This window comes from Triticum aestivum, chromosome 5B (genome assembly GCF_018294505.1).
Source record: "Triticum aestivum cultivar Chinese Spring chromosome 5B, IWGSC CS RefSeq v2.1, whole genome shotgun sequence".
NCBI lineage: Eukaryota > Viridiplantae > Streptophyta > Magnoliopsida > Poales > Poaceae > Triticum > Triticum aestivum.
In genome coordinates, this window is record NC_057807.1 from 576,104,654 (window position 1) to 576,175,800 (window position 71,147).

General features: G+C 49.3%; 3 protein-coding genes, 1 long non-coding RNA gene, 1 other non-coding gene and 1 pseudogene across 5 annotated transcripts; 3 read left to right on the forward strand and 3 right to left on the reverse strand.

Moving 5' to 3' along the window:
- The first annotated feature begins 4,466 nt into the window (after positions 1 to 4,466).
- Positions 4,467 to 12,682, forward strand: LOC123115051 (probable glucan endo-1,3-beta-glucosidase A6; annotated as a pseudogene).
- Positions 12,683 to 13,489: 807 nt separating this feature from the next.
- Positions 13,490 to 13,686, reverse strand: LOC123117967 (U2 spliceosomal RNA). The gene has a single exon (XR_006457595.1). It is a non-coding gene; the product is annotated as a U2 spliceosomal RNA (small nuclear RNA).
- A 32,635-nt stretch (positions 13,687 to 46,321) lies between these two features.
- On the forward strand, positions 46,322 to 47,382 carry LOC123113343 (transmembrane protein 256 homolog). The gene is made up of 5 exons (XM_044534556.1): positions 46,322 to 46,481; positions 46,570 to 46,640; positions 46,762 to 46,842; positions 46,931 to 46,974; positions 47,131 to 47,382. Exons 1-5 carry the CDS (start codon positions 46,430 to 46,432, stop codon positions 47,228 to 47,230), a joined length of 348 nt encoding a protein of 115 aa, XP_044390491.1. The 5' UTR covers positions 46,322 to 46,429; the 3' UTR covers positions 47,231 to 47,382.
- A 409-nt stretch (positions 47,383 to 47,791) lies between these two features.
- LOC123113344 (uncharacterized) lies at positions 47,792 to 49,657 on the reverse strand. The gene is made up of 2 exons (XR_006455990.1): positions 49,524 to 49,657; positions 47,792 to 48,076 (listed from the first exon to the last, which is right to left on the reverse strand). It is a non-coding gene; the product is annotated as an uncharacterized lncRNA (long non-coding RNA).
- Positions 49,658 to 50,074: 417 nt separating this feature from the next.
- LOC123113341 (protein TORNADO 1) lies at positions 50,075 to 55,457 on the forward strand. The gene is made up of 3 exons (XM_044534554.1): positions 50,075 to 52,081; positions 52,386 to 53,617; positions 53,838 to 55,457. Exons 1-3 carry the CDS (start codon positions 50,524 to 50,526, stop codon positions 55,197 to 55,199), a joined length of 4,152 nt encoding a protein of 1,383 aa, XP_044390489.1. The 5' UTR covers positions 50,075 to 50,523; the 3' UTR covers positions 55,200 to 55,457.
- A 42-nt stretch (positions 55,458 to 55,499) lies between these two features.
- On the reverse strand, positions 55,500 to 59,075 carry LOC123113342 (oligopeptide transporter 3). Its single transcript, XM_044534555.1, has 5 exons — positions 58,383 to 59,075; positions 57,651 to 57,748; positions 56,704 to 57,541; positions 56,405 to 56,587; positions 55,500 to 56,303 (listed from the first exon to the last, which is right to left on the reverse strand). The coding sequence occupies exons 1-5, from the start codon at positions 58,905 to 58,907 to the stop codon at positions 55,689 to 55,691; spliced, it is 2,259 nt and encodes a 752-aa protein (XP_044390490.1). The 5' UTR covers positions 58,908 to 59,075; the 3' UTR covers positions 55,500 to 55,688.
- Positions 59,076 to 71,147: the final 12,072 nt, after the last annotated feature.

The following is a 71,147-nucleotide window of genomic DNA, read 5'->3' on the forward strand; positions in this document are numbered from 1 at the left end:
GATGGGCAGCCCCAAGTATTTCCCACCGTTCGCCTCAGTCCCAAGTTGAAGTTCCTGGAGTATCAAGTTTTTGAAACTCTGCCTTGCATTTGAGCTGAACATCACTGAAGATTTCTCCCTGTTGATGACTTGACCCGAGCTCTCTTCATATACTTGCAAGATAGATTTCACCGTTTGGACCCCCTGTACACTTGCTTGCATCACCAATAGTGAGTCATCAGCGAAAAGTAGATGGCTCACCGTTGGGGCCATAGGAGCAATCTGGATACCCTTGATTTTACCCTCTCTTTCAGCTTGGTGCAACAAAGCAGAGAAACCTTCCGCGCAGATTAGAAACAAATAGGGTGAGATGGGGTCACCTTGTCGTAGGCCCTTACCAGGGACGATAGCATCTGTGATATCTCCGTTAACTCGAAACCTGTAGGTCACAGTAGTCACACACTTCATAATCAGTTGGGTAAACTCATCCACAAAACCCAAACGTTTCATCATGCCCTCCAAAAAAGGCCACTCCACTCTATCATAAGCCTTGCTCATATCTAGTTTGAGGGCCATATAAGCATCCTTTCCACTTCTCTTTCTCCTCATAAAATGCACGTCATCTCATAAGCAAGGATGGTGTTGTCCGATATTAGCCGTCCCGGGACAAATGCACTTTGGTTAGATGATATGAGTTCATCCAAGATCACCTTGAGTCGGTTGGCGAGAACTTTGGAAACAAGCTTATACACCACATTGCAAAGGCTAATAGGGCGAAGATCTTTGATATGATCCGGGTTCCGAACCTTTGGGATGAGTACCACAAAAGTTTCATTCCATCCCTCTGGTATGTTGCCGCCTTGCAATACGCGTAAAACTTCTTGTACCACAACCTCACCCACCGTCCCCCAAAATCTCTTGTAGAAAACAGCCGGCATACCATCAGCCCCAGGGGCTTTTAAGTCTCCCATATCATCCAACGCACTCTTTATCTCTTGAGCCGTGTACTCTTTTTGGAGGAAGGTGTTCATTTGTGGAGTCACACGGGGCGTAACACAATGTAGAACTTGCTCCATTTGAGAACCTGCCATGGGGGTAAACAAGCTAGAGAAATGGTTAGTTATGAGAGCCTTTAAGCCCTCCTCCCCTTCTACCTCCACACCATCCTCTCCCTTCAATTTATGAGTCATGTTTCGCCTCTTCCTCTCCGACGCTACACCATGGAAGTAATCTGTGTTACGATCTCCCTTCGTCAACCAGTTCACATGTGCCCGCTGCTGCCAAAAGATATCAAGCTGCTCCTCCAAACGTCCAAGTTTGTACCGCACCACTTGCTCACGCTTCACCTCTGCCTCCGACAACGCCTTCCTTCGGCACTCCTCCAACTCCTGCCGCAACTTCTTTATTCTTTTTTGGAGATCACCCAAAACTTCTCTACTCCATTTGTCAAGAGTCTGTGAGACTTCTTTGATGCGTTCCATCACCTTCCCATTACCCTTTGTTGCAGCTTCGTCCCATGCCTCAACAACCACCTTTTCGCAGTCTTCTTCAAGTAACCAGCGGGCTTCGAAGCGCTTATTAAGATTATTCGGTTTAGGCATGACCTTCCTTCTCGCACCATGAACATCCATGATGACCGGCCTATGATCAGAATGTTCGGGACATCCATTAGTCACCTTGTAACCTGGGAAGCATGCACACCATTGTGGATTTGCCACAGCCCTATCAAGACGCTCACGAATATAACCCTCCAGCCGGTAATTATTATTGCGCCAAGTAAAGATGTCCCCCTCGAAACCAAGGTCATTCAGGTTGCAAAAATTCAAAGCATCACGAAAGCGGTCCATATATATTTGTGCTTTGGGCACACCCCCTGCTTCTCAAAGTTGTAGAGGATCTCGTTGAAGTCCCCCATGCAAACCCACGGGAGCTTCTCCTGGTGATGCAGATTGCGCAGAAGACGCCATGTCTCTTCCTTCTTCTCCATCTTGGGCTCCCCATAAATACCGGTGAATCTCCACTTATACCCATCCTTCTCCTCAATTGTTACATCAATGTGCATCCTTCCCATCCACCTTAAGCTGAGATTTATGTCTCTCTTCCATAGCATAGCCAAGCCACCACTCTTGCCATCGCACACCTTGTAGACGAGATTTGGCATACCCAAAGTGTAACACAGCTTCTCCACTTTACTTTTCTTCAACTTTGTTTCTGAAAGAAATAACACATCGGGATCCTCCTTCTTCTGGAGCTCCAGAAGACCATGAACTGCCGACCTGTTCCCAAGCCCCCGGCAGTTCCAAGCCACGAGCCTCAATTGTACTCGCGGAGCTGTCCGTGCAGCCCCGCGTCCACCTGTGTCGGGTTTTCGGCTTCACTCCCCACCACCCCATCCATCCTCTGTTTCTTCATGTCACCTCCCTCTTCCATATCAAGATTTGCGCCTTCACTCTTTTTCTCCTTAAGCTTGCTTTCAGTATCAGCCACAGACTCAGTTTTTTGCTCCGCCCCACCAGTTATCCTCGGCTGCCTAACCCACTTCCTACCCCCATGCTGCGTGGTTCTCTCTTGGACCTGTGACTCCTCGCCCTCATTTTCCTGATCGACGTGCATGGGGGCGTTCATTTCCAGGGATGCGGATCCCTCCTTAATGTGTCCATCTATTGCTTCTTTTATCCCATCCCCCACAAACAGCCCATTAGCCTGCTGCTGCTCTTCTTGCACCTGGTCTACTCCTCCACCCTCCGCCTTTTTTGACTGAAGCTCGACACCTATTTCAGCATTAAACTCCAACTGTCTCCTGCCATCACCTGTTTCATTTTCCGTCCCCTCCTCCCCCCCTGGTGATTTTTAGTGGGCCGGTAACCTCTCCGTCCTCCCCCTTTTTGTTCTTTTGCTCCTTTAAACTCTGGTCATCCTTCCTCCAATTGAGACCATCACTGCCTGAAGATCTGCTATTCTTACTCCCAAAGTTTTCAAAGTGTTTCTCTCTTCCACCTCTCCATTTGCTTCCCGAGCTACTATCAGATCCCCAATCAACTCTCCTGGGTGGTTTCCAACTTAGCCATGGGCCCCATTGCTGCACCTCCCTTTGACCTAGCCTGATGGAGCACGATTTGTCCGTATGTCCTATCACTCCACAGGTGTAACAAAAGTCAGGTATGAACTCATAAGCAAAAGGACACCATCTTCCTTCCTCCTCATTTTACTTTTGCACTTGCCCACTCTCCTGCGCCTCTCCATTTTCCTTTCTCTTTTCTTCCTCATCATGTATGGTTATCCCACGCCACAGCGGCTCCTTGATATTGATACGCACCTTAATTCTCAGAATGCGGCACCTCGTCACCGCATCCACCACAACTTCAGCCTCCATAAACTCACCCACTTCATCTCCAATGAGCTCCCCAGCTTGTGCATTGAGCATTCCCAGCGGCAACTTTGACACCCTGATCCAGACCGGCAAGGATGCAAATTCATATTCCTCCAAAGTCTTCCTTGGGTCAAATTCTTCCAGCACCAGAGCATCCCCTTTGAACATCCACGGACCTTCCTCCATCGCCTTCCTCTTCCCAGAATGCTGCAGAAAAGTGACCAGAAAAACATTCTCCCCCATCATCTTACACTCCACTCCACGCATCGGACACCATACTCGACCAATCGAGTTCTCCAGCGCTTCCCCCACCGCCGGCTTCTCCGACAGTACCTTCACCAGGGCCTGTGTGTCCCTCTCACCTCTCTTCAATCCCTCCGACCACCCGATTCGCACCCCTTTCTTCTCTGCCTCCGACAACAGTAGCTTCTCCATCAACCCCGACACCCTCTCCATTGGAACCTTGAACCAGAAAACAGACTAGACCAAGAGATCCAGAGACTTGGGACCTAGGGTTCGCCGGTGCTGAAACGACGGCGCGCCCCAGCCGCACCCCAACGGCCTATGGTGGTGGGAGGGAGGGGGGGAAGGGGCGGAGCTCAGCTGCGAGGGGTGGGGCTGCTGAGGGAGGAGGTCGGCGGTGGTGGGCGGCGGCGGCGGCGCACGAACCAGGACGGCGGCGGCCTCCCAGAGAGTCGCCTAATAAAACGCCAGAGACAGACCAAACCGTCACCCGCTGGGACAGACTGTAAATTTCCATGCCGTTGGTATTTGTCCAGAGTCAACTATCGATGACTACGAGCAACAATCGAAACACGCGTCACATTAAAAAGAACGCCATTGTTATTGATCCAAAGGACGCGCATGCGTTCTATCTGATTTTTCTTTACGACCATCAGTCGTTTGCTTGGGTGTTGTGAGACAATAACAATGGCCGATTGCGTCTTGAGACCGACGCTTTCACCTGCTGCCTCTATCGTTTTCCTCAAAAATTAATCGTATTATACCAAATTTCTCTTCTTTTATCGCTGGAACTTGCGTTACGCTACATCCACATTATAAACAGAAGTCTCCCGCTATGCTATGCCATGCCATGCCATTAGGGTTCACCTCCGCCATGGCAATGGCATCGTCGTCCCTCACCGTCCTGCTCAGCTTCCTCTTCCTCGCCATTGCCGCCGCGGAGCCGGCCTCGGGGACAGCGCAGCACTTTCTGGGAGTCAATTACGGCAGGCTTGGCGACGACCTCCCGCCCCCGCACATCGCGCTTGAGCTCCCCCGCTCGGCCGGCACCGCCGCGGTCAGGTTCTACGACGCCAACGCCACCTTCCTGTCCGCGGCCGCGTCCTCCGGCCTCGGCTTCGTCCCGGCCGTCCCTAACGAGCTCATCGTCTCCTTGGCCGCCTCCCAGCGCGCCGCCGACGCGTGGGTCGCCTCCACGCTCCTCCCCTTCCGTCGCAACCGCCGCCTCCGCTACCTCTTCGTCGGCAACGAGGTGCTCTCCGACCCCACCACCAAGTCCCGCTGGTCCCGGCTCGTCCCCGCAATCACTAACCTCCGCCGCGCGCTCCGACGATATGGCCTCAGCCGTGTCAAGGTCAGCACCACCCTCGGGATGGACGCTCTCGTCGGCCAGAACGTGTTCCCGCCGTCCGCCGGGGTGTTCCGCCCGGACATCATCGACGTCGCCGTGCGCCCGCTCCTCGCCTTCCTCGAGCGTACTGACTCGTACCTTTTCTTTGACGCGTACACCTACTTCACCTGGTCGGCGAATCACACCATCGTGCCGCTCACCTACGCGCTGCTCGAGCCGTCGCCGGCGTCGGGGTTCCAGTACCACGACCCCGGAACGGGGCTGTCGTACACCAACCTCCTCGACCATATGCTCGACGCCGTGGTCGCCGCCATGACGCCATGTGCCGCGCGGGCTACTGCGGCGTCAAGCTGGCGCTGGCCGAGACCGGCTGACCCAACGCCGGCGACCTCAACGAGTTCGGCGCCAACGTGCGGAACGCGGCCACGTACAACCGCAACGTGGCGCGGCACCTGGCGTCCGGCGCCGGCACGCCGCGGCGGCCGGGGATGCGCATGCCGGTGCTCGTGTTCGCGCTCTTCAACGAGAACGTCAAGGGCGGCCCCGGCACAGAGCGGCACTGGGGCCTCTTCTACCCCAACGGCAGTGCGGTGTACGAGGTCGACCTGACGGGGCGCCGGCCGGCGGCGCCGTACCCTCCGCTGCCGCCGGCCACGAACGACCTGCCGTACCCCGGGAAGCTGTGGTGCGTGGCGAGGACGGACCGCCACGGGGCGGTGGCGAACGAAACGGCGGTGAGGGAGCAGGTGGCGACGGCGTGCGCGGACGAGGCCGGGCTGTGCGACCCCGTGCGGCCCAGCGGCGGGTGCCACCTGCCGGACACGGTGGCCGCGCACGCGAGCTACGTGTTCAGCGCGCACTGGAACAGGTTCAGCAAGCAGTACGGCGGGTGGTGCTACTTCGGCGGCCTAGCCGTGGAGACGACCGTCGATCCCAGTGAGCCATTCTTCAGCCTTACATCCTTGTTTACATGTTGCTCCAGAAATTATTTTCAGAAGTTCACTAGAAATACACTCGAAATGTTTTTTTCTCGAATATGCACGAGTGTGCATATTATATATTATAAAAGAAAGGCAAAGAGTGCCTCCATCATAGTTCCAAGGTTCATATTACAACACTCCTAATCCTCACTACTAGCCCACCGTTCAAGCCGAAGGTAGAAGGGGTCCATGTCTCTCTTAAACTTGCCGGCAATAGACCACATTCTTCCTTCCGACCTTACTCTACCTAGTAAAACACCTAACGAAGGTGATGCCCCATCAAACACAATAGCATTGCGATGCTTCCACAACTCCCACAAAGTCAGCAAGAAAACCGTATGAAGATCCTTCTTGTGCCAGCCGTTAGTCCCATGCTTCTCCGCAAGCCAGATGGCTAAGGAATCGTGTGCAGTCGGAGTCCAGTCCAGCATGCCCAGCGCCTCACATACTGCAGCCCACGCTGACCTGGCAAAGACGCACGTCAGTAGCACATGATCAATCGTTTCGTCCTCCTGGTCGCATAAGGGGCATGCATCCTGGTGTGGGAGGCCTTTCCTCGCCAGTCTGTCAGAGGTCCAACACCTGTTTCTTAAGGCAAGCCAAGCAAAAAACTTGCAGGTAGCTGGGGCGTGAGACTTCCAGGTCAGCTCTGCCATAGGCTCAACCGTCCGTCCCCAAAATTTTGCCGCGTAAGCCGAGCGCACCGAGAAACGGCCGTTGGTCTCCCATGACCAACCGACCAAGTCCGGCCCATCCGCCTGCTGCTCCCACGTGCTTACTTTGATCCAAAGCTGTAAGTACTCCTGCAATGCTCCCTCACCAATATTCGGGCCAACATCCGATGCCCAAGACCCATTTTGCACAGCCTGGGCGACTGATCTCGTCAATCTGGTCCGCCTTGGGATCATACCATATATTGTTGGAGCAATCTCTTGTATCCGCATACCATCTAGCCAACGATCCTCCCAAAAAAGTGTATGGAGACCACAGTTTGCTTCACTCCTCATAGCCGCCTGGACAAGTAACTTAGCTTCTTTGGGGATCTTGATCTTGAACTCGCTCCAAGGTCTACTCGTGTCCACTCTTGTGAGCCATGCCCACCTGGCTTGCATGGCCACATTCAGCCATCTAAGGTTAGGTATCCCTAAGCCACCAGCCCACTTCGGCGCACACACCGAATCCCAAGCAACCGCACAGTTCCCTCCGTTAGCTTCCGCTCTTCTGCACCATAGGAAGCCTCTACACACTTTGTTCATTGCCGCAATCGTCTTCTTTGGTAAGTCGAGCGCCATCATGGCGTGGATGGGCATGGCACAGAGCACAGACTTCACCAATGTAAGCCGCCCACTCTTCGGCATTAGAGCCGCTTTCCACTTAGGCAGACAATTTGCCATCTGATCAACTAGAAACTGCATTTGTGCCGCGGACTGCTTCCTCAAGGTCAGCGGCAGCCCAAGGTACTTAATTGGAAAAGCCCCTCTCGGGCATCCCAGCCGATGACACACCGTACCTGCCTCCTGATCATTGCATCTTATCGGTAGGGCCACCGATTTGCCCATGTTTATCCTCAAGCCCGAAGCCTCTCCAAACATTTCCAGAATGTTCTTGCATATGTCTAGCTCCGTGGACTTGGGCTTGATGAACACCACCACATCATCAGCAAATATAGACAAGCGTTGCCTCATACCTGTATGTGCCAAGGGCTCCAACACACCCCTAGTCGTGGCCCTCTGAAACAACCTCTGCAACGGTTCCATAGTAAGAATGAATAGCATCGGCAATATCGGATCCCCTTGTCGCAGCCCCTTGCAGTTATAGATGGTGTCGCCGGGGTCTCCATTTACCATGGCTTTGGTGGTGGATGTTGAAAGGATTCCACAGATCCAGGATCTCCACCGAGGGCCAAACCCCATTTGTTGCATCACCTCAAGCAAGAACGGCCACTGCACCGAATCGAAGGCCTTCGAAATATCTAACTTTAGAAGCACCGAGGGCATCCTCAGGGCATTCAGCCTTCAGGCCATACTTTGAACCAACATGAAGTTGTCATGCAGCGATCGACCTTTCACAAAAGCGCTCTGGTGGTTTCCAACCAACTGCGGAAGGTGCACCACCAAGCGACAAGCAAGCACCTTCTCAAAAATTTTGATAGCCCCATGCACGAGGTTGATCGGCCTGAAGTCACCCACGTCCAAAGCACCATCCATCTTAGGCAATAATGTCACCAAAGATTTGTTGATAGCCGCCAATCCCCTCATGTCTCCATTGTAGAAGCAATCCATGGCCTTCATGAAATCTACCTTAATAATGTTCCAACACTTTGCATAGAACCGGCCCGTGAACCCATCCGGCCCTGGCGCCCTATCCAGGGGCATATCCTTAATCACGTTTTCCACTTCCTCCATAGTGAAAGCCACCTCCAACTGTGATAGGTCCAGATGCGGCAGGTCTAGCCCCTGTAGGTTTAGTGTGTAACTCCACGGCTCCATGGTGCCGAAAGCCCTGCCATAGTACGCATCCACCGCGGACGCCACCTCTTCCTGCCCTGAGTGAATAGCCCCATTGTATTTCACCGATTTGAGTACATTCTTCCGCTGCCTGTGACTAGCTTGTTGATGGAAAAGCCTCGTGCTCCCATCCCCTTCTCGGAGCTGCAGTAGCCTGGAGCGTTGTCTTGCGATAGTTCTCTCCAGTGAGCATAGCCCTAACAGCTTCCTCTTTAAGCGTTGCCTCAAATCCCTCTCTGCGTCTGCTAGCTGTCTTGATTCCATGGCAACGTCTAGCTGCTTTATCACCTCCAATGCAATGGATATCTGTAACTTTACATTACCAATCCAACGGTTGCTCCACTTCTGAAGACTAACCGCCGTGGCCCTCAGCTTGTTCTGGAGCGTAAGATAGTCATTCGAGGCCACAGGGGTGGAGTCCCAAGCCGCCTGTACTGTTTCCATGAATCCCTCTGCCTTGACCCAGAACGCCTCAAACTTGAACCTTTTCCTCGTCATAATCTCCAAGTTCATATCGAGAAGCAGTGGGCAGTGATCCGATACTGCCGTACCCAGCGCAGAAAGGAAACATGATGGGAATGCTTCATCCCATTCATTGGAGACAAAGACATGATCGATTTTCTCTAGTGTTGCGTTCTGCCTCTCGTTGGACCAAGTGTATCGTCGCCCATTCAGGTATAACTCCTTCAGTTCTAGCATGTTCAGCTTAGATCTGAACCGCCTTAACATCCTCCGATTAATCAAATCATTGTTCTTGTCCTCCTGCCCAGCTATGAGATTAAAGTCTCCAGCAACTAGCCAAGGCCCCGCGTGCAGGTCCCGTATATCCACCAGGTCTTGTAGGAACTCAAGTTTGTCGGCCTCCTCCTGGGGGCCGTAGACACATGTCAACCACCAGGCTTGTTCATCCTCCGGACACTTGACCAGTGCCGTCAACGTATGATTTGTGTAGTGTGGGTTGGACAAGTGAGTAATAGATTCATCCCACACCACCAAGATCCCACCACGTGTTCCCAACGCCGGTAAGTAGAAGAACTTCTCATATTTATTACCAAGGCATTGGCGCACAATGCTTGCAATTTCGTCTCTTGTAGACATACAATGGCCGGATTGGCGGATGTCACCACCTGAAATAGAGCGTTCCTCCTCGCCGGAGCATTAAGCCCACGGACATTCCACACCAACATCTTAAGGGGTTGTGCATTCATTTGCGATGCCCACAACGACCCCGCGTAGCAGAACGGGTCACTAGGCCACAGCCGGCCCATCGATCCACGGTTCCTGGGGTGATTCCCATCCAAACAAGGCCAGCACAACTGCAATGTGCGCGTCCGAGAGCGGGCGTGAGAAAAGGTCAACGTACATCCGAAGGGCATCCTCCAAAATAGCCTCTCCCTCATGTGCCAAGCACAACTTCCTGATGAGCACTTGTTGCGGCTTAGATGCCGCATATTTGGCAATCCTGGCACTCCTCCTGGGCGTGACTTCGATCCTCTGCTTCTTCCTTGCCTGACGACAGGTGTGGGCAACATTCCTTCTATTCGGCCTGGGCAAGATCGGAGACAAGGGTTGGCGAACACCAGCACAAAATGCCCCCACGTCTACGTGAAACTCGTCCCCCACCCCTGCCTGCATGGGAGCAGCGCTGCATGGCCTCGAATCCGACGCATGGCCAAGCTCCTCCTCAGGTGGGTCCTTATCCACCCCATTGGCCGGACAGTGTGGCCTGCATGCCAGTTGGTTGGCCATATGGCCCACCTCGTCCTCTGGCTGGCCCGCGTCAGGCGCCTGCCCAACCATACCCGGCCTCGGGTCCTGCAGCGGGCTTGTATCCCCCGAGGAGAGGCTGACCTGGAAAGTGTCCTAGGGCTCCACCAGCATGGCGCAATCCTCCACATCCTGTTGCAACGACAGGAGTTCCTGATTTTCCCCAGTCCCGAAGCTTGCCAAATCTTCGTCCGTCATATCCTGCAGGAGGAAGGGGATTTGAACCAATCCGATCTGCACAGATCCATGCACATTCCGGCCTCCAATGGGCACCCGGACCGAGGCGGCGGCCCCACTCCCCTGCATCCCAGCAGCTTCGTCCACCTCCTTCTGTCGCCACCTGATTAGCTGCACCGATGGTGGTGAGCACGCAGTCTTCGTGGACCCCATCGCTGTCGGGGCCGGGCAGGACGCCTCGCGTGACAGGGAACAGCTGGCCCCCAACGCGCCGGGCCCCAAGATTGGCTGAACGACCGGGCCCGTGGGGATACGCATGGCGTCAGCCACGCGGCTGTTGCTGACCAACCCGTCATCCATCCGCATCGTTTGACCGCGGTTGCGCGCACCCCTCGTCGGCAACGCCGCCGCCGCCGTAGACGATCTGGCCGTGCTCGCCGAATCACCACCATGGCCGCCCGTACGCCGAGCGCGACCACCCTGTCCACCTTGACCACCATGGTCACCAGGCGCTGGATCGTCATTCCCAGTGGGTGGCGATGGAGGCGGAGGCGGCGCCGGCCGCCCCTCCATAGCCTCGTCGTCCACCAACGGGTCCGCCAATACCTCGATGTCGATAGGATACGAGAGTGCCGTAGTGCACCGTCCCACAGTAAGTCGCCGTCCTTCCTCCATGGCCCAAAGTGTTCGCCGGGGTTCGTCAATGAAGAGCAAACGCCGCCTCGGAATCCGCTGCGGACGGTCTGTGTGTAGCCAGACCCGGAAGTCCGCCATGTCCGCACGACTGGCGGTGTCTTCGTCCACCCCCACAACGTAGCCTAAGCCACGCAAGACCATGCTCGCCGTCCTCTGGCTCCAGGCGTGTGCCGGCACCCCTCACAGAGAGATCAGGACGAGGAAGGGCAGGGATGCCGCCGTGGCCTGCGACTGGCGAATCCAGGGCCGCAAGGAGAGCTTGAACCATGAGGAACTCGCCCGGCCTTCACGCACCATCCGATCCCGAAGATCACCATCCTGGCAGAGCACCAAGAAATCCTCCGGATAGTAACGTCGAATGGACATTTCCGCCGGGCCGACGCCGAATGCCGCATGCAGAGCACGCGCCGCCGAGTCCACGTCCACCGAAGGCCTAGTGCCGGTCACAGTGACAAGCACAGCTCGCGCCAGCTCCGCCTCCAGCCGCCGCGTGTCTTCCGCCGCCTCCAAGAAGCAGACCTCCATCTGCTCCGGCTCCGGACGAGGCGGCGTGGCCTCCAGGGAGCCGAAAGGTGCCGTGAATTCCGGCGAAGCCCGTCTCGCCGACGATGCCGCAGGAGGCCCTTGCACCACATGGCTCCACAAGCGCACCGCGCCCGGCGGAGGTGGCCCCGGCGGCGGAGGAGGTAAGACCGAGGGCGAGCAATGCGGCGAGGCCGGCGGCGAGGGCGCATCCACAGCAGCCCGAAGACGGAGCGCCGGAGGCAGGCGCGGCTGCTGCTCCACCGGAGACGGACTGCGCGGTCGAGTGCACCCACGCGAGGTATGGCCGGCACCGCGGCAACGGACGCAGAACGTGGGGTTGGTGCACTCCCTGAAGATATGGCCCTCGCTGCCACAGTTATAGCAGCAGCCATACAGCTCCGCCGGCAGCTTGGAGGTAGGCGGCGGGCGGGCAGCAGTGAGCACGCGCGGCTCACCAGCCGGGCGGCGACGCCTCGGACGCGAGACGCGGACAGGCGGGGCACGCGGGCGGCGGCCCACCTTGGTCTGCCAGGCCCCAACCCCGGACAGAGGAGCCAGAGCGCGCGAGGAGCCAGCCCCGCCCTGGACCACCGGGCCGAAGGGAGTGCCCAAGATCTCCGGGACGACGACCATGGACCTGAGCCGCGGCCGCAGCTGCGCCGGAGGAGGGGAGATCCGCGCGGAAGGCACGCGGGGTGGGGAGGGCATAGGAGCCCGGGGCGGAGAGGGGGAAGCCGCCGACCCGGACGAGAACGACCCCGAGAGAGAGACCTTAGAGGCCATGGCGCTGCGGGAGGGTGGGCGCCGCCTCCGGGGTGGAGCGCGACGCTTGTGGTGGCCGCCGGCGCCGGAGTGACGGCCGGCGCGGAGCGCAGGAGCGCAGGGGAGGAGCCTACACTCGAAATGTGCCAATGGCATTGCATATTTGAATGTACGTATGTTCTACTTATTGCATATATGTTGTAGAAACATGATGAAACTAACTTAGGAGCCGCGGCCATCCAACTATCCACCTTCTAATAAGAATTCTTATATTCCTTTTTCAGGTCATGGATCGTGTAAATTTCCCAGCGTTACACCAGGCTGAAGATGCTGGTGGCGTTCCCTCCCGTTTAAAACACACCATTGATTGAATAGTGAACGCTTGTACCCCGCTATATTTTTCTTGCTGCAGTCGACTTCAAGGATACACTAGTTTGAATTGTCTCACGATTCGTATTGGAGGAAATAAAATTTGATGCTTCTTGTTGTTGGTAACCTTTGCTTGGTTATATTACTACTTCCTCCGTTTCAAAATAGATGACCCAATTTTGTATTAAAGTAAGGCCCTGTTTGGTTCATAAGTTCTAGGACTTTTGTTTAGTCTCAACTTATAAGTCCCAAGTCCCTAAAAAGTCCCTACCTGTTTGGTTCCTGGGACTTATAAGTCTCTATAAGACCATATTACAACTATAAGTCCCTATAAGTCCCTCCTTGAGAGTCTTATTTCATAAGTCTCAAATGCCCACTTTAAGTCCCTATAAGTCCCTCATGTTTGGTTTAGATAGGACTTATAGGGACTTTTTTAAGTCCCTAAGCCAATAAGTCCCTAGAAATAAACACTCTCTTAATATAAAGTTGGGTCATCTATTTTGAAACGAAGAAGGTATGTGGCAGCGCTATATTGTTCGCCAAGTAGAAGAAAATCCGACCACCTGTCAGTAGTGCAAACACTAGAAAAATATGCTCTGCTGAACAGAAGCATACATATATTTCACCAGACACTGAAGATTACTGCCGGTTTCAAAGCATGTCCGATGAACTACAGCTTAGCTTTCTTCGATGTTCGAGCGACTTGCATTGCAACCCACATCGAACTCATCAAATTTCCAAAAATTAATAATTATTGATTTGGTTGGGATGTGCCAGGCCCAAGCAATAGTACAACACCTGGGCGGCACGTTAGAGCCCCGGCTGCAAGCTACCATGGTGGATCCTCTCCCATACAAAATAAATTTAATATTGTTGTAACACATGGTTCACATATCAGATATTAAATTGATAAAGAACGGATGCCACATTTGATCTTAGCCAAAATACCGAGAAAGGTATGAGTTGCAACGTTGAGCTAGGTCTCGTTCTATAGCCATCCTTCCTATTTTTTTTGAGACAATCTCGCGAAGCTTTTATTTAACTCGTCACAATGTTTACAGGGACGAAAGTAAGGTCATCCGGATTGCCTAACCAAACATGGCGGCCAACTCCGAGTGATAGAGCATACTTCGCTAAATTGTGAGTCTCGATATTCGAGCTCCTAAACTCATGACTAAAAGAGCAACTATCAAAGAAACTAAAATGATCTATGATTTCACGAATGACCGCGCCATTCTCTATTTGATGCCGTTGATGACAATCTTGCAACCAAAAGCTACATATATTCTTCTCTCATAAACTATGAGGCATCTTTGATGACTTCATAAATCTCAAGATGATATATAGGATCAGTCTCTCGGATATGCTCATAGGAGTAGGGTGTGAATGTCTTGCGTCTGTAATGTGTTAAACAAAAAATTTCTTTTCCTTTATAACTACTACTACTACGTGAGATTCATATGTCATCGGTTTGTCTCTGACATGAATCTTATAACAAATTCAGTAACTATTGGTGTAGACTAGCAAACATCGAAAGCATCAAATGTCACTGTCGGTGTCAAAACCGGCGGATCTCGGGTAGGGGGTCCCAAGCTGTGCGTCTTAGGATCAATGGTAACATGAACACGGGATTTTACCCAGCTTCGGGCTCTCTTGATGAGATAATACCCTACATGCTGCTTGATTGACTATAATGAGTATAGGGGCTCGAGATTATATGTTGTGGTCTAAACCCTGGAGGTATGATGAGTAATGTCATAATCGTCTATCGACTAGCCTGGCCTCGATTTATATAATGTACCAGAGGCCTAGGATAACAAGAGTCTTAGCCGAATACGCCGGTGGGGAGGAGTCCTTGTCTTGATCACCAAGTCTTGTGGAATCTTCCTTGTATGCGGCAACTATACGAACTGGCCCATGAGTATACGGCCATGGGGGTCCTCGGCCCAATCTAACTGATCGGAAGACGACGTGGTGAGTACCCCCTAGTCCAGGACACCGTCAGTAGCCCCCTGAACCGGTCTTCAAGTTGGGGACGCTCCTCGATTCTTCTGAACTTTTCTTCATCTTCGGTCATCGGTCTTGAAAACTGGTTCAACAAATCTCCTTATCTTCGATCTTGAGGATCGCCAAAGTGCATCCGAAGAGTTTATACGTCGGGTATCCGAGGAGCCCCTTTAAGTTTACGGCCTTTATCAATGCCTTGTTATTTTTATGCCACACCTCAGGTTTTAAGTTATTCTCGGGCGGTAGTGTCCTCTTGCATCCGAGCTCCAACGACGGATTGCATTCGAGGTATCTTTTGCAGCCAAGCACCAATGCCGGACTGCTTCCGAGCTCCAATGCCAGAATGTATCTGAGGAGTATTGTTACAGCTGAGCTCCAACGCCGAACTGTATCCGAACTCCAACGCCGGACTGTATTCGAGCTCCAACGCCGGACTATGTCCAAGCTCCAATGTCGGACTATATCCTAGGTGTCATAGTGAAGGAAATATGCCCTAGAGGCAATAATAAAGTTATTATTTATTTCCTCATATCATGATAAATGTTTATTATTCATGCTAGAATTGTATTAACCGGAAACATGATACATGTGTGAATACATAGACAAACATATAGTCACTAGTATGCCTCTACTTGACTAGCTCATTAATCAAAGATGGTTATGTTTCCTAACCATAGACATGTGTTGTCATTTGATTAACGGGATCACATCATTAGGAGAATGATGTGATTGACATGACCCATTCCGTTAGCCTAGCACTTGATCGTTTAGTATATTGCTATTGCTTTCTTCATGACTTATACGTGTTCCTGTAACTATGAGATTATGCAACTCCCGTTTACCGGAGGAACACTTTGGGTACTACCAAACGTCACAACGTAACTGGGTGATTATAAAGGAGTACTATAGGTGTCTTCAAAGGTACATGTTGGGTTGGCGTATTTCGAGATTAGGTTTTGTCACTCCGATTGTCGGAGAGGTATCTCTGGGCCCTCTCGGTAATGCACATCACTTTAAGCCTTGCAAGCAATGTAGCTAATGAGTTAGTTACGAGATGATGTATTACGTAACGAGTAAACAAACTTTCCGGTAACGAGATTGAACTAGGTATTGGATACCAACGATCGAATCTCGGGCAAGTAACATACCAATGACAAAGGGAACAACGTATGTTGTTATGCGGTTTGACCGATAAAGATCTTCGTAGAATATGTAGGAACCAATATGGACATCCAGGTTCCGCTATTGGTTATTGACCGAGAATAGTTCTAGGTCATGTCTACATAGTTCTCGAACCCGTAGGGTCCGCACGCTTAAAGTTACGATGACAATTTTATTATGAGTTTATAAGTTTTGATGTACCGAAGTTTGTTCGGAGTCCCGGATGTGATCATGGACATGACGAGGAGTCTCGAAATGGTCGAGTCATAAAGATTGATATATTGGAAGCCTATGTTTGGACATCGGAATCGTTCCGGGTGAAATCGGCATTTTACCGGAGCACCGGGAGGTTACCGGAACCCCCCGGGGGGTTATTGGGCCTACATGGGCCTCGGGAGAGAAGAGGGAAGGAGGCAGGAGGGGGCCGCGCGCCCCTCCCCTTCCTAGTCCGAATAGGACAAGGGAAGGGGGCGGCGCCCCCCTTTCCTTCCCCTCTTCCTCCTCTTTCCCCCTTCTCCTATTCCAACTAGGAAAGAAGGGAGTCCTACTCCCGGTGGGAGTAGGACTCCCCCCTTGGCGCGCCCTCCTTGGCCGGCCACCTCCTCCTCCCTGGCTCCTTTATATACGGGGGCGGGGGGCACCCCATAGACACACAAGTTGATCTACGGATCGTTCCTTAGCCGTGTGCGGTGCCCCCCTCCACCATATTCCACCTCGGTCATATCGTCGCGGAGTTTAGGCAAAGCCCTGTGCCGGTAGAACATCATCATCGTCACCACGCCGTCGTGCTGACGGAACTCATCCCCGAAGCTTTGCTGGATCGGAGCCCGGGGATCGTCATCGAGCTGAACGTGTGCTGAACTCGGAGGTGTCGTACGTTCGGTGCTTGGATCGGTCGGATCGTGAAGACGTACGACTACATCAACCGTGTTGTGCTAACACTTCCGCTTACGGTCTACGAGGGTACGTGGACTACACTCTCCCCTCTCGTTGCTATGTCATCACCATGATCTTGCGTGTGCGTAGGAAATTTTTTGAAATTACTACGTTCCCCAACAGTGGCATCCGAGCCAGGTTTTATGCGTAGATGTCATATGCACGAGTAGAACACAAGTGAGTTGTGGGCGATATAAGTCATACTGCTTACCAGCATGTCATACTTTGGTTCAGCGGCATTGTGAGATGAAGCGGCCCGGACCGACATTACGCGTACGCTTACGCGAGACTGGTTTCACCGTTACGAGCACTCATGCTTAAAGGTGGATGGCGGGTGTCTGTCTCTCTCACTTTAGTTGAACCGAGTGTGGCTACGCCCGGTCCTTGCGAAGGTTAAAACAACACTAACTTGACGAACTATCGTTGTGGTTTTGATGCGTAGGTAAGAACGGTTCTTGCTCAGCCCGTAGCAGCCACGTAAAATTTGCAACAACAAAGTAGAGGACGTCTAACTTGTTTTTGCAGGGCATGTTGTGATGTGATATGGTCAAGACGTGATGCTATATTTTATTGTATGAGATGATCATGTTTTGTAACCGAAGTTATCGGCAACTGGCAGGAGCCATATGGTTGTCGCTTTATTGTATGAAATGCGAACGCCCTGTAATTGCTTTACTTTATCACTAAGCGGTAGCGATAGTCGTAGAAGCAATAGATGGCGTAACGACAATGATGCTACGATGGAGATCAAGGTGTCGCGCCGATGAAAATGGTGATCACGACGGTGCTTCGAAGATGGAGATCACAAGCACAAGATGATGATGGCCATATCATATCACTTATATTGCTTGCATGTGATGTTTATCCTTTATGCATCTTATCTTGCTTTGATTGACGGTAGCATTTTAAGATGATCTCTCACTTAAATTATCAAGAAGTGTTCTCCCTGAGTATGCACCGTTGCCAAAGTTCGTCGTGCCCAGACACCACGTGATGATCGGGTGTGATAAGCTCTACGTCCATCTACAACGGGTGCAAGCCAGTTTTTGCACACGCAGAATACTCATGTTAAACTTGACGAGCCTAGCATATGCAGATATGGCCTCGGAACACGGAGACCGAAAGGTCGAGTGTGAATCATATAGTAGATATGATCAACATAATGATGTTCACCATTGAAAACTACTCCATCTCACGTGATGATCGGTTATGGTTTAGTTGATTTGGATCACGTGATCACTTAGATGACTAGAGAGATGTCTGTCTAAGTGGGAGTTCTTAAGTAATATGATTAATTGAACTTAAATTTATCATGAACTTAGTACCTGATAGTTTTTTGCTCATCTATGTTTGTTTTAGATAGATGGCTCGTGCTGTTGTTCCATTGAATTTTAATGCGTTCCTTGAGAAAGCAAAGTTGAAAGATGATGGTAGCAATTACACGGACTGGGTCCGTAACTTGAGGATTATCCTCATTGCTGCACAGAAGAATTACGTCCTGGAAGCACCGCTGGGTGCTAGGCCTGCTGCTGATGCAACTGACGACGTTAAGAACGTCTGGCAGAGCAAAGCTGATGACTACTCGATAGTTCAGTGTGCCATGCTTTACGGCTTAGAACCGGGTCTTCAACGACGTTTTGAACGTCATGGAGCATATGAGATGTTCCAGGAGTTGAAGTTAATATTTCAAGCAAATGCCCGGATTGAGAGATATGAAGTCTCCAATAAGTTCTATAGCTGCAAGATGGAGGAGAATAGTTCTGTCAGTGAACACATACTCAAAATGTCTGGGTATAATAATCACTTGATTCAACTGGGAGTTAATCTTCCTGATGATAGTGTCATTGACAGAATTCTCCAATCACTGCCACCAAGCTACAAGAGCTTCGTGATGAACTATAATATGCAAGGGATGAACAAGACAATTCCCGAGCTCTTCGCAATGCTAAAAGCTGCGGAAGTAGAAATCAAGAAGGAGCATCAAGTGTTGATGGTTAACAAGACCACTAGTTTCAAGAAAAAGGGCAAAGGGAAGAAGAAGGGGAACTTCAAGAAGAACAGCAAGCAAGTTGCTGCTCAAGAGAAGAAACCAAAGTCTGGACCTAAGCCTAAAACTGAGTGCTTCTACTGCAAGCAGACTGGACACTGGAAGCGGAACTGCCCCAAGTATTTGGCGGATAAGAAGGATGGCAAGGTGAACAAAGGTATATGTGATATACATGTTATTGATGTGTACCTTACTAGAGCTCGCAGTAGCACCTGGGTATTTGATACTGGTTCTGTTGCTAACATTTGCAACTCGAAACAGGGACTACGAAATAAGCGAGCACTGGCCAAGGATGAGATGACGATGCGCGTGAGAAATGGTTCCAAAGTCGATGTGATAGCGGTCGGCACGCTACCTCTACATCTACCTTCAGGATTAGTTTTAGACCTGAATAATTGTTATTTGGTGCCAGCGTTGAGCATGAACATTATATCTGGATCTTGTTTGATGCGAGACGGTTATTCATTTAAATCAGAGAATAATGGTTGTTCTATTTATATGAGTAATATCTTTTATGGTCATGCACCCTTGAAGAGTGGTCTATTTTTGTTGAATCTCGATAGTAGTAATACACATATTCATAATGTCGAAGCCAAAAGATGCAGAGTTAATAATGATAGTGCAACTTATTTGTGGCACTGCCGTTTAGGTCATATCGGTGTAAAACGCATGAAGAAACTCCATACTGATGGACTTTAGGAATCACTTGATTATGAATCACTTGGTACTTGCGAACCGTGCCTCATGGGCAAGATGACTAAAACACCGTTCTCCGGTACTATGGAGAGAGCAACAGATTTATTGGAAATCATACATACAGATGTATGTGGTCCGATGAATGTTGAAGCTCGTGGCGGATATCGTTATTTTCTCACCTTCACAAATGATTTAAGCAGATATGGGTATATCTACTTAATGAAACACAAGTCTGAAACATTTGAAAAGTTCAAAGAATTTCAGAGTGAAGTGGAAAATCATCGTAACAAGAAAATAAAATTCCTACGATCTGATCGTGGAGGAGAATATTTGAGTTACGAGTTTGGTTTACATTTGAAACAATGCGGAATAGTTTCGCAACTCACGCCACCCGGAACACCACAACGAAATGGTGTGTCCGAACGTCGTAATCGTACTTTACTAGATATGGCGCGATCTATGATGTCTCTTACTGATTTACCGCTATTGTTCTGGGGTTATGCTTTAGAGACGGACGCATTCACGTTAAATAGGGCACCATCAAAATCCATTGAGATGACGCCTTATGAACTGTGGCTTGGCAAGAAACCAAAGTTGTCGTTTCTTAAAGTTTGGGGCTGCGATGCTTATGTGAAGAAACTTCAACCAGATAAGCTCGAACCTAAATCGGAGAAATGTGTCTTCATAGGATACCCGAAAGAGACAGCTGGGTATACCTTCTATCACAGATCCGAAGGCAAGACATTCGTTGCTAAGAATGGATCCTTTCTAAGAATGGATCCGAGCTCCAATGCCAGAATGTATCTGAGGAGTATTGTTACAGCTGAGCTCCGACGCCGAACTATATTCGAGCTCCAACGCTGGACTGTATTCGAGCTCCAGCGCCGGACTATGTCCAAGCTCCAATGTCGGACTATATCCTAGGTGTCATAGTGAAGGAAATATGCCCTAGAGGCAATAATAAAGTTATTATTTATTTCCTCATATCATGATAAATGTTTATTATTCATGCTAGAATTGTATTAACCGGAAACATGATACATGTGTGAATACATAGACAAACATATAGTCACTAGTATGCCTCTACTTGACTAGCTCATTAATCAAAGATGGTTATGTTTCCTAACCATAGACATGTGTTGTCATTTGATTAACGGGATCACATCATTAGGAGAATGATGTGATTGACATGACCCATTCCGTTAGCCTAGCACTTGATCATTTAGTATATTGCTATTGCTTTCTTCATGACTTATACATGTTCCTGTAACTATGAGATTATGCAACTCCCGTTTACCGGAGGAACAGTTTGGGTACTACCAAACGTCACAACGTAACTGGGTGATTATAAAGGAGTACTATAGGTGTCTTCAAAGGTACATGTTGGGTTGGCGTATTTCGAGATTAGGTTTTGTCACTCCGATTGTCGGAGAGGTATCTCTGGGCCCTCTCGGTAATGCACATCACTTTAAGCCTTGCAAGCAATGTAGCTAATGAGTTAGTTATGAGATGATGTATTACGTAACGAGTAAAGAGACTTGCCGGTAACGAGATTGAACTAGGTATTGGATACCGACGATCGAATCTCGGGCAAGTAACATACCGATGACAAAGGGAACAATGTATGTTGTTATGCGGTTTGACCGATAAAGATCTTCGTAGAATATGTAGGAACCAATATGGGCATCCAGGTTCCGCTATTGGTTATTGACCGAGAATAGTTCTAGGTCATGTCTACATAGTTCTCGAACCCGTAGGGTCCGCACGCTTAAAGTTACGATGACAGTTTTATTATGAGTTTATAAGTTTTGATGTACCGAAGTTTGTTTGGAGTCCCGGATGTGATCACGGACATGACGAGGAGTCTCGAAATGGTCGAGACATAAAGATTGATATATTGGAAGCCTATGTTTGGACATCGGAATCATTCCGGGTGAAATCGGCATTTTACCGGAGCACCGGGAGGTTATCGGAACCCCCCGGGGGGTTATTGGGCCTACATGGGCCTCGGGAGAGAAGAGGGAAGGAGGCAGGAGGGGGCCGCGCGCCCCTCCCCTTCCTAGTCCGAATAGGACAACGGAAGGGGGGCGGCGCGCCCCCTTTCCTTCCCCTCTTCCTCCTCTTTCCCCCTTCTCCTATTCCCACTAGGAAAGAAGGGAGTCCTACTCCCGATGGGAGTAGGACTCCCCCCCTTGGCGCGCCCTCCTTGGCCGGCCGCCTCCTCCCCCTGGCTCCTTTATATACGGGGGCGGGGGGCACCCCATAGACACACAAGTTGATCTACGGATCGTTCCTTAGCCGTGTGCGGTGCCCCCCTCCACCATATTGCACCTCAGTCATATCGTCGCGGAGTTTAGGCGAAGCCCTGCGCCGGTAGAACATCATCATCGTCACCATGCCGTCGTGCTGACGGAACTCATCCCCGAATCTTTGCTGGATCGGAGCTCGGGGATCGTCATCGAGCTGAACGTGTGCTGAACTCGGAGGTGTCATACGTTCGGTGCTTGGATCGGTCGGATCGTGAAGACGTACGACTACATCAACCGCGTTGTGCTAACGCTTCCGCTTACGGTCTATGAGGGTACGTGGACTACACTCTCCCCTCTCGTTGCTATGTCATCACCATGATCTTGCGTGTGCGTAGGAATTTTTTTGAAATTACTACGTTCCCCAACACATAGATCACCTTGGTTCAAAAAAGTTGAAGGAGTTTAGCCGAGCTTAATGCCAGAAATACCCTCTACGGAGCCAGCCACTAGCGTCCGAGCTTTATGCCGGACTGCTTCTGGGGTGTCTATTGTAGTCGAGCACCAACGCCGGACTGTATCCGAGGTGGTGCACCACCACGGCCAGGGGCTGATTTTTATGAATTTAATTCTAAATTATGCAATGTAATCTCTGCCGAGATGTATAGCCAGTAGCCCTCAAGGTGCGTGTTGGCCTAATATCCGGGATGCACCTGAAGGAAAAAATCAAATCGCTGACCCTAGTAGCCCCTGAGACTCAGGTCGATTCATAAAATCATCCCGAGGATCAATTCCCAGCTCGGCAACATACTTAGGAATAGAAACACGGCACGCAAAGTCCTCGAGACTCAGGTTGGGTGCGGCCGACCAACCTGAGGATAATAATCTCCTCGAAAACTATATTGCGCTTAAATTTTCTGCATTGGATTGTCAATGCAGTAGCCCCCGAGACACTGGTCGGGTGGCAACACCAGATCAGGAGATCGATGTGCCCTTTTAATATTTGTAAATAATAAGCCCGAAGCCTAGTAGCCCCCGAGCCTTAATACGGGCACGGGAGGCCGAATTAAGGATCGATATCCATAGTAAAATCACAAATTATGTGTAATGACTCTATGTATCCAGGTACTTTACATCATTAATGCTCGGATCCGCATTGTACAAAACTCTGTTGACCGACCATCGGCTTCAACCTCCTCGGCCAGCAGCCGAGGAGTGTTTCTCCTACTTTATAAAGCCTTTATGAGGGCAAAGATTTACGGAAAACAAGGCGATCTGGCCATACTGTTTTATAAACAAAGGTACGCAGAGAGACATGTTATATTATTGTTTAACATAAGAAACATCGTCCACAGAAAATAGTCCCGCTATCGGTTCCTTTCTTTGGGTTGTCATGCTAAGCACGATCATGAAACCTCACCTCTGATGAATGTGGGAGGAAAATACTGAGGATTTAGTTCGGGGAAAGCTTCCAAACTCTCTGGTCTAGATGAACCCAAATTTTCACTTCCGTTGCAACCGTTTATAATCTAAAAGTGGCCATCGTCAGCTTCTACCCCTTTGTAGATGCTACGCAAGGTGTTTCCGAAATAAAAAAAACAACCCTTAGCCGACGTCTCGGTGCCCGAAGGCGGTTGTGTTGGCAGAAACGAGGCAATCAGATATGCGGGCTTTATAACTTTCACTTAGTCATAGGAGCTTAAAGTTGGGAGGCCAGCAAGTAGCCCCCCGCTTAGTGTTCGGCGACAGCCAAGGTCAAGCCATAAACACTTCGGCCAATGTTATGAATGGCCCGTCATTTAACATAGTCATCGGACTACTGACCAGTTTACGCTTATTGTGGTAGTCAGTTTTCGGCTTTCTCTACTGCGGTGCTTAACCATGCGATTTGGAAGCACAATCGCAGTGGTTCTCCCTTTGCACACCTAACCGAACAAAGTGGAACATAGGAGGCAAGCACAGGAGCCGGGCAACCCAACTATTGACCGAAGACACAATTCGAAACTGATGCATATATAGCAATATCTGAGAATTTTTGCTGAATCTCTAAAGGTGTCCGACATTGCACTGCGAGACTTATGCGGAAAACACACAAATAGTTTAAAAGTGCCATAAACTTGGAAAACCAAGAAACGTCAGTAAAAACTTGACGTACGAACAAGATCACGTGTTCGGTGTCAATCCGAAAATTGGTCTTAGAAAAAAAATTGTGCTTCTGTCGTGCTTTAACTGAAGGAAATATGCCATAGAGGCAATAATAAAGTTATTATTTATTTCCTTATATCATGATAAATGTTTATTATTCATGCTAGAATTGTATTAACCGGAAACATAATACATATGTGAATACATAGACAAACAGAGTGTCACTAGTATGCCTCTACTTGACTAGCTTGTGAATCAAAGATGGTTAAGTTTCCTAACCATAGACATGAGTTGTCATTTGATTAACGGGATCACATCATTAGAACAATGATGTGATTGAGTTGACCCATTCCGTTAGCTTAGCACTCGATCGTTTAGTATGTTGCTATTGCTTTCTTCATGACTTATACATGTTCCTATGACTATGAGATTATGCAACTCCCGTTTACCGGAGGAACACTTTGTGTGCTACCAAACGTCACAACATAACTGGGTGATTATAAAGGTGCCCTACAGGTGTCTCCAAAGGTACTTGTTGGGTTGGCGTATTTTGATATTAGGATTTGTCACTCCGATTGTCGGAGAGGTATCTCTGGGCCCACTCGGTAATGTACATCACTTAAAGCCTTGCAAGCATTGCAACTAATGACTTAGTTGCGGGATGATGTATTATGGAACGAGTAAAGAGACTTGCCGGTAACGAGATTGAACTAGGTATTAAGATACCGACGATCGATTCTCGGGCAAGTAACATACCGATGACAAAGGGAACAACGCATGTTGTTATGCGGTTTGACCGATAAAGATCTTCGTAGAATATGTGGGAGCCAATATGGGCATCCAGGTCCCGCTATTGGTTATTGACCGGAGACGTGTCTCGGTCATGTCTACATAGTTCTCGAACCCGTAGGGTCCGCATGCTTAATGTTTCGTTGACGATATAGTATTATATGAGTTATGTATGTTGGTGGCCGAATGTTGTCCGGAGTCCCGGATGAGATCATGGACATGACGAGGAACTCTGGAATGGTCCGAAGATAAAGTTTAATATATGGGATAATAGTGTTTGATCTCCGGAAGGGTTCCGGAATTCACCAGAAGGGGTTCCGGATGTTTCCCGAAATGTTTGGGTACGAGAACACGTTATTTGGGCCAAAGGGGAAAGCCCACGAGGCTTTTGGAAAGTGCAAAAGGAAGTTTTGCGGAGACCAGAGGCTAGACGCCAGGAACCCTGGCGTCTAGGGGGTAGACGCCGGGAACCCTGGCGTCTAGCCCTGGAGTCCGTGTAGGACTCTTGCCTTTCGAGCAAAACCGACTTTGAGGAGGCTTTTACTCCAAGCTTCGACCCCAGGGCTCAACATATAAATAGAGGGGCAGGGCTAGCACCAAAGAGAGATCAAGAAACACCAAGCCGTGTGCCGGCAACCCCGTCCCCTCTAGTTTATCCTCCGTCATAGTTTCCCTAGTGCTTAGGCGAAACCTTGCGAAGATTGTTCTTCAGCAACACCGTCACCACGTCGTCGTGCTGCCGGAACTCATCTATTACTTTGCTCGTCTTGCTGGATCGAGAAGGCGAGGACATCATCGAGCTGAATGTGTGCAGAACTCGGAGGTGCCGTGCGTTCGGTACTTGGATCGGTCGGATCGTGAAGACGTACGACTACATCAACCGCGTTGATAAACGCTTCCACTTAGCGATCTTCAAGGGTATGAAGATACACTCCCCCTCTCGTTGCTATGCATCACCATGATCTTGTGCGTGCGTAGGAATTTTTTTGAAATTACTACGTTCCCCAACAGTGGCATCGGAGCCTGGTTTTATGCGTAGATGTTATATGCACGAGTAGAACACAAGTGAGTTGTGGGCGATACAAGTCATACTGCTTACCAGCATGTCATACTTTGGTTCAGCAGTATTGTTGGATGAAGCGGCCCGGACCGACATTACGCGTACGCTTCGCGAGACTGGTTCTACCGACGTGCTTTGCACACAGGTGGCTGGCGGGTGTCAGTTTCTCCAACTTTAGTTGAACCGAGTGTGGCTACGCCCGGTCCTTGAGAAGGTTAAAACAACACTAACTTGACGAACTATCGTTGTGGTTTTGATGCGTAGGTAAGAACGGTTCTTGCTAAGCCCGTAGCAGCCACGTAAAACTTGCAACAACAAAGTAGAGGACGTCTAACTTGTTTTTGCAGGGAATGTTGGGATGTGATATGGTTAAGGCATGATGCTATATTTTATTGTATGAGATGATCATGTTTTGTAACCGAGTTATCGGCAACTGGCAGGAGCCATATGGTTGTCGCTTTATTGTATGCAATGAAATCGCCCTGTAATTTCTTTACTTTATCACTAAGCGGTAGCGATAGTCGTAGAAGCAATAGTTGGCGAGACGACAACGATGCTATGATGGAGATCAAGGTGTCGCGCCGGTGATGGTGGTGATCATGACGGTAATTCGGAGATGGAGATCACAAGCACAAGATGATGATGGCCATATCATATCACTTATATTTATTGCATGTGATCTTTATCTTTTATGCATCTTATCTTGCTTTGATTGACGGTAGCATTATAAGATGATCTCTCACTAAAATTTCAAGATAAAAGTGTTCTCCCTGAGTATGCACCGTTGCCAAAGTTCGTCGTGCCCAGACACCACGTGATGATCGGGTGTGATAAGCTCTACGTCCATCTACAATGGGTGCAAGCCAGTTTTGCACACGCAGAATACTCAGGTTAAACTTGACATGCCTAGCATATGCAGATATGGCCTCGAAACACTGAGACCGAAAGGTCGAGCGTGAATCATATAGTAGATATGATCAACATAGTGATGTTCACCATTGAAAACTACTCCATTTCACGTGATGATCGGTTATGGTTTAGTTGATTTGGATCACGTGATCACTTAGATGATTAGAGGGATGTCTATCTAAGTGGGAGTTCTTAAGTAATATGATTAATTGAACTTTAATTTATCATGAACTTAGTCCTGGTATTATTTTGCAAATTATGTTGTAGATCAATAGCTCACGTTGTTGCTTTCATATGTTTATTTTGATATGTTCCTAGAGAAAATTGTGTTGAAAGATGTTAGTAGCAATGATGCGGATTGGATTCGTGATCTGAGGATTTGTTGGAAATATGCCCTAGAGGCAATAATAAAAGGATTATTATTATATTTCCTTGTTCATGATAATTGTCTTTTATTCATGCTATAATTGTATTATCCGGAAATCGTAATACACGTGTGAATACATAGACCACAATACGTCCCTAGTAAGCCTCTAGTTGACTAGCTCGTTGGTCAACAAATAGTCATGGTTTCCTGACTATGGACATTAGATGTCGTTGACAACGGGATCACATCATTAGGAGAATGATGTGATGGACAAGACCAAATCCTAAGCATAGCACAAAGATCATGTAGTTCGTTTTGCTAGAGCTTTTCCAATGTCAAGTATCTTTTCCTTAGACCATGAGATCGTGTAACTCCCGGATACCGTAGGAGTGCTTTGGGTGTACCAAACGTCACAACGTAACTGGGTGACTATAAAGGTGCACTACAGGTATCTCCGAAAGTGTCTGTTGGGTTGACACGGATCGAGACTGGGATTTGTCACCCCGTGTTACGGAGAGGTATCACTAGGCCCACTCGGTAGTGCATCATCATGATGAGCTCAAGGTGACCAAGTGTCTAGTCACGGGATCATGCATTACGGTACGAGTAAAGTGACTTGCCGGTAACGAGACTGAACGAGGTATTGGGATACCGACGATCGAGCCTCGGGCACGTAACATACCGTCTGACAAAGGGAATAGTATACGGGGTTGCTTGAACCCTCGACATCATGGTTCATCCGATGAGATCATCGAGGAGTATGTGGGAGCCAACATGGGTATCCATATCCCGCTGTTGGTTATTAACCGGAGAGCCGTCTCGGTCATGTCTGCATGTCTCCCGAACCCGTAGGGTCTACACACTTAAGGTTCGGTGACGCTAGGGTTGTATGAATATGAGTATGCAGCAAACCGAATGTTGTTTGGAGTCCTGGATGAGATCCCGGATGTCACGAGGAGTTCCAGAATGGTCCGTAGGTAAAGAAAACTATATAGGAAGTGCTGTTTCGGCCATCGGGAAAGTTTCGGGGTCACCCGGTATTGTACCGGGACCACCGGAAGGGTCCCGGGGGGTCCATCGAGTGGGGCCACCTATCCCGGAGGTCCCCGTGGGCTGAAGTGGGAGGGAAACCAGCCCCTAGTGGGCTGGTGCGCCGCCCCCTTGCCCCCCCTGCGCCTAGGGTTGGAAACCCTAGGTGGGGGGGCACCACTTGCCTTGTGGGGCACTCCAACCCCCTTGGCCGCCGCCCCCCTTGGGAGATTGATCTCCCAGGGCCGGCGCCCCCCCCTAGGGCCTATATAAAGGAGGGCAGGGGGGAGGGCGGCCGCACCCCAAGTCTTGGCGCCTCCCTCCCCCTGCTACACCTCGTCCTCCTCCCGCAGCAGCTTGGCGAAGCCCTGCCGGAGTTCTGCTGCATCCACCACCACGCCGTCGTGCTGCTGGATCATCATCAACCTCTCCTTCCCCCTTGCTGGATCAAGACGGAGGAGACGTCACGCTAACCGTACGTGTGTTGAACGCGGAGGTGCCGTCCGTTCGGCGCTAGGATCTCCGGTGATAGGATCACGACGAGAACGACTACTTCAACCCCGTTCTTTTGAACGCTTCCGCTCGCGATCTACAAAGTGGTATGTAGATGCATCTCCCCTTTCACTCGTTGCTTAGATGAACTCATAGATGGATCTTGGTGAAACCGTAGGAAATTTTTTATTTTCTGCAACGTTCCCCAACAGTGGCATCATGAGCTAGGTCTATGCGTAGTTCTCTATTGCACGAGTAGAACACAATTTTGTTGTGGGCGTAGATCTTGTCAACTTGCTTGCCGCTACTAGTCTTTTCTTGCTTCAGCGGTATTGTGGGATGAAGCGGCCCGGACCGACCTTACACGTACGCTTACGTGAGACAGGTTCCACCGACTGACATGCACTAGTTGCATAAGGTGGCTAGCGGGTGTCTGTCTCTCCTACTTTAGTTGGAGCGGATTAGATGAAAAGGGTCCTTATGAAGGGTAAATAGAAGTTGACAAAATCACGTTGTGGTTATTCGTAGGTAAGAAAACGTTCTTGCTAGAACCCAATTGCAGCCACGTAAAAGATGCAACAACAATTAGAGGACGTCTAACTTGTTTTTGCAGCAATTGTCATGTGATGTGATATGGCCAGAAGTTGTGATGAATGATGAATGATATATTGTGATGTATGAGATCATGTTCTTGTAATAGGAATCACGACTTGCATGTCGATGAGTATGACAACCGGCAGGAGCCATAGGAGTTGTCTTTATTTTTTGTATGACCTGCGTGTCATTGAAGAACGCCATGTAAATTACTTTACTTTATTGCTAAACGCGTTAGCCATAGAAGTAGAAGTAGTCGTTGGCGTGACAACTTCATGAAGACACAATGATGGAGATCATGATGATGGAGATCATGGTGTCATGCCGGTGACGAAGATGATCATGGAGCCCCGAAGATGGAGATCGAAGGAGCTATATGATATTGGCCATATCATGTCACTACTATATAATTGCATGTGATGTTTATTATGTTTTATGCATCTTGTTTACTTAGAACGGCGGTAGTAAATAAGATGATCCCTTATAATAATTTCAAGAAAGTGTTCCCCCTAACTGTGCACCGTTGCTAAAGTTCGTCGTTTCGAAGCACCACGTGATGATCGGGTGTGATAGATCCTTACGTTCACATACAATGGGTGTAAGACAGATTTACACATGCAGAACACTTAGGGTTAACTTGACGAGCCTAGCATGTACAGACATGGCCTCGGAACACAGAGACCGAAAGGTCGAACATGAGTCATATGGAAGATACGATCAACATGGAGATGTTCACCGATGATGACTAGTCCGTCTCACGTGATGATCGGACACGGCCTAGTCGACTCGGATCGTGTAACACTTAGATGACTAGAGGGATGTCTAATCTGAGTGGGAGTTCATTAAATAATTTGATTAGATGAACTTAATTATCATGAACTTAGTCTAAAACTTTTGCAAAATATGTCTTGTAGATCAAATGGCCAACGCTCATGTCAACATGAACTTCAATGCGTGAAAACCAAGCTGAAAGATGATGGCAGCAACTATTCGGACTGGGTCCGGAACCTGAGGATCATCCTCATAGCAGCCAAGAAAGATTATGTCCTAGATGCACCGCTAGGTGAAGCACCCATCCCAGAGAACCAAGACGTTATGAACACTTGGCAATCACGTGCTGATGATTACTCCCTCGTTCAGTGCGGCACGCTTTACAGCTTAGAACCGGGGCTCCAAAAGCGTTTTGAGAAGCACGGAGCATATGAGATGTTCGAGGAGCTGAAAATGGTTTTCCAAGCTCATGCCCGGGTCGAGAGATATGAAGTCTCCGACAAGTTCTATAGTTGTAAGATGGAGGAAAACAGTTCTGTCAGTGAGCACATACTCAAAATGTCTGGGTTGCACAACCGCCTGTCCCAGTTGGAGATCAACCTCCCGGACGAGGCGGTCATTGACAGAATCCTTCAGTCGCTCCCACCGAGCTACAAGAGCTTTGTGTTGAACTACAATATGCAGGGGATGGTGAAGACCATTCCTGAAGTATTCTCAATGCTGAAGTCAGCAGAGGTTGAAATCAAGAAAGAACATCAAGTGTTGATGGTCAATAAGACCACTAAGTTCAAGAAGGGCAAGGGTAAGAAGAACTTCAAGAAGGACGGCAAAGATGTTGCCGCGCCCGGTAAGCCAGTTGCCGGGAAGAAGTCAAAGAATGGACCCAAGCCTGAGACTGAGTGCTTTTATTGCAAGGGGAAGGGTCACTGGAAGCGGAACTGCCCCAAATACTTAGCGGACAAGAAGGCCGGCAACACTAAAGGTATATTTGATATACATGTAATTGATGTGTACCTTACCAGTACTCGTAGTAACTCCTGGGTATTTGATACCGGTGCCGTTGCTCACATTTGTAACTCACAGCAGGAGCTGCGGAATAAGCGGAGACTGGCGAAGGACGAGGTGACGATGCGCGTCGGGAATGGTTCCAAGGTCGATGTGATCGCCGTCGGCACGCTACCTCTACATTTACCTACGGGATTAGTTTTAAACCTCAATAATTGTTATTTAGTGCCAAGTTTGAGCATGAACATTGTATCTGGATCTCGTTTGATACGAGATGGCTACTCATTTAAATCCGAGAATAATGGTTGTTCTATTTATATGAGAGATATGTTTTATGGTCATGCCCCGATGGTCAATGGTTTATTCTTAATGAATCTCGAACGTAATGTTACACATATTCATAGTGTGAATACCAAAAGATGTAAAGTTGATAACGATAGTCCCACATACTTGTGGCACTGCCGCCTTGGTCACATTGGTGTCAAGCGCATGAAGAAGCTCCATGCTGATGGACTTTTAGAGTCTCTAGATTATGAATCATTTGACACATGCGAACCATGCCTCATGGGCAAAATGACCAAGACCCCGTTCTCCGGAACAATGGAGCGAGCAACCAACTTATTGGAAATCATACATACTGATGTGTGTGGTCCAATGAGCGTTGAGGCTCGCGGAGGATATCGTTATGTTCTCACTCTCACTGATGACTTGAGTAGATATGGGTATGTCTACTTGATGAAACACAAGTCTGAGACCTTTGAAAAGTTCAAGGAATTTCAGAATGAAGTAGAGAATCAACGTGACCGAAAGATAAAGTTCTTACGATCGGATCGTGGAGGAGAATATTTAAGTCACGAATTTGGTACACACTTAAGAAAATGTGGAATCGTTTCACAACTCACGCCGCCTGGAACACCTCAGCGTAACGGTGTGTCCGAACATCGTAATCGCACTCTATTGGATATGGTGCGATCTATGATGTCTCTTACCGATTTACCGCTATCATTTTGGGGATACGCTCTAGAGACAGCTACATTCACTTTAAATAGGGCACCGTCTAAATCCGTTGAGACGACACCGTATGAATTATGGTTTGGGAAGAAACCTAAGCTGTCGTTTCTAAAAGTTTGGGGATGCGATGCTTATGTCAAGAAACTTCAACCTGAAAAGCTCGAACCCAAGTCGGAAAAATGCGTCTTCATAGGATACCCTAAGGAAACCATTGGGTATACCTTCTACTTAAGATCCGAGGGCAAGATCTTTGTTGCCAAGAACGGATCCTTTCTGGAAAAAGAGTTTCTCTCGAAAGGAGTAAGTGGGAGGAAAGTAGAACTCGATGAAGTACTACCTCTTGAACCGGAAAGTAGTGCAGCTCAGGAAAACGTTCCTGTGGTGCCTACACCGACTGGAGAGGAAATTAATGGTGATGATCAAGGTACTTCTGATCAAGTTGCTACTGAACTTCGTAGGTCCACAAGGACACGTTCCACACCAGAGTGGTATGGCAACCCTGTCCTGGAAATCATGTTGTTAGACAATGGTGAACCTTCGAACTATGAAGAAGCGATGGCGGGCCCAGATTCCAACAAATGGCTAGAAGCCATGAAATCCGAGATAGAATCCATGTATGAAAACAAAGTATGGACTTTGACTGACTTGCCCGATGATCGGCGAGCAATAGAAAACAAATGGATCTTTAAGAAGAAGACGGACGCGGATGGTAATGTCACCATCTATAAAGCTTGACTTGTCGCTAAGGGTTATCGACAAGTTCAAGGGATTGACTATGATGAGACTTTCTCTCCCGTAGCAAAGCTTAAGTCCGTCCGAATCATGTTAGCAATTGCCGCATACTATGATTATGAGATATGGCAGATGGACGTTAAAACGGCATTCCTTAATGGGCATCTTAAGGAAGAACTGTATATGATGCAGCCGGAAGGTTTTGTCGATCCTAAGAATGCTAACAAAGTGTGCAAGCTCCAGCGATCCATTTATGGGCTGGTGCAAGCATCTCGGAGTTGGAACATTCGTTTTGATGAGATGATCAAAGCGTTTGGGTTTATGCAGACTTATGGAGAAGCCTGCGTTTACAAGAAAGTGAGTGGGAGCTCTGTAGCATTTCTCATATTATATGTAGATGACATGCTTTTGATGGGAAATGATACAGAATTCTTGGACAACATTAAGGCCTACTTGAATAAGTGTTTTTCAATGAAGGACCTTGGAGAAGCTGCTTACATATTAGGCATCAAGATCTATAGGGATAGATCGAGATGCCTCATAGGTCTTTCACAAAGCACATACCTTGATAAGATTTTGAAGAAGTTCAAAATGGATCAGTCCAAGAAAGGGTTCTTGCCTGTACTGCAAGGTGTGAGATTGAGCTCAGCTAAATGCCCGACCACAGCAAAAGATAAAGAAGAGATGAGCGTCATCCCCTATGCCTCAGCCATAGGATCTATTATGTATGCCATGCTGTGTACCAGACCTGATGTAAACCTTGCCGTAAGTTTGGTAGGAAGGTACCAAAGTAATCCCGGCAAGGAACACTGGATAGCGGTCAAGAATATCCTGAAGTACCTGAAAAGGACAAAGGACATGTTTCTCGTTTATGGAGGTGACGAAGAGCTCGTCATAAAGGGTTACGTCGACGCTAGCTTCGACACAGATCTGGATGACTCTAAGTCACAAACCGGATACGTGTATATGTTGAATGGTGGAGTAGTAAGTTGGTGCAGCTGCAAGCAGAGCGTCGTGGCGGGATCTACATGCGAAGCGGAGTACATGGCAGCCTCGGAGGCAGCGCATGAAGCAATTTGGGTGAAGGAGTTCATCACCGACCTAGGAGTCATACCCAATGCGTCGGGGCCGATCAAACTCTTCTGTGACAACACTGGAGCTATTGCCCTTGCCAAGGAGCCCAGGTTTCACAAGAAGACCAGGCACATCAAGCGTCGCTTCAACTCCATCCGTGAAAATGTTCAAGATGGAGACATAGATATTTGCAAAGTACATACGGATCTGAATGTCGCAGATCCATTGACTAAACCTCTCTCGCGAGCAAAACATGATCAACACCAGAACTCTATGGGTGTTCGATTCATCACAATGTAACTAGATTATTAACTCTAGTGCAAGTGGGAGACTGTTGGAAATATGCCCTAGAGGCAATAATAAAAGGATTATTATTATTATATTTCCTTGTTCATGATAATTGTCTTTTATTCATGCTATAATTGTATTATCCGGAAATCGTAATACACGTGTGAATACATAGACCACAATACGTCCCTAGTAAGCCTCTAGTTGACTAGCTCGTTGGTCAACAGATAGTCATGGTTTCCTGACTATGGACATTAGATGTCATTGACAACGGGATCACATCATTAGGAGAATGATGTGATGGACAAGACCTAATCCTAAGCATAGCACAAAGATCGTGTAGTTCGTTTTGCTAGAGCTTTTCCAGTGTCAAGTATCTTTTCCTTAGACCATGAGATCGTGTAACTCCCGGATACCGTAGGAGTGCTTTGGGTGTACCAAACGTCACAACGTAACTGGGTGACTATAAAGGTGCACTACAGGTATCTCCGAAAGTGTCTGTTGGATTGACACGGATCGAGACTGGGATTTGTCACCCCGTGTTACGGAGAGGTATCACTGGGCCCACTCGGTAGTGCATCATCATAATGAGCTCAAGGTGACCAAGTGTCTGGTCACGGGATCATGCATTACGGTATGAGTAAAGTGACTTGCCGGTAACGAGACTGAACGAGGTATTGGGATACCGACGATCGAGTCTCGGGCAAGTAACATACCGTCTGTCAAAGGGAATAGTATACGGGGTTGCTTGAACCCTCGACATCGTGGTTCATCCGATGAGATCATCGAGGAGTATGTGGGAGCCAACATGGGTATCCAGATCCCGCTGTTGGTTATTGACCGGAGAGCCGTCTCGGTCATGTCTGCATGTCTCCCGAACCCGTAGGGTCTACACACTTAAGGTTCGGTGACGCTAGGGTTGTATGAATATGAGTATGCAGCAAACCGAATGTTGTTCGGAGTCCCAAATGAGATCCCGGATGTCACGAGGAGTTCCGGAATGGTCCGTAGGTAAAGAAAACTATATAGGAAGTGCTGTTTCGGCCATCGGGAAAGTTTCGGGGTCACCCGGTATTGTACCGGGACCACCGGAAGGGTCCCGGGGGGTCCACCGGGTGGGGCCACCTATCCTGGAGGGCCCCGTGGGCTGAAGTGGGAGGGGAACCAGCCCCTAGTGGGCTGGTGCGCCCCCCCCCCCCTTGGGCCCCCCTGCGCCTAGGGTTGGAAACCCTAGGTGGGGGGGGGCACCACTTGCCTTGGGGGGCACTCCAACCCCCTTGGCTGCCGCCCTCCTTGGGAGATTGATCTCCCAGGGTCGGCGCCCCCCCTGGGGGCCTATATAAAGGAGTGCAGGGGGGAGGGCAGCCGCACCCCAAGTCTTGGCGCCTCCCTCCCCCTGCTACACCTCGTCCTCCTCCCGCAGCAGCTTGGCGAAGCCCTGCCGGAGTTCTGCTGCATCCACCACCACGCCGTCGTGCTGCTGGATCATCATCAACCTCTCCTTCCCCCTTGCTGGATCAAGACGGAGGAGACGTCACGCTGACCGTACGTGTGTTGAACGCGGAGGTGCCGTCCGTTCGGCGCTAGGATCTCCGGTGATAGGATCACGACGAGAACGACTACTTCAACCCCGTTCTTTTGAACGCTTCCGCTCGCGATCTACAAAGTGGTATGTAGATGCATCTCCCCTTTCACTCATTGCTTAGATGAACTCATAGATGGATCTTGGTGAAACCGTAGGAATTTTTTTATTTTCTGCAACGTTCCCCAACAGGATTGTCCTCATTGCTGCACAAAAGAATTATGTCCTTTATGCACCGCTAGGTGACGGACCTATTGCAGGAGCAGATGCAGACGTTATGAATGTTTGGCTAGATCAATATGATGACTACTTGATAGTTTAGTGCACCATGCTTAACGGCTTAGAATCAGGACTTCAAAGACATTTTGAAAGTCATGGGCCATATGAGATGTTCCAGGAGTTGAAGTTAATATTTCAAGCAAATACCCGAGTTGAGATATATGAAGTCTCCAACAAGTTCTATAGCTAAAAGATGGAGGAGAATTGCTCAACTAGTGAGCATGTGCTCAGATTGTCTGGGTACTACAATCGCTTGAATCAAGTGGGAGTTAATCTTCCAGATAAGATAGTGATTGACAGAGTTCTCTAGTCACCATCACGAAGTTAGTAGAACTTCGTGATGAACTATAGTATGCAAAGGATGACGAAAACGATTCCCGAGCTCTTCGCGATGTTGAAATCAACGAAGGTAGAAATCAAGAAAGAGCATCAAGTGTTGATGATTGACAAGGCCACTAGTTTCAAGAAAAGGGCGAAGGGAAAGAAAGGGAACTTCAAGTAGAATGACAAGCAAGTTGTCACTCTCGCGAAGAAGCCCAAAGCTGGACCAAAGCCTGGAATTGAGTGCTTACACTGGAAACGGAAATGCCCTGAATATTTGGTGGATAAGAAGGATGTCAAAGTGAACAAGGGTATATTTGATATACAGGTTATTGATGTGTGCCTTACTGGTGTTTATAGTAGCCCCTGAGTATTTGATACTTGTTCGGTTGCTAAGATTAGTAACTCGAAACAGGAGTTACATAATAAACAGAGACTAGTTGAGGGTGAAGTGATGTGTGTGTTGGAAGTGGTTCCAAGATTGATATGATCATCATCGCACACTCCCTATACTTTCGGGATTAGTGTTAAACCTAAATAAATGTTATTTGGCGTTTGCGTTGAGCATGAATATGATTTGATCATGTTTATTGCAAAACGATTATTCATTTAAAGTCAGAGAATAATTGTTGTTCTGTTTACATGAATAAAACCTTCAATGGTCATACACCCAATGAAAATAGTTTGTTGGATCTCGATCGTAGTGATACACATATTCATAATATTGATGCCAAAAGATGCAAAGTTGATAGTGATAGTGCAACATATTTGTGGCACTGCCGTTTGGGTCATATCGGTGTAAAGCGCATGAAGAAACTCCATAAAAATGGACTTTTGGAATCACTTGATTACGAATCATTTGATGCTTGCGAACTGTGCCTTATGGGCAAGATGACTAAAACTCCGTTCTCCGGAACAATGGAATGAGCTACTGACTTATTGGAAATAATACATACCGATGTATGCGATCCAATGAGTGTTGATGCTCGTGGCAAGTATCGTTATTTTCTGACCTTCACAGATGATTTGAGCAGATATGGATATATCTACTTAATGAAACACAAGTCTGAAACATTTGAAAAGTTCAAATAATTTCAGAGTAAAGTGGAGAATCATCGTAACAAGAAAATAAAGTTTCTACTATCTGATCGTGGAGGAGAATATTTGAGTTACGAGTTTGGCCTTCATATAAAACAATGTGGAATAGTTTCACAGCTCACGCCACATGGAACACCACAACGTAATGGTGTGTCCGAACGTCATAACTGCACTTTATTTGATATGGTGCGATCTATGATGTATCTTACCGATTTACCACTATCGTTTTGGGGTTATGCATTACAGACAGTTGGTTGCATTCACTTTAAATAGGGCACCATCAAAATCCGTTTGAGACGACGCCTTATGAACTGTTGTTTGGCAAGAAACCAAAGTTGTCGTTTCTTAAAGTTTGGGACTACGATGCTTATGTGAAAAAGTTTCAACCTGATAAGCTCGAACCCAAATCAGAGAAGTGCATCTTCATAAAATACCCAAAGGAAACTAGTGGGTACACCTTCTATCACAGATCCGAAAGCAAGATATTCGTTGCTAAGATGGATCCTTTCTAGAGAAGGAGTTTCTCTTGAAAGAAGTGAGTGGGAGAAAAGTAGAACTTGATAAGGTAATAGTACCTTCTCCTGAATTGGAAAATAGTTCATCACTGAAATCAGTTCCAGTGATTCCTACACCAATTAGTGAGGAAGCTAACGATGATGATCATGAAACTTCAGATCAAGTTACTACAGAACCTCGTAGGTCTTCTAGAGTACGGCCGCACCAGAGTGGTACGGTGATCCTGTTCTGAAAGTCATGTTACTAGACCATGATAAAACTACAAACTATGAGGAAGCGATGATGAGCCTAGATTCCGTGAAATGGCTAGAGGCCATGAAATCTGAGATGGGATCCATGTATGAGAACAAAGTGTGGACTTTGGTGGACTTGCCCGATGATCGGTAAGCCATAGAAAATAAATGGATCTTCAAGAGGAAGGCGTACGTTGATAATAGTGTTACTATCTACAAAGCTCGACTTGTCGCAAAAAGGTTTTCGACAAGTTCAAGGTGTTGACTACAATTAGATTTTCTCAACTGTAGCGATGCTTAAGTCCGTTCGAATCATGTTAGCAATTGCCACATTTTATGAAATCTGGCAAACGGATGTCAAAACTGCATTCCTTAATGGTTTTCTTAAAGAAGAGTTGTATATGATGCAACCAGAAGGTTTTGTCAATCCTAAAGGTGCTAACAAAATGTGCAAGCTCCAGCGATCCATCTATGGACTGGTGCAAGCATCTCGGAGTTGGAATATACGCTTTGATAAGTTGATCAAAGCATATAGTTTTATACGGACTTGCAATGAAGCCTGTATTTACAATAAAGTGAGTGGGAGCACTACAACCTTTCTGATAAGTATATGTGAGTGACATATTATTGATCAGAAATGATGTAGAATTTTTCTGGAAAGCATAAAGAAGTGTTTGAAAGGAGTTCTTTAAAAGAAAGACCTCAGTAAAGCTACTTACATATTGAGCATCAAGATCTATTGAGATAGATCAAGACACTTGATAAGATTTTCAACGAGTACATACCTTGATAAGATTTTGAAGTAGTTCAAAATGGAACAGTCAAAGAAAGAGTTCTTGCCTATGTTGCAAAGGTATGAAATTGAGTAAGACTCAAATCTCGACCACGGCAGAAAATAGAAAGAGAATGAAAGAAATTCCCTATGCATCAGTCATAGGTTCTATAAAAGTATGCCATGCTATGGACTAGACCTATTGTATACTCTGCCCTGGTTTGGCAAGGGAGTACAATAGTGATCTAGGAGTAGATCACTGGACATTGGTCAAAATTATCCTTAGTGGAATAAGGATATGTTTCTCGATTATGGAGGTGACAAAAGGTTCATCGTAAAGGGTTACGTCGATACAAGTTTTGGCACTGATCCAGATGACTCTAAGTCTTAATCTGGATACATATTGAAAGTGGGAGCAATTAGCTAGAGTAGCTCCGTACAAAGCATTGTAGACATAGAATATTTGCAAAATACATACGACTCTGAATGTGACAGACCCATTGACTAAACTTCTCTCACAAGCAAAACATGATCATACCTTATTACTCTTTGGGTGTTAATCACATAGCGATGTGAACTAGATTATTGACTCTAGTAAACCCTTTGGGTGTTGATCACATGACGATGTGAACTATGGGTATTAATCACATACAGATGTGAATATTGGTGTTAAATCACATGGCGATGTGAACTAGATTATTGACTCTAGTGCAAGTGGGAGACTGAAGGAAATATGCCCTAGAGGCAATAATAAAGTTATTATTTATTTCCTTATATCATGATAAATGTTTATTATTCATGCTAGAATTGTATTAACCGGAAACATAATACATGTGTGAATACATAGACAAACAGAGTGTCACCAGTATGCCTCTACTTGACTAGCTCGTGAATCAAAGATGGTTAAGTTTCCTAACCATAGACATGAGTTGTCATTTGATTAACGGGATCACATCATTAGAAGAATGATGTGATTGACTTGACCCATTCCATTAGCTTAGCACTCGATCGTTTAGTATGTTGCTATTGCTTTCTTCATGACTTATACATGTTCCTATGACTATGAAATTATGCAACTCCCGTTTACCGGAGGAACACTTTGTGTGCTACCAAATGTCACAACATAACTGGATGATTATAAAGGTGCTCTACAGGTGTCTCCGAAGGTACTTGTTGGGTTGGCGTATTTCGAGATTAGGATTTGTCACTCCGATTCTCGGAGAGGTATCTCTGGGCCCACTCGGTAATGCACATCACTTAAAGCCTTGCAAGCATTGCAACTAATGAGTTAGTTGCAGGATGATGTATTATGGAACGAGTAAAGAGACTTGCCGGTAATGAGATTGAACTAGGTATTGAGATATCGACGATCGATTCTCAGGCAAGTAAAATACCGATGACAAAGGGAACAACGTATGTTGTTATGCGGTTTGACCGATAAAGATCTTCGTAGAATGTGTGGGAGCCAATATGGGCATCCAGGTCCCGCTATTGGTTATTGACCGGAGACGTGTCTCGTTCATGTCTACATAGTTCTCGAACCCATAGGGTCCGCACGCTTAATGTTTCGTTGACGATATAGTATTATATGAGTTATGTATGTTGGTGACCGAATGTTGTTCGGAGTCCCGGATGAGATCATGGACATGACGAGGAACTCCGGAATGGTCCAGAGATAAAGTTTAATATATGGGATAATAGTGTTTGATCTCCGGAAGGGTTCCGGAATTCACCGGAAGGGGTTCCGGATGTTTCCCGAAATGTTTGGGTACGAGAACACGTTATTTGGGCCAAATGGGAAAGCCCACGAGGCTTTTGGAAAGTGCAAAAGGAAGTTTTGCAGAGACCAGAGGCTAGACGCCAGGAACCCTGGCGTCTAGGGGGTAGACGCCGGGAACCCTGGCGTCTAGCCCTGGAGTCCGTGTAGGACTCTTGCCTTTCGAGCAAAACCGATTTTGAGGAGGCTTTTACTCCAAGTTTCGACCCCAGGGCTCAACATATAAATAGAGGGGCAGGGCTAGCACCAAACAGAGATCAATAAACACCAAGCCGTGTGCCGGCAACCCCGTCCCCTCTAGTTTATCCTCCGTCATAGTTTCCGTAGTGCTTAGGCGAAGCCCTGCGGAGATTGTTCTTCACCAACACCGTCACCATGCCGTTGTGCTGCCGGAACTCATCTACTACTTCGCCCGTCTTGCTGGATCGAGAAGGCGAGGACGTCATCGAGCTGAACGTGTGCAGAACTCGGAGGTGCCGTGCGTTCGGTACTTGGATCGGTCGGATCGTGAAGACGTACGACTACATCAACCGCGTTGATAAACGCTTCCGCTTAGCGATCTTCAAGGGTATGAAGATACACTCCCCTCTCGTTGCTATGCATCACCATGATCTTGTGTGTGCGTAGGAATTTTTTTGAAATTACTACGTTCCCCAACATTAACATATGACACATCCTATCTCAAGACTTCAAGTGGGTCAGCCTACGACTTCAACCTCCTATCCCGAAGGTGGAGTACTTAGGCTCCCCGGCTATTGACCACACACTCTCGTCGAAAAAAGGAGTGATAGAAAAAAAGACTTTGCAACGACTAGGAAGAAGAACACTTATTATAAACAGCTCACATAAATTTAAGAGCCCCCGAGTGACTTGGGTAAAAGAATTTTATGTTATAATGATTGTGCGTACCGAAGTACTTATATCATATTTGTGTTCACCCGAACTTTGAACGCGTCTTAACCGACCGTCGGCTTCTCCCTCTTCGGTCAAGGACCGAAGAGTGTTATGTACTCCACCTATCGAGAATATCGACGGTGTTCCCGATAACCAGGCAATCAGGCCATAAGGCTGTAACAGACAAAGCGTGCTCAGGGAACTTATGCTATATTACTAACGAAGTGTAAGAAGCATCTTCGAAGAAAATAGTACCCCCACCGATACCTTTCTTCGGTTGCTCATTATTATTATGAGACTTGTGCAATAGATTGTTTGTACTCATGAGTTCCGTTGTGTGCCAACCATTGTTGAAAACAGTAAGAGTGCTAACTTTCGGCTTCACCCAGTCTGAGGTTCGGCTCGGATGAACCGATCGTGACAATCGTAGAGGTGCTCCCTTTACTCCCTAGCCGAACAATCGGGAGCGTAGGGGTAAGCACAGGAGCCAGGCAACCCAGCTTGCAAGTCGCTTAAGTCAACATGGTGCATATTGTGGCGTAATCCACGAACAAGGAACGAAGCCATACAAGTATAATCATATGCAAGAGGAAAAGCTCCATCAAGGGAGCCCCCAAATAAACGGGGTATTTGAATATGTGCGTCACAAACAAAGTTTTGACAAGGAATTTTGTCACAAACAACTTTGTGCCAAAAAGTATAATGCTTGTTTGAACCGAACAAAATTTAAAACTGAAAGTTTTTGAGCATGAAAGCAACTTAGCTGGTTAGTGTGCTCGGTGTTGATGATGTGATTCGGGCTTGTGGCCGGACGAAGACGCCCATTGACCTGCGACAGATCCGACAAGGTTCGCAGTCCTCGGCGTGGCCGAGGTCCTAGCCCCAGGCCCGAGGTGTCCGAGTGAGGAGTTCGGCACTCTGGAGTAGTGACCGCGTAACGCATTCAAAATTAATTACCTGCACACGTAAAACAATGCGGTCCAGTAAATAATAATATATGTATATATAATCCTTGCTTAATTGCTTTACGCAAAAAATAATTTATTTAAAGAGATGTGGCCTGGCGTTGGAGACAATGTCGATGCAGGGCGTCAGCGCGACGCAGTGAAGGCGTGACAAAAGCCTGAATTTGCAGGGCGGTCCGGGCTCCGGATACGGTGTTTGCTGAACTATGTACGGAAACTGACCGAATCTCCACGCGACCATTTTTAATGTGGCCGCCATTTAATAGACCTATGTACAGATGATGGAACAAACCAGAGTAATAATTCCTTAAGAAAAATAAACCCAACAAACAAAAATTGTTAGGATTAATAGCACCTGGTTTGTTTGTTGTAGCATTCCGAAGAAAAGCGACTCCCAAAATTGGGAATCGATCTGCACATCCATTGCCTGATGGGCGATAAAGCGACGGCATGGTGAAGTTGGCAAAGGTTGGCTCGCCGAGGCAAAAGCCCGTGGTCCAGCTAATGTGATGAAGCTGGTCGGCCGGTGACGCTGAAGTCTCCGAAATAAGTTGATGACGGGATGACGAAGCCCCCAGTCCAGGCGAGGAGACAGAGCAGGTCGGTGAGGAGATGTGTCAGCCGAGGTGTTGAAGTAGTTCAGCGTGGTGGACATCGGCTCGATGAAGCAATGGTTCGGGCATGCCGATGTAGGTCATAGCGTGTGATGTGGTTAATGCTGGCTTGATGAAGTGACCGTGCGGCGATGCCGGTGTGCCCGCTTCGTGTAATCCGTGGGGCGGCGGTGTTGGTGACGATTTATCCTTCGTAATGCCGAAGTATTGTTCGGCTGGCCGAGATGATGATCCGAAGAAGTTAAGCTCGGCTCAACAAAGCAACAACGTGTCTAGCGCAGGTCGACAGCCGTGGAGTGATGTTGTCGGGCCGGTTTGACACCGGCGCGATGATGAAGATCATATTGTAAAAATACTTTTAATATTAATGGGATGTGTTTGAGAATAAAACACAATACCCCATACGGAAACGTCCTTCAAAAAGGATGTCCGAAATCCCGTTCGTAAAGGAGATGAACTCGGGTCGGATTCGTTCTCGCGCAGAAAACAGATCCAAAAAGTGATGCACTAATCGGAAGGTTCCTGGAGTTTAGACGGTCGGATCGAGCTGAATTTTTGGCAGGTGGTAGATATGAGAATTCCGCAGCCGATCAACGGTTGGATCTTCCAAAGGACGTCCGAGCTAGATGCTGGACACCTCGCTTCAAACTCGTCCGGATTCTCGTCCAGATTCAACAGGGCTCCGGTATATCGGAGGTTGCCGGAGATTACTCCATCGGAACTCGACGAAACTTTTGCAGGGTTGTTGTAGACTTAATTCCACATAATTCCACGGAAGCAATCGTTTAGGCGACACTCGAGGAGGCGGTGGCGGCGGATATGAGTTTGCTGTTAGAAAAACAGCACGGTCACCCGAGGGCAATGTTGACGTTGAGCCCCCGAGCTCCATGGATAACTCCTCCATGATCTTGATAGAGATCGGAGTTGATGTTGATGAAGGCCCTCATCCAAACATGACAATCGGAGGTAGGGCGCAGTCCTCGGTCAAGCCAAGGTGACCAGTCGAGCTGGTGACGAAGAAACCGACGTCGCAGTTGACCTGCAGTCGAGCCATTGATCCTTTCGCCGATCACACAGTGGAACTCTCAATGAAAGCACCAATGTCGGTGTCAAAACCGGTGGATCTTGGGTAGGGGGTCCCAAGTTGTGCGTCTTAGGATCAATGGTAACATGAACACGGGATTTTACCCAGCTTCGGGCTCTCTTGATGAGATAATACCCTACATGCTGCTTGATTGACTATAATGAGTATAGGGGTTACAAGAGTTGATCTACCTCGATATCATATGTTGTGGTCTAAACCCTGGAGGTATGATGAGTAATGTCATAATCAGCTATCGACTAGCCTGGCCTCGGTTTATATAATGTATCAGAGGCCTAGGATAACAAGAGTCCTAGCCGAATACGCCGGTGGGGAGGAGTCCTTGTCTTGATCACCAAGTCTTGTGGAATCTTCCTTGTATGCGGCAACTGTCCGAACTGGCCCATGAGTATACGTCCATGGGGGTCCTCGGCCCAATCTAACTGATCGGGAGATGACGTGGTGAGTACCCCCTAGTCCAGGACACCGTCAGTCACTCCATCCGGGCACTAGCCCCGCTTTGCCTACGCCTCCCTTCCACCCCTGGTCCAACCGTCGTCCAGGTACCTTCCGCCCTTGCGCACTGATGCCCATGATGAACACCACATCTGCAAAGGGTTCGGCCAAATGACATAGCGAATTTTTTCAAGTTTTTTGAAACGCGGTCTTTTAGGGCCATATTCATTAAAAATGGTAGAATAGAGTTGCACAACCGTTACAACACGACCATAAGAATGGGCACCCCGGCCGACCTGGCACAAACAAGATCACACACAACGCTGAGAAGAGGAACCCAACGAGGTTGTCGGCCATGTCATGACATCGCCTCTCTCCGAGTAGGTGACCCGGATGAGCCCCTCGGAGTGGAGGTGCGGTCGCCAGCGAGGTAGAGTAGGACATGAGATACACACCGGCTCATGAGACTCGAGGCGCTGTCGTATCCCATGCCATACTCTTCCTCGTCAGAGTCCATGGCCTACACGTCGACGGTCGATGTGAGGTCGATGATGGATCCGTTGTGGTCGGAGCCCGACATGTCCATCATGACACGATTGCGGCGCCAGGGGTTGTCGTTCACCTATAGCGGCACTGGCGAGTGCGACTCTGCCCCGCCGTGTTTGCCGCGAGGGCTTTCGCGGCCTCCCACGCCCTTTGCCTCGCACGACGGGTCATCACGCCATATTAGCCTCCGCGGACGGGCCACGGGAAGGCCCCCCCTAATTGGTGCGCCGACGAAGGGGATACGTCTCCGCCACGCCGTTCAGATGCCATACGAACCGCACTGCCTCCAGTGAGGTCGTGGCGACGCACCTCACGTCGGATCCAAGCGCTGGTCGTTCTCCCTGCGGGCACGACCGAGCGCAATGCAGACGACTATCTCCTCCTCGGGCCTGCATGTGATGAGCTCACAATCAGTAGATCGGGTGACGGAGGACTCAGATCCACTGCCCGCCATATCGGAGAAGGTGGAGATCACTGGAAGGAAGCTTATGGGCGGGGTGGAATGGCTAGAGTTTGGTCTGGGGAGTCGATGAAGACAAATATGTGTGGGGTCAGGGTGGGCCAACATGGGACGAATCCGACGTGACAGACGTGCTCGGGCCCGCCCGGGCATCAACCTATTTGCCCCGGATTTGGGCTAGATATATGGGGTGTCGGTCAGATCGGCTGTTTCGGGCCGGTATGAGGGGAAAAAAATTCTATGAGACCAGGTCTCATGGATTAGCAGGTGAGACCCATCCTGATGAATGACATGTGGCATTCATAAATCACAAAGCATTTACCCCACCCCCATCTGAAATCAGGGGGAAAAGATTAGATGCTTTTTGATTTGTGAATGCCACGTGTCATCCATCAAGACGGGTCTCACCTGCTTTATATGAGACCTGGTCTCATATAATTTTTTTTGGATATGAGGCCTCCGACCGCATCACATTTTTTGATCTGTCAGTGACCGGAGAGTCCTTCAAAAGTAAGGGGCGCTTGGATGTAGATGCTCTTAAGCTGCAAACCTAAGCAATGCGCCGTGCTGGCCATTGATCCAAGTATTCAACGTTCCACAACTGTTTTGACCGATTTGGCCACAGAAAATAGTTGACTGCTGGCAGCAAAACGCCAACTCCTTAAAAAAACGCCAACCACCAGCGGAGAAGGAAGGAAGGAAAGCACAAGCAGAAGCAACCGAGCGAACGGCGACGACGACCCGAAGAAGATGGTGATGCCCACGGACCCTATGCTATGGCACAAGGTGGCCGCCGTCTCCGGTAACCCTCAACCCCCCCCCCCCCCCCCCCCTCCCCTCCTCCTCCGGTTGCTTCCGCACTCTGACGGCTGGGTGAATTGGTCGAGCAGGGGTCGCTGCGCTTGGACTGGGCACCTATGGAGCGCACATGTTCCGCCCGCAGAACCCTAGATACAAAGAGGTACACCCGGCCACTCTCCGTTCATCGATCCCCAGCCGCTCCCTCGTCCCACTTCCGGCCCGTTCCTCCAAATCATGAATCAATCTGCGTCTTACAGTTGTGGGGAGTTTTTTTCTGACAGATTTGGCAGACCGCGTCCCTGTACCATCTCGTCCACACCGCGGCGCTGCTCGGGGCTCCCATGACCAAGCGCCCCAACATCGTCAGTACCAACGCCCGCATCGCGCTTTCGCTTTTTTTCTTTTATCTAGCTGTGCGCTAATTCATGCGGTCCTTTGCTGTGTGTGCAGTTCGGAGGCCTTCTGACAACTGGGATTGTGCTCTTCTCTGGAACGTAAGTGTGTATATGTGTTTGTCTTTAGATTGCACTGTGAATTTTCGTGGGATGCAAAGAAAATGAGGACCGCTGCTCTTGGATTTTGTTTGCGTTGTTTCATTGTTTGGAATGATGATGGGATTGCACAATGATTGTTGCTCATTTCATTTCTAGGTGCTACACTGTGGCTTACCTTGAAGACAGGAAGTTCTCTTCACCAGCACCGATCGGTGGCTTTGCATTCATTGCTGCTTGGGCCAGCCTGCTCTTCTGATTGTATTGTGTTTTATCGGGTGAAAACTATGTCTACTTTACACAAGGCTTTGTATCAGTCGCTCTATTAGGTCATGATTGTACTGCTGTGGCACACAACTTTCTCATACCTTTACAAAATAATTAGAATAAAACAGTTCCCTTGATGTTTCACACTTCCTCATTTGTACATCCTGCTTAACAGTCCGATCAACTGCTCATGCCAATGAAGCTGCGTCTCTTGTTTCTTTAGATTTAATGCCAATACTTTTTCCATGAGAATCACGGGATCTTGGCTCCCGTGGTTGTCCTTGCAAACATGGTCAGCTTGATTTCTGTCAATCTCTCTGCTTCCATCCATCAACAAAATATCCTCATTTTCAGGTTATAGTTTGGTTCACCGTGCTCCCATAACTTGTATCATTATAATTTATTTAACATTGTAGAGATCGGCACGGGCACGGGCACTACTTAGTGTAGCAATGATTTGATCTATTTGCGCTACAAGTGTCAGATAACCATAGTGATTATTGCGCTTGATTATATCCTAGCTGTTTGGGTCTCTACCCCTTTACACACCATATAAAAACTTGCTCAACTTTTATTGATACAAAACCAGGTACATGACTAAAATTGAAATTACAGATGAGACACGGAGTTGAAACATTTTGAAGTATGGATCAATGTTAGGCATTGCCCTCCTGATTCGAGTAATGACATCCCCTCCACAAAGACGAAAAATGTGTCGAACATTTTTTCCATTCTTTTCCTGAAGGATCAGTGGAAGAAAACCAGGAATGCATGCGTCTTCCAGTGCTTCGCCCACCGTTATATCAGGGCACTACTTCAAAGTTACATGAGTTACGACCTGCATTGGCATGACAGCACGAAGTGAATGACATGGCTGAGAACGATCATGTTTTTGTATACTCCCTGTCATTCACAATATAAGTAGCCTAGACCATTTACACGGTTTCAAAGTAACACTTTGATCATAATTTTCTCAAAAAATATTTTGTTTCAAACAAATTCTAAATATAATTATGACAATATTCATGTCAGTTTCATATTTTGTCTAAGCTGGTAATTCTTTCTATATCGATGGTCAAACCTAAAAATGTTTGACTAGCACAAATTCGAAAACTGCTTATATTATGAATCAGGAGGAGTAAGATAAGTTATTTATATTTGGATGCTATCCTAAATTCTCTAAGAGTACACGCTGATTCCAAAGAAAAGAACTTCCTTACGTGCGTGCTTGTGTGTGCGCGCGCGTGTGTGTGTGCTTGTGGCGTGCGGGTATCTTGTGTGTGTGGTGCGTGGTTGTCCTCTGCATGTTTGATCTTGCTAGTGGAATTTCAACCTGCAAAAGTGTATGCTCCTAATGATGGTTTAGGTTATGAACATACTTGGATTTAGGTCGGTGACCATTGCAGCTGCATTGAAGTAGCAAGAACCAGCATGGTTCTTGTATTTTTGCCAGTAGCTGTTGAAGGCATAAGATGCATGGTCCCTGACTGTATTGGGAAGGTAACACGATTTGTTAGGCTCAATCATCGTACAATCTGCACCTCCAGGACCACATGCCCAGCTAAGAGCAATCTGTAGGATATCATCTGGTGTTTGCTCATCCGCTATGCACCATTGCTTCTCCCAGTTGCGATCCTCTGCTTGAAAATTTATAGGTGTAAGTATTTCTTCAAATTCCTTAAATGGTTCTGTGTTTCATTGATTTATCTGGGAGACATGAATTCAGACACTCTATTTCAGTTACTGGATGGTTCTTTTCAATGTTCAGTGATTATTTCTGTATTTACTATGGTGTCAAGGTTACAGTTGACTTTATCTTGTTAGCATAGCACCCCATGAATCTAAGTATGAACAGCAATGAGGCCATGATTTCTCAGGCTCAAAAGTTTATGGTATCTCAAGAGCAATAAATATATCCACTGATGAATCTGACAGAAATCTGCTTATGTAACTTTGAGCAGTGGATCTGGCAATAGCGGCTCGCCCCTCCCCCGGTTTACATGGTTTAAAGTCTGCATATCTTTGTTTTCAGTAACAGAGTTGAATCACTCGGTATATGCTATTTCAGATATGCACATATCCTCTCTCTACCAAGCTACCATACGGCATGTTTCAGACTGTTAGTCTTTACTATATTGCTTACTCTGAGATTGGATTTTATGTTAATAGAATTTTGAAAGAAGAAACACTGGGATGATTAGAGATAGTAAGATTAAAAAATGGAAAATAAAGGATAAATAGCGCATGAGCATTTTGGAATCAGGAGCCGGAAGTTACTTTCATACCTTGCTGAGCCGAAACTGTGGCGAAGTGAAGGATAAAATAAAGTAGATCAGCCTTGTTGCTGCTTGCTTCTTCAGATAGCAGTTCTTCACTCTGGCTGCACTTGGTGGTAAGTATGTATGCATTTTGCTTCTTTCTACTCCTAGCACCTTAACAATTAAGTAACTCTACAATGTGCTTGGTTTGATGGAAATCTACAAGTTGTGTGAAGCTCATATAAGGCTCAGTCTCTGTAGACATTAAGAGGGGAAAAGGATGGGCTAACTTTTATTATCTGAATATTAAAGGCATCCTGCACTTATTCTTTACTTCATGGACACTTCTGAGAATCTTTTTCTGCTTAAAGCGCACACTGCAATATAATGTTAAATTAAGAAATAATCAGTGATTACCAGTGATGTAAGACAATGGGAAGTAAATCTTCTTTTATTTCCAGAATTCTGCAATGAAATAAGTGAACAAAATTTTAAGTTTATTGTTTGACAATGTAGATGTTTCCTGTCAAAATTTGTGCTGGCGTTGCAATATCTATGTGTTATATCTGATATTTTGGATGGGTGCACGTATTTAGGATGGATCATACATATAGTGGAGTCATGGTTGATGCTTTAAAAAGTTGAAAATCAAAGCAAAACTTTGATATTTTCAGGCTTTCAGCATACAACTTTGATACCTTGGTACGTGGAACTACGCAAGTGATTCCGTATACTTGGAACTTATTAGCTTTGCCAATCATGTTCCTTCAGACAAGCAAAGCAAAATAAAGATTATTCCTTTCTTTATCATGCTCCCTAGACAAGCCAGGAATCTGATGCCTGACCTTGCCTTGCACTCGTTTTCTTTAGAAAACTTTCTTTCCAGTTGCCATATATGACTTCTGCCTGTGAAATCTGTTTTGTTCAGACACCTATATACATCTGAATTCTACTTGCATGGTAAAGGTAAACCTTCACCTCTGCTTCCCGTCCCTGATTCAACTGCTCTTCATCGGCACCTCCAAGTATGGGTGATGGGATCATCATGGCACCATCACCGTCTAACCAGGAGTATATCAGAGATGTTGCAGAAATTGATTTACAGGAGTACAAGGACATTGAGAACATCGCATTCTACCAGGTTGCAGCAAACTCTGGATCGGGCTTGTCTATGGAAAGTGAGAGATCACTAAGGATCCATATTTGTATAGACCAGAATGGTGTCAACTTTCTGCTTGAGTTTCTGCATCATCTTGTGGATTCGAAAGAGAGCTACAGAGGCGTGACTAATCTCCTTTTTCATGGTATTGAATGGCAGCCTGAAGCAATCCAACTTCTCTGTTCATACTTAGGCCCAGGCTCGAATGTGAAGCAGGCGGAGTTCCAAAAAAATGTGTTTAGCACAAAATCAGCTGTTGCTTTAGTCCCACTCTCGGAAATGCTCCAAAGGAACAACACCTTGAAAGCAGTTGTTCTCAATGATTGTAGAATTGGAGCTGCTGGAGCGACACTGCTTGCGTCAGCTTTGGCAAAGAACAGAAGTGTGGAAGAGTTTCAAGTATGGGAAGACTCCATGGGCTCCAAGGGAGCAGAAGAACTCTCCAAGATGATTGAGGTGAACTATATGTTGAAGCTGCTGATTATACTTGACAACAACTCCATTCCAGCGGCTCCTCTTATCTCTGCTGTGCTGGCACGCAACCGCAGAGTGGAGGTGCATATATGGGGACGCAGTCGTGATACAAGAGGTGGCATGAACAACTGTAAAATTGTTGAGTTCCTGCCAGAAACTGGAAACATGAGGATTTACAGCAATATCAATTCTACAGGCCTACAACGGGTTGCTTGTGCTTTGGCATGGAACACCACGGTGACAACATTGGACATGACAGGTGTCCCTCTAAAGTCCAGATGGACCAAAGAACTTAGAGAGGTCCTCGACCGGAATAGGAGCCTAAAAGTTGTCAAACTTACCAAGTGTTGCCTCAGGGACAAAGCAGTGGTGTATATAGCTGCAGGACTGTTCAAGAACAAGTATTTAGAGAGCTTGACTTTGGATGGGAATCACTTTGGTGGAGTTGGATTGGAGCATTTGTTATGCCCTCTTAGTACATTCTCACCACTTCAGACACAAGCCAATTCCACTTTGAAGGTTTTGAGTTTTGGGGGAGAGAGAACAAATATAGGTAGATATGGTGTGGCTGCAATCTTGCAGATGTTGGAGACAAACCAGAGCCTTATTCAGCTGTCAATATGCGATGATGCAAGCCTGAGATCAAGTGATGTTGTCAATATCTTTACAACCTTACAAAGGAATGCCACTATTCGAATTTTGTCATTCAGAGGGTGCAAGGGAGTTGAGGGGGAAGCAGTCTTACAGACCATTATGAATACTTTGCAGGTCAATCCATGGATTGAAGAAATTGATCTTCATGAAACACCTTTGCATGTTGCAGGTAAGACAGGCCAAATTTATGAGAAACTTGGCCAGAACGGGAGTTTGGTTCTGCCAAATGATTTGCTTGATTTGCCACTAAGTGCTCCTACATGCTGCCGAGTTGTTCTGTGTGGCCAAGAATTAGCAGGTGCAGTTTCACCCATCAGTACCCTCCTTTTTGCTAACCTATAGGCAGAAATAAGGCAATACTAGTTTTATTTTGTCCAGCATACAATTTTAATAACCTGTGAATTTTCTGATCATGTCAAATATCATTTGATGCAATCTCCTTCACATTCACATGATATGTGGGCCTGCTAAATTAGTACCTACATTTTGTTGACTTCACTATAAAATATCTGTACCTTACATGACAGCTTTACAAAAACAAATCTCATTATGTTCGAGAATTGGTTATAACATGTGATGCTTCAATTTGCATGTGCTCTCAGGTAAAAGCATGCTATGTAGCTCCATGAATCAGTGCATGAATTCAATGAATTTGCCTCGCATGGATGCAAGAAAAACTCTGAAGACTCCAGTTGAGCAGATGCCATTCACCGATGAGAATAAGATGAACTCAATCTTTGATGGCAACACAAAATTGACAATGTGTAATCTTGGTGGAAATGAAGGAAGTTCTGCGTTGCATGATTTCATGTTCGTGGTGCTTGGTGGTCCAAGCTTTTTCATGATTGTGTCTAGTTTGGTTGGAAAGCCTGCTACTAAATATCCAAAAGGCATAGACGAGATTGAATGGGAACTCATATATTGGCTGAGGTTCTTGATTTCAAATTATAGGCGGAGAGTATCACACTCGTTTCGACCCTGTGTAACTATAGTTCTCACCCATTATGACAAGGTATCTCATTTACCAGAAGGGCTACAGCCAATTGCTTCCGTTGTACAAAGGCTCAGAGAAGACTTCCAATCACATGCAGAAATTTACCCCACTGTTTTCGCTGTTGACTCAAGATCGTTGGTTTCAGTAAGCAAGCTCACTCACCACTTGCGAAAGACAACAAAGACAATAACCCAACAAGTTCCTCAAGTTTATGAAGTATGTAATGATTTGATCAAGGTTTTGCATGACTGGAGGTTGAAGAATAACAGAGCCGTGATCAGGTGGGCTGAGTTCTGCGAGATATGCCAGCTCAACATTCCAGTGCTAAGATTGAGATCAAGGCGTGATAATGTGGAGAAAGTGGACACACGGAGACGTGCTGTTGCCAGATCACTGCATACCTTGGGTGAAATAGTATTTTTTGAGGAACTTGGACTTCTGGTCATGAATTGTGAATGGTTCTGCCGAGATGTCCTCAGCCAGCTAGCTACATTAAAGTCAATCAAGACAGAGAGTAGTGGTGGTTTTGTCCACAAAGAGGAGCTGGAGAAGATACTGCAAGAGAAGCTGCGCAACCAAATTCCAAGGTCAAACTGGAGAACTGGTGCATCCTTGCAGGCCAGCGATATCATAAATATATTGCTGGAACTTGAATTATGCTATGAACAGGACCCTGGGAACCCACATACATTACTCTTACTACCAGCCATTCTTGGGGAAAACAAAGGAGGGGCTGAGAAATGGCAGTTAACTATGCCGGAATGCAGATTTGTTGGAAGGCGTCTCGAATGTGAAGATACACATATGCTCCTGACAAGTGACTTCTTTCCAAGACTGCAGGTAAAAACATACACCAACAGATAATTACTACTGTGGTTTGTATCTGCCAAGTGATTCTTTTCTTTTCTTTCAAAACTTGTGGCTTTGCAAACCAGCGCCGCAATTGTTGTGGTTTTCTGGTATTTACTCTTAAACATAAATTGACTGGTGGTTACACCTGGATATTACTTCAGTATAGTTTCTATACAGATTCGATTTTCTAAGGGAAGTTTCTTTCCAGGTTCGTCTGCATAACAAAATCATGTGTCTTGGACAGCAGGAAGCAGTTTATATCCTGGAGAAAAACCTTATTTATACAGTGATCAATGGTGTCCATGTAAAGGTGGAGCTGGGAATGAAGTTTGGCTCATCCATAGATGTGCTTGCATGCTCCGGTAGAAATATTACAGACATGGTGAGGCTACTCCACAAGTTTGTCATCCCAGCGATACTGAATTTGTCTCCCAATATGACGTTCAAGGAAAGCATTCTCAGGCCTGACTGTGTGAAATATCTCATACCACGAAGGTTCCGTGCAACTCAGCAGCTCCCTCTGAAAAAAATAAAGCAAATTCTACTGTCACTGCCGGCAGAAAGCATCTACGATTATCAGCATACCTGGAGTGCAGTTGAAAGCAATAGAAGGCTCATCTTAAGATCAGGATCCGACCATGCTAGAGATCTGCTGTCAGATGATGACTTCCATGAAGTTTTGCACCGTAGGTACTATGATTTACAGTTTCTCGCGACTGAACTCGCCGTCACCCCAGACAATCTGCAGCAGCCTGAAACCATCCCAGAAGCAGACGTGGTCGATCCCTCCATCCTGGGCATCGCGAGGGGCGTCGAGATGGTCCTCCAAAGACTGAAGATAATAGAGCAAGGAATAAGGGACCTGAAGGAAGAGATTGCAAGCTTGAGGTACTACGAGTATCACCTTGTGACCGAGCTCCACAGGAAGATGGACTACGTGATGAACTACAGCATTCAACTGGAAGACAGAAAGGTGCCTCAGATGTTCTACCTTGTCAGCCTAGACAACCGCTCCAGGAAGCTGGTCACAAGGATCCTGCCTGGCATGCGATCCCTGCGGGTGCACATGCTGTGCGAGTTCCGAAGAGAGATGCATGTGGTGGAGGATCAGATCGGCTGCGATCTGATCCAGGTGGACAACCAAGCGGTGCAGTCCCTGCTGCCCTACATGAGCAAGTTCATGAAGCTCTTAACGTTCGCCCTGAAGATCGGCGCACATTTCATCGTTGGGATGGGGGAGATGATTCCTGACCTGAGCAGGGAGGTGGTGCACCTGCTTGACTCCTCGGCCATGTACAGCGCATCCGCCGCGTCGGTGGGGGCTCTAGGCGCGGCAGTGATGTACGGGAGGGCGAGGAACAGCGGCGCCAACGACATGGGGGAGGATATGAAAGCGGCCAGGCAGTGGCTCGTGGATTTCCTGAGAGGGCAAGGGGTTCTGACAGGGATGGACATTGCGCAGAGGTTTGGCCTGTGGCGCGTTCGGTACAGAGACGACGGCCACATTGGGTGGGTCTGCAGGAAGCACATCACCGCGAGAGGAGACGAGGTCTTCGAGCTGCCGCTCTGAACCTATCCACTCCGGCGTGCCCGACGGCCCACGACGACCACAGGTGCCTCCCTCTCATGTCACTCTGCTGATAGCCTGATAGGTGACAGTTGAGAATAGTGCAGTTGTGTGATGCATAAATATGCTCTGTTCTTATCATTCTCTTCTGTCAAATTGTGTGTATTCCTGTGTTCTTTGGGATTGATTTGCTTGCTACTTTGCATTGACCATTTCTCTGTGGATTCATCACACTAATAGTGAAGGGTGTGATTTGCCTATGAGTATATATATTCAGAGTGATGATTTTATATAAGCTAGGCATTTGATTTCCTTGGAGAAAAACAAAACACACAAATGTTTACAATGTGACTCAGGACGGGGGGGTGGCTGCATCGGGTAATTGATGCAGAGAGGTTGAATTCATGGCTTCCTCTGCCAATCCAGACGATGGTCGCTGCTAGCTACATACATGGCGGGCAGTGTCCGATGATGCTCCGGCGAGCTCAGTGCTCAGAAGACCGGGCAGCCCTTGACGACGATGCCGGGCGCGGTGGGGCAGGTGGCGAGCGGGCAGTGGTCGACCTCGGTGCCCCACCACTTGAGGTCGTGGTGCGCGTTCTGGAGCGCGAAGAAGATGAGCACCCCCATGAAGGCCGTGCCGGCGTCGAGCGCCGCCGACAGCACGTAGTTGTACTTCTGCCACCACCCCTTGCGGTACCTGAAGACGAAGAAGTTGAAGACGGTGCCGGTGACGAGCCAGCTGGCGATGTTGGTGGGCGTGGCCGGCGGCATCCCGGCGAAGCCGTAGGAGATGACGGGCACGTTGACGAGCGCGATCCACTTCTTCTCCGGGAACGCCCGGCTCAGCAGCCACACCGGCACCGGCAGCACGGCGCCAACCACGAACAGCCACACCAGGTTCCGGTACAGCCCGTGCTGGCCGAAGAGGCGCCCCGGCCCGATGAGGCCCCAGATCACCGACGCGTCGAAGGTGACCCGGTACTTTGGGCACGTCCAGGGGCTGTCCGGGTGCAGCGCCTCCACGTCGCAGATGTTGTCGATGCTGTCCAGCATCCACCACGCCACCGCCAGGTTCACCACGCCGGCCACCACCGTGCCCACCAGCTGCACCGGCCAAGCGCACGTCGGTTAGTTCAGCCTTCAGCGAGTGATGAGCACCTCTTGCATTGTGGAGGCTGAGAGCGATCTCTGTCAGTGTGACGTACCTGGGCGGTGTACATGCAGCGTGGAGGGATCTTCATGTAGTGGCCGAGCTTGAGGTCGGCGAGGAAGGACAGCGCGTGCACGGTGCTGATCCGGCCGTAGATCTTGAAGATCAGGTTGGCGATGGGCTTGCCGGGCAGCGCGTAGCCGATCATGAACTGCGCGATGATGTCGTACCCCGGTTGCTGCAAGCAGATCAGACGATGAATCGGTTGATGATCAGTGCAGCGGTAGCAAAAATTGTAGCATTACTGATGATCTTGAATCGGTTGATGAATCGGTTGATGATCTGTGCGCATACCTGGTTGGTGGTGGCCTGGATGACGCCGATGGGGAGGGTGACCACGAACGCGAGCGCGAAGGCAAAGAGCATCCCCCACCATGGCAGCTGCACCTGCTCCTTCCACACGAAGCACATGAGCAGGGACACGGCGATGCTCCCCGCCAGCAGCACCAGGAACCACCACTGCGGCACCTGCTTGTACTTCTGCATGAGCCTGGCGTGCACGTCGAGCTTGGCCGCGGCGCCGATGGCCCTCCGGCTCTGCCGCCACATTTCGGCGCCGTGGAAGAGCAGCACGTGCACGATGGTGGCGGAGAAGCGGAGGAACCCGGAGCCGATGGAGATGGCGAAGAGCGGGCTGAGGTAGAGCTTGCCGTAGCTGTCGTAGGCGGCGACGTTGAGGTCGAAGTCGCTGGTGAGCACCTTGGTGGTGTCGTACTTCTGGCCCGCCGCCGTGAAGAGCTGGTTGGAGAAGATGGGGAAGCGGCGGGCGTCGAAGGTGTTGAAGCGCCAGTAGCAGAGCGGCACGATGACGTAGATGAACATGACGAAGCCGACGGCCGTGTTGGCGATGGACGCCCACGGCGCCACCAGCGGGCTGCCGTGGTACGCCGAGATGCCCGCCCAGTCCAGCGTGAAGGCGCCGACGCCAAGCCCGTGGTAGCCGGACCCGACCTGCTGCGCCGTGATGCTGCGCGGCCACACCCAGCACGCCCACGAGAAGAAGGTCAGGATCGGCAGCAGGTAGCCGGGGAGCGCGTAGTAGGCGAAGCTCGCGAAGAAGAAGATGAGGAAGAAGCGCATCCGCGACGGGCCCGTCGATGGCTTCCCGCCCTCCTTCGTCTCGTGCAGTGCCCTGCATTCGGTCCAAAGTTGTAACCCAAATTAGCACAATGGTGTGTTTTCTTGAGAAAAAAAAAATCATGTAGTGCAGAATCTTCCTGCGTTGCAAAGATTTGCAGTACCTGAAGAGGGAGACCTGGGCGAGATTAGAAGGCCACCACATCTCGGCAGGGTCAACCAGGAACCTCCTCAGCATGCCAGCCCAGCCATAGCCCAGAATCTGCACGCAGTTTTGCACAAGTCACTACACTTTCTCCAGTGTTTGCTTTTGTACTGTTATATTTTAAAAAACGCCACATGCATGCAAACAGGAAAACAAAGACAGTCACTTTTCTTCTGGATTATGTTTAACTAATCGCTCCATGACATGACAGTGCATCCATGATCTAGTAATATTGCACTGATGACCGCAACCTGACAGAATTTCAAAGTTGACCACGACGAATGAAATTCACCAGTGGCATGGTGCATGCATACGCAAGAATAACAGAGCTCCGCCAATTATTCGTAGGGCCATGGATTCTCAGTGACGCGCTAAGATTTTCCTCCATCCTTTCTCCGAAGAATCATTGGCGGTAACTCTCTACGCGGACCAGAACATCACATCATCGATTGGCAGCCAGACATCTATAGTGTTGGTCACATCTCTAGTCCTTAGCTAGATGCCTCGTGCCAGTCGCATTCGCGTGTGGAATCGAACACCAAACGGAACAGAGAGCACTGTCAATTCCTTGATGCGTATGCCAGCCAAATGATCAATCGAGCTTAAATTTTTTCTTCTGAACATTCGATTCTGTGAATGGCGCTAACCATGGTCCAGGAAATTAGCAGAAGAGAGAGATTGATGAACGGACCTGCGTGGAGAGGACGATGAGGAGGGCGCAGAGGAAGCTGAGGGATTGCTTGTAGTAGGCCTTCATGACGGTGATGGCGCCGATGGAGTAAGCGTCGCCGCCGCCGTAGGAGACGCCGCAGTTGGCGAAGATGGTGATGATGACGTGCTCCTTGATGTTGAAGGGCCCCGGGTTGAGGTTGAAGCTCCCGAGGCGGCCGCCCAGCAGCCGGACCTCGCGGTCGGGCAGCACGGACGCCATGAAGCGGCCGACGGGGAGCACCAGGATCTGGGCCAGGATGCCCGAGATGGTGAGCGGCTGCGTGCGGTACGTGAAGAAGGTGTTGAGGAAGATGAGCACCACGCAGGAGGCCAGCCCCAGCGTCCACGCCCGGAATGTCATCACCGGCGTCGCCGGGTCGTCCGTCTCCGGCACCACCAGCGCCACCTCCTCCACCGGGTACCGCTCCCCCTCCCCCTCCCCCTGCGCCGCCGCCTTCCCTCCCGCCGCGTCGGCCGCCGGCGCCGGCGGCTTCGCGGACGGCATCTCTCTCGCGCTCTGCGACCACGCGCTCTGCTTCGCTGGCTGTGGCTGCCCCCGAGCTACGAAGCTACAATGATTTGCTCCTGTGTATCTCCGGCGGACAAGTAGCTCAGTACACTTGCGGAGATTCTTGGATGGTAGCGCCTGACCTCTGGTCGTCCCAATTTATATTCCACTTCGCGGCTCCCTTCCCTCCACTACTCCCCACTCCTCGTACGCCTGCCGCCGCCTTTGGGTTGATTTTCTCCGTGGAAGAGAAGCACATCGTGGCCGTCCGTGGCTCTGATCGGACGGCGGACGAATGGCCACCAGGGCACCCCGACGGGCACGCGCCGGCTTACCCCCCGGCGCACGGCGGCACGCGCGCGGCGCGCCGTGGCACACGACTCATCGTGCACTGCCACTTCGTGTGATCGCGCTCGGCTGATTGGGGTTGCTCTTGTGCTTTAGCAAAGTGGCTTTTTAGTCCTGGCCCTGGCCCTGTCGCCTACATACACATCACATGCTAATAGAATTGTGTCCGAAATGGGAACCCTCACTGTGATACAGTGTCGATCATTGTGCATAATAAGAACAGAATTTTGTGTAGTAAATAATTAGCATTGTGGTTCATGCATTTATGCTCCAGAACAGGGAACATCAGTTCCCTCGGTGAACAACTTGAGACGAAACCTTGGGACCTTGGACGGGAATCAGGTGCCGTCAAAAGCGTCCCGGCTAAAGCTTTGGCCTGCCTGCTTGACGTGTCTGATGATAGTTTCACATGCCCCGACCTTCGTTCTCTTCTCTGCCTCATCCGGATCATTTAGATGCTCCCGCCTAAAAAAGCAAAGGATGCATGCCCCATTTGCCTCACGCCTCAAACCAAATATCTAAAATTGATATATTCGTGTCATCCACAGGACTGTTCAAGGGGATTTGGATTTTGTACTCGATATCGGCGGATGGAGCCGAGGGATCGGGCTAGGCACGAGTGGAGGGTGGAGGAACAGGGCCGTCTCCAGGAATTCAGGGGCCCGGTGCGAAATGCAAATGATGCCTTAAAATATGGAAAACTCTTGTAACTAAAAATATTAATATGACTAAAGGATACTCTCATTTAAGTCCTATTAACTTAAATAGATGGATTTCGTACAAGATTATGAAATATATCTAATACACCAACTATCTTCTATAAAGATTACATCGGTTGAACAATAAACATATAGCAATTTATTAGCCAATTAACTTAAGAACTGATCCACCTATACAATGTACTCATTAGCCATTAAATAACTGAATAGAAAAATAACCAAATTAAATCTGCTTGGTCTTGGGCGCACCTGATTAATCTGCAAATTGATCTGGCCTAGGCTCGGGTGTTTGACCGCCGGCTAGCAGCGGCTGCCTTCTGCTTTTCTTGGTGGCGTTAGCCCTTGCTCGCGCTGGTTTATATTTGAATTTTTGGGGCGAATTCTGCTGCATGCCCTTGCCATCCTGCTTCTCGCCGTCGTGCCTCGACAAGCAGATTAGATCGAGTCATCGGGCAGAGAGAGCTGAGGGAGTTAGGAAGAGGCTTCAGGGCATGCGATCAATCGCGATTGGGAGGGAGCGCTCGAGCGGTCAGACCAGGCCACAGGCCCAAAACAGTGCAGAAAAATTACATAGGCTAACAAAAAATATACAACGTCGGCCCAAAATTGGGGGCCCCTGGGATATGGGGGCCTGTGCGGTCGCACCTCTCGCACAGCCCTCTGGACGGCCCTGTGGAGGAAGAAGGCGTCTGGTTCGAGCGAGCGACCGCGCGCGCATGGACATGGGTGGCGGCCACGCGCGGTGCATGCATGCATGGGCGGGCGTTGCTTGTTTCTTCCGCCTGCAACAAGGGACGGCATGCACAGGATGGATCGCTGGCTACTGTGCCGTCGCCAGCAGGTACCAATCGCTTTTGAAATGGGGATCGGCGATTAAAGGTGGTCAGCTTTCCGGTGCCCTTGTCCTCTCTCGTCATGTGAAGAACAGAAGAAGTGAACCCATCCATCCATCATCGCAGCTTCCATGCATGCATCATGCCAGTAGGAGCAAATCATGACAATAGCTTGAGACTGGGGGGGGGGGGGGGGGGGCGGCTGCATTGCGCGTTTCTGGCCGAGCAAGAGCATCTACAGCAGTGCGCCCGCCCCAAATCCGTGGGCGGGCCGCTCGGCACTGACCAGTTATCAAATTTTGATTCAGACGGGCTTCTTAAATAGTCCTCAAATGTCCGGGCTGCCTGGCAACCCTCATATCCAACTTAAATATGGGGCGGATACGAGGGCACCGGACGCACCCGCCATAAATTGCACCAAATCTACTAAACCCTTCCTCCTCCTCCTGTCGTCCTTCAACCTTTCCCGTGCCTGAGCCCTCATCGTCCGCCACCGTTGCTCCCCATCCTCACCACTAGTCCAGATCCACCGCCGTAGATGACGTCCAACAAATCCCTGACCGTCGTGACGGAGATGCAATCCACCTCATCCATCGGCGTCCCTTCCTCGGCTGCGTCTTGCAAGGCGAAGAACGTCGCCCGGAAGATGCGGCGACGCCGACAGTGAGAGAGGGAGGCGGCAGCGGCGGCGCAGGCAGGTGCGGACATGCTCGAGCAGCTGTCTCCCCCGCCGCACCCAGAACCCCGCACCCCTTCCATCCGAGCCCCGACGCGGATTATGTCGTCCGACCCCGGTGGGACAGAGGAGGATTCGACGGCCGGCTGGGCCATTCGGATAGCTTTTCACCCAAGCAAATGCCGGCGGTCAACGTATGTGACTCGCCGCAGCTCGTTCGGGCACGGATGAGCACATGCATCAGCGATGCCCGGGTTGCACTCGACATGTTCGACGGAACAAGAGTCGGTACGTTTTGTTTGCTCATGTCCGATCAAAGTTACATACGACATGTTCAATGTTTTGCATAGACCACTAGTTCATTTTGCACATGATGTATGCTTGCAAACCATGATCATGTAGGAGGCGTTCTTGTCGAACATGATCAATGACAATGAGGATCCGACCGAAATGGAGTATGAATTAGAGGGCATCGCATTTGAAGTTGCGACAACATCTAGTACCAATCTGAGCAAGAAGAAGAAGAAGAAGAAGAAGAAGAAGAAGAAGAAGAAGAAGAAGAGCAAGACGATGAAGGCAAGAGGTCCGACATTCTCAAGATTTGAGGACATCTTGTTAGTCAAAGCTTGGTTGTCCACAACAATGGATCCAATATGCGGCACCGAACAAAAGGGGAACAAGTATTGGGAGAAGATTTGGAAGGAGTATCATGAACAAAAGGAGTACGTGGAGCCGTATGCTATCGTGACACCCGCAATATGGCATATCTCCAACATCGATGGGGGATCATTCAAGGGGAAGTGAACAAGTACATCAGCTACTACTCAAGTGATCAAATGCTCTAAAGTGGGATGAGAGTGGCAAATCACGTAAACCCAGTTGCTTCATCTTGTTGTCATTTGAATATGCTTCTTGTGTTTGCATTCCCGTGCTCATACGTACGTTGTTTGATAGAATGCTGTGGCGGCCACTTTGTATCACAAGGTGGAGAAGAAGTCGTCGGCATTTAGCCATTGTTGGATCATATTGAATGGCAAGCCAAAGTGGACACAACTTGTGGCCGATCTCAGGTCCGGCAAGAAGACGAATGACAGTTCAAGCTCCCACCAATCCATTGGGTTGGACGATGAAGAGGACGATGTTGTCGTCATGAATGGAAGGGCCTCCGTGCCAAAGGATAACCGATAAGTCATGGGAAACAAGTGAAAGAAGGCAAGGGCCTCCTGTGACGCCACGGCTACAAAAATGTCGTCCACATGGACGGGCATTTTTTCGGCAAGGGAGAACAAGAAAGAGAGAGGTACAAGCTCATATTGGATGCGCAAAAGGAGAGGATGGAGTGGGACCGGACGAATGCGGAGAAGAGGCTGGAAATTGACAGGGAGAAGATGGAGTTGGAGAAGTAAGAGGCAGCGACCAAATGGAAACTCGAGAAGGCCAAGAAATTTGCAAAGATTGAGCTTGATAATGAGAGGTTGCAACTCACACGGGACGCGGAGGATGCGAAGATCATGTTGGCAGATGAATCCCTCTTGGATGAGCAGGCAAAGAAGTGACTTGCGAATAAGAAGAAAGACATCAACGGCTATAGGGAGTACGAGGTGGCGAGGGTGGCAGCGGATCATGCGGCCAGGATGCAGACGGAGCAGATGCAGGTTGCCCGGATGCAGGCGGAGCAGGACGAGCAGGACGCAATCCGCCTGTGCTCGAAGCAGGTGGCATGGATGGCCGCGTCCGGCTTGTGATCCGACAAGCGAGCCATCTGTCACGCTCGGACATTGACTTCATTTTGGCATATCCTGTTTGTTGAACTATGATTTGCTTTGTTTCAAACTGTTGAATTCGGATAATTTGTATCGTATGATCAACGTGCATGGATTGCATGAATTACGGATCGGTATTTGAGGTATGTGAACGTGCGACGTTATATATGAGAGGTCAGCGGGCGCTGTCCGCGGATGCGGCTGGACACACCCGCGGGCGTATAGGAGGGGTCGGATTTGAGAGGTCGGGTCGTAGATGCTCTAAAATGGCTGAGTCTCACGACGGCCGTTCACGTATACATACGTACGCCTCGTAACTCAACTGAGTAGAGCATCTCTCCAACAGTGACCCTACTGCACGATGGATCGATCGGTCCAACGATACCGCGCATGCATACTGGTGTGGACCTCCATCGATCGACCGGTCTGCATTCCCTCGTCGCTGCGTTGCGTGCACGCGTGCCACTCGCCGTGCGCGTCCGTTGGCCAAGTGGGAGTGGGCCGTGTGTAGCGTAGCGAGTAGCGACAGATCGCTGCCGCTACGTACTCGCCTACGATCCGTAGGCCGGTACAGCAGTGGACAATGGTGGTGGGCGTGCACGGTGCACCCGTGCATATACAACGCCCGCCCGCGACGCACGCGGCCGCGTGTGGCCGTCGCGCCGCCGGCACGCGCCCGCGCACACTGTCGCCGGGGCCGGGCCCCCGAGCGCGCCACCTCGCCGCCACATCGGCGTTCGGCCGCCTGATTAGCGCGCGCCGCCGTGTGTAGCGCACGCGGTTATAGTGGAAGTGCTTTTCCGCATAGGTTTATGCACACCACCCGTGGGCCAGCGCCAACGCCGGCGACGCCTGACCCGAGGTAGTGCCTGTATCACTATGTGTGTGCACCTTTGGCTGCACAAACAGCAGCCGAGTGCAGAGGTATCTAGGCCCTAGACTAGATCCGGGTCATGCTATTTTGTACCACGTGTACTAGAGCCAATGGAGCAGTGCCTGGCTGCCTGCGTTCCGTGCTCGGCTGGTAGCACGGACGGGACGGGCAGCGCTGACCCCCGCGGGGCGAGTCGTGTCGTGTGTACGCGCCACCTTTCGCTTTCCCTTTCCGCTTTTGCAGGTCCGCCACCGCAGGAGGGAGGGATCCGCGCGTTCGTGGAATCAAATCCGGACGGGGGCGTCGCCCAGCCACCCGTCGCGGGCCGTAGACTCGTAGCTCTCCACCCCCCACTGTCACCAACCAGCCTTTCTCCTCCCGCACGAGCGAGACAAACAGCTAGCCTTCGGTCGCGTCGCCGTCCGGCGGTGGCGCCACCCCCTCCGTTGCGTTCGGCGATTCGGAGGAAGTGGGAACCGTCGATGACTGCGGAAGCGCGGATTTTAATTACTGACTGAACTTTCCCTCGGAGACGCAGGCGAAACGGTATTTGTCGTGGAGGGAATGGATCGGGTGCGCGCGCTCTAAGCGCTGCACCTCAATTGGAAAATGATGGCTATTCTGTTTAGCGCTCGCTTTCACCCAGCTGCACGGCGAACCCTTCCTTTTTTTTTAGAAAACACAGGCGAACCATTCAAAGTCTTGTTCTTAGACATATATACAGGTGAGCAGCAGCGACCTGCTCTGGCATCACTCCGGACATGGTGGAGCGGGTGGTGGAGCGTGATCACCGTTTCCCTGCCGGAGACGCTGTGGTCGCGCCCTGTTTCCCTGAGGATTTCATCATCACCTTGGCGGATCGTGTCCAGCGCGACCTGGTCTATGAAGGCCGCTTCATCGAGGTCGCTGGGGTGAAGTTTCAGCTCCGCCCCTGGTTCCCGCCGCCGGGCGGGCACAAGGTGTGGAGGTTCTACTGCCGTGTCGCTATCGACCGTCTGCCGCTGAATGCCTGGGATTGGGACAGTGTCCAGGAGGTGCTTGGGAAGAATTGCTGGCTGGACCTCATCGAGCGCCAGTCAACCAGCAAGAGGAACAGGTCAGCGCTGTTTGCTTGGCTCTGGACATGGAATCCGGATCAGATTCCCCGAGCCTCAGACTTCAATTTGATCCATCGTCCTGATATTGTTCGCCCACGGGACTCGTTGCCGGAGGGGGTGCCGGCGGAGGAGGGGAAGGAAGGCCCCCACTTCCCGGTCCTCATCCACTTGGACGTCGTCAAGGATTACACGCCACTGCCACCATCCGCGAGCCCAACCGAGGAATGGCCTCGCACATACACACACAAGGGTTGGAGGATGGGTGTGAAGGATGGAGAGGGCAGAACCAGAGCCGCCTCGACGGCCAGCCCCTACAACGCTGGCCGGCGCAGCGACGACGACCATGACGACGGATTCGGTGGTGGCCGCAGGAAGAGGGGTAAGCGAGGAGGTGCGCGCAGAAGCTTCTGGCAGGGGGTGCGGGACCAGGCACAATGCAGGGATACTGCTGCCTATGCTCCGGCTCCCCGTGGCCGGCGCCGCCATGTTGAGGGCATGGCTCCTTCCCAGGTCGCCATTTGTCTCCCGTTAGAGGTACGGCCCCAGGCCCCGGCTGATTCCCAACGCCGGCAAAGCCCGGCAGCACAAGACAAGGTGTATGTCACCCCATCGCTGCAGGTGGTCCAGGGAGAGCGCGGCTCCGGTTCTAGGGAACAGGCCGACCACCAGCAGCTCACAGATGAGGAGATCAATGACGCAGAGCAGCCAAACCCTGACCAGCAGCAACGCTCGGATGAGGAGCTCAGTGACGCCCATAGTCTGCCTGCTTTGTCGGCTGGACAGGTTTTGCCACCTCAGGAGCTCATGGACCGTGCACGGAGGCTCTCTGTCCTTGTGATGGAGAAGGAGGCTGGGGGCATGCAAGACTGGGGCCTTGCACCCACCCCTGGTGGTCTGATGCAGCTCTTCTCCCCACCCCGGCAGAAGCAGCTCGCCCCTTGGGCCAGCAATGTGGTTACTGATGCAGCCTCCATTACCGCAGCGGGGGTGACATCCTTCTTCCAGCAACGTACCAGCTATGAGTTGCCTCCCCTCCCGCCTTCTTTGGACGTTTGCAACCTCTCTGCATGGGATCTGCCTCCCCCAGGGACGCCAGCGATGGCCTGGGACCTACCTGTTTTTTCCCAGAATCCGTGCTGGCTACCAAGCTGGGCAGAGATGCCTATGACGAACCCAAGCTGGGCCTCTGGACCTGAGGTGGTGTTAGGGCCAGGGATTCAGGCTTCACAGCAGGACCATCCCCCTCCTGGACTAGACTGCGCTGATAGACACAGGGATGCAAGATCATTTGTCCAACAATCCATCGAGGAGTAGCGAGCGAGACGAGCACTGGCGGAGGCAAACCTCTCTGGTCCAGGCTTGGTTTCAGCGATCACGGCAAGGGTGGCTGCCTTACACCTGGATGAGCAGAGGCAGTTCATTGGAAAAATTGCTACCCTCTCGTCCTCCTCCATCCTAGGCCCCCCTCCAGTTTCTGCTCCCTCACCTCGCAAGCTAAAGAACCGCCTACTGGGGGTGGTCAGGGCCTCGCGGCAGAGTTCCAGGCTCCAGAGGATGAACTCCACCCTATCTTCTTCAAGAAGGTCCCAAGCAACGATCAGCGTCAAGCTAGGTTTCATCAAACGCCCTGAAGATTTCAACGATGACACTCTACTGGCGTACCTTCAGTTCTTCCGCGCGCCCATGCCACCGGAGAACGTCACCAAGCTGGCGGAGATCGCCGGCCTGACGTCCCCATCTCAGCTACAGCTTCCGGACGTCGAGCTGCAAGCGATCCTGGAGGAGCTCGCAGGCCAGGCTGCTTGAACTTCCTTCGTTTGACCATGCCTGCGCTGTCGCATCTTAGTTTCCAATGATTTGTTGTCCTTTGAACCTTAAGTTTACTGTTGGGCGCCGTCGGGCTGCCATGTATCCTGTTTGCCTGGGTTTCACCCACCCAGGCTTGATCTTGTGCACCTTTGTGTTTTCTTATGATTAGTTCTCTATCCATTGCTAGCTGGAATGTGCGGGGGTTGAATAATAGGGCGAGGCAGGCTGCGGTACGCGCCTTACTTGATCAGCTCTCTTGCTCGATCGTCTGTCTGCAGGAATCAAAGCTTGACCAGGCTGCTGATGCTGACATCACTGAAATAGCCGGGCCTGTGTTTGATAAGCATGTCATGCTTCCAGCCGACGTCACTCGTGGTGGAGTGCTGCTCTGTTGGCGCTCGGACCACTTCTGTGTGTCTGCTGCCGATGTGCGCAGGTTCTCGATAACAGCCACGTTCACTCCAACTGGAGCCCAGGGACATACGGCGTCTTGGACGCTAACCACGGTTTACGACCCTCACGACTACGAGCGAAAGCAAGCTTTCTTGAATGAGCTTGCCGATATTCATAACACCGTGCAGCGGCCATGGTTAATTATTGGGGATTTCAATCTGATCATGGATCCAAGAGATAAAAATAACAACCGAGTCTGTCGTCGATGGATGAACAAGTTTCGTCGAACTCTTAATAGATCAAGTCTCCATGAATTAGCCTTGATTGGCAGACGATACACGTGGAGTAATGAACAAGACCCACCAACGCTAGTTAGACTAGACCGTGCATTCTACAATGTTGATTGGGAGCTCATGTTCCCGGCTGCTAAACTGCTTCCACAAGCTTCGTTGATCTCGGACCACTGTCCACTACTGCTCCAGAACGACGAGATAATCAAAACAAACAAAAGATTCAGATTTGAAGCATATTGGCAATATGTCCAGGGGTTTAAGGAGGTCGTCCAGCAATCCTGGGCTCGGCCGGTCAGAGACAGATCTCCCATCACAAGTTTTAATACGAAGCTTTGGCGCCTTAGTAAAGACCTTAGAGCCTGGAGCAAATCGACCGTGGGCGACATCCAAAAGCAACTGCACCTGGCCAATGAAATTATCTTGCAGCTGGACACCGCTCAAGATTTCCGGGCCCTCTCTTCGGACGAGCGCAACCTGCGTTCCAAGCTAAAATCCAGAACGTTGGGGTTGGCTGTCCTGCTGAAAATCAAGTTACGACAAAGAAGCAGGGTGCTTTGGCTTAAGGCCGGAGACGCCAATACTCGTTTCTTTCAGCGAAAAGCAAACGCTAGGCACACTCGCAACACAATCCACAGCTTGAACGGACCATTGGGGCCGGTGTCAAGCACCGTGGCCATGACTGATTTGGCACAACAGCACTTCACACACATTTTCGGCGTCGAGCAACGAACCCCTTCTGGCCTCAACTGGGATGAACTTGGGCTGGATCACGCGGATCTCTCGGACATTGAAGGGACCTTTTCAATGGATGAGGTCAAACAAGCGATCAATGACATGCCATCAGACAAAGCACCCGGGCCGGATGGCTTCTCCAGCGGATTCTATAAAATTTGCTGGGAGATAATCAAGGAGGACGTGCTTGCTGCACTGCATCAATTGCACCAGTTGGATAGTAGAGGTCTTGCTCGTGTAAACAAGGCGTTCATTGTGCTTATCGCCAAGAAGCAAGGCGCCACAAATATCTCGGAGTTTAGGCCGATCTCCTTGATTCATAGTCTGGTCAAACTATTCACCAAGCTGCTCGCTCGGCGGCTTGCGCCCAAAATGTCCGAGCTTGTTCATCACTGCCAAAGTGCGTTTATCAAAAGGAGATGCATCCAGGAGAACTTCCTCTATATTCAGAACATAGCCAGATACTTCCATAAGGCAAAGAGGCCGACCATCCTGCTCAAGTTAGATATTGCCAAGGCCTTCGATTCTATTTCCTGGACATACATTCTAGACATGCTGCATGCTAGAGGATTTGGCGCTCGCTGGCGAGACTGGATCGCCATGATCCTTCGCACATCATCTTCACGGATTCTTATTAATGGCCTGCAATCTGAGGATGTGTTACATCGCCAAGGGCTAAGGCAGGGTGACTCTTTGTCCCCCTTCTTGTTCATCTTGGCCATGGATCCCCTTCAGCAAATTCTAAGTATGGCCACCGAAGAGGGGGTCCTTTCCAAGCTGCCTGGACAAAGGAATTTGATGCGCTGTGCATTCTACGCCGACGACGTCGCGCTGTTCATGAACCCAACTAAGAGAGATGCACGTATGATCAAGATGGTTCTTAGCTGCTTTGCGGATGTCTCGGGTCTGTACACCAACATGAGCAAGAGCGTGGCGCTACCCATCCGGTGTGCGGGTCTCGATTTGCCCCTGATACTGGCCCCTCTCAGTGTTCAAATTAAGTCATTCCCGACCACCTACCTTGGGATGCCGCTATCACTACGGAACTTGACCAAGGTTGATTTGGACCCTCTACTGTCAAAGCTCGGGAACAAATTATCCTTCTGGAGGGGTGGACTCATCGCCAAGAGCGGTCGCCTCGTGCTCCTCAAATCAAACCTCACGGCCCTCGTAATTTACATGATGACGGTGCACCAGCTGCCAACCTGGGCCATCAAGCGCATGATTCAGCTCTGTCGTGCTTGGCTCTGGAACGGTGAGAAGGTTTGTAATGGTGGCCAATGTAGAGTTGCATGGAACCTTATATGTCGACCGAAGCATTTGGGTGGTCTGGGAGTTATTGACTTTAGGAAGTTTGGCATGGCTCTCCGGCTAAGGTGGCTGTGGATGGCTTGGCAGGAGCCGTCTAGACCTTGGGTGCAGGGTCCATTGCCGTGTAATGACACTGAAAGAGCGCTCTTCTCCATGGCCACCAACATAGCGCTTGGGGATGGTGCTCTGACGAGCTTTTGGCACGACAGATGGCTGAACGGACAATGCCCCAAGACAGTCGCCCCAACACTATATCAAATATCGGTTCGCAAAAACAGGACTGTTAAGGAGGCGATGACTGGGGAGTCGTGGCTCTCGGATTCGGCGAGAGGACTTACAGAACATATGACGCCAGAACTCGTAAAACTGGTTGCCTTGCTGGCTGAGGCCGACCTACGCCCCGGGCAGCAGGACATAATCACTTGGCGCCCCTCGGCCGATGGCGCCTACCCTGCTAGATCGGCCTACCAACTCCAATTTGTAGGCTCCATTCCCCTGGATGGGTTTGAGTTGATTTGGTCGGCTTGGGCACCTGGGAAGTGTAGATTCTTCATTTGGACTGCAATCCTAGGGAAGATTCTAACAGCAGATGCATTACTCCGACGCGGTTTGGAAAACTCCTACTTCTGTCCACTCTGTGAACGTAACTTAGAGACCCCCCTTCATTTGCTTGTGGACTGTCCTTGGGTCCGTGATATTTGGAGCTCTGTTGCATCACTTACGAGCATCCCATCACTCAAGCCATCCACCTGGTCTGATTGCACCACTGTCAAGCTTTGGATGCATACTTGTGTCCAAAAAGCATCGACAGGGAAAAAAAGGGCGCCTTGTCGCTCGTGCATCTCGTCTCCTGGGAGGTGTGGCGAGAGCGGAACAGACGCCTGTTCCAGAAAGAGCTGATGCCCAAAACTGTCCTAGTGCGCAAGATTGCAGAGAAGATTCATCTTTGGAACATGGCCGGAGCCGGCATTCCTTTTGATCGGGGCTGAGTAGATTGCTTCTCTTCCTCTTTTCCTTTTGCACCTATTTGTTTGTTTTTCTGGTGCTTGCCGTTTGGCCTTTCTGTACTTGTACTCTCCCCCTGATCAATGAATTTGGCAAAGCTTTTGCCAACATTAAAAAAAAAGACATATATACAGGCCCGTGACATAAGAGCAACTCCAACGGGCCGACCCAAACGGACGGTGATTTCGTCCGCTTTTTGTCCGTTTGGATCGGCCAGGCGGACATGGGCGTCCGCTTCCATGTTTGGGTCGGCGCGTGCGCCCAACGCTGGCGCGACCCATTTCAACGGCATAAAAAAAACTGAACGCATGCATATTTAACATAAAAACTAAATTAATTAAACATTAAAGCCGGCCACGAAGGCCGGCGGGAGTCCACGCATCC

Excerpts from the sequence above, each read along its gene's own strand:
- LOC123113341 (XM_044534554.1), top strand. The coding sequence starts at position 50,524 with ATGGGTGATGGGATCATCATGGCACCATCACCGTCTAACCAGGAGTAT. Across the intron at positions 52,082-52,385 it reads GTGTGGCCAAGAATTAGCAG|GTAAAAGCATGCTATGTAGC; the intron begins GTGCAGTTTCAC and ends ATGTGCTCTCAG. Across the intron at positions 53,618-53,837 it reads ACTTCTTTCCAAGACTGCAG|GTTCGTCTGCATAACAAAAT; the intron begins GTAAAAACATAC and ends GTTTCTTTCCAG.
- LOC123113342 (XM_044534555.1), bottom strand. The coding sequence starts at position 58,907 with ATGCCGTCCGCGAAGCCGCCGGCGCCGGCGGCCGACGCGGCGGGAGGG. Across the intron at positions 57,542-57,650 it reads GCCCAGGTCTCCCTCTTCAG|GGCACTGCACGAGACGAAGG; the intron begins GTACTGCAAATC and ends GACCGAATGCAG. Across the intron at positions 56,304-56,404 it reads GCTGCATGTACACCGCCCAG|CTGGTGGGCACGGTGGTGGC; the intron begins GTACGTCACACT and ends TGGCCGGTGCAG.
- LOC123113343 (XM_044534556.1), top strand. The coding sequence starts at position 46,430 with ATGGTGATGCCCACGGACCCTATGCTATGGCACAAGGTGGCCGCCGTC. Across the intron at positions 46,482-46,569 it reads CAAGGTGGCCGCCGTCTCCG|GGGTCGCTGCGCTTGGACTG; the intron begins GTAACCCTCAAC and ends TTGGTCGAGCAG. Across the intron at positions 46,975-47,130 it reads ATTGTGCTCTTCTCTGGAAC|GTGCTACACTGTGGCTTACC; the intron begins GTAAGTGTGTAT and ends TTTCATTTCTAG.